Source organism: Myripristis murdjan, chromosome 4, assembly GCF_902150065.1.
Source record: "Myripristis murdjan chromosome 4, fMyrMur1.1, whole genome shotgun sequence".
NCBI lineage: Eukaryota > Metazoa > Chordata > Actinopteri > Holocentriformes > Holocentridae > Myripristis > Myripristis murdjan.
In genome coordinates this window covers 21,968,329-22,022,778 of record NC_043983.1, presented here as the reverse complement: position 1 = coordinate 22,022,778, position 54,450 = coordinate 21,968,329, and the positions used below count along the sequence as shown (strand labels likewise).

The window sequence follows — 54,450 nt, the reverse complement described above, 5'->3', positions numbered from 1 at the left end:
GTGGGGATACTGAAAGGTCAATGATCGGTTTTGTAATCGTATCATCTGACCTGCAGCCATATGTTCTGGACACTCGGGTGAAGAGAGGGGCAGAGCTGTCAACTGATCACCATCTGGTGGTGATTTGGGTTCGATGGCAGGGGAAGCCTTTGGACAGACCTGGTAAGCGCAAGCGCATAGTGAGACTGAGTTGGGAACGTCTGGAGGAGGCCTCAGTCAGAGAAACCTTCAACTGCCACCTCCAGCAGGGCTTTTCCCACGTCCCTGTGGAGGCTGGGGACATTGAACCAGAGTGGGCAGTGTTCAAAGCTTCCATTGCTGAAGCTGCAGTTGTGAGCTGTGGTCTGAAGGTCTTGGGTGCCTCAAGGGGCGGTAACCCTCGGACATCGTGGTGGACACCGGTGGTCAGGGAAGCCGTCCGACTGAAAAGGGAGGCCTTCCGGGATATGTTGTCCCGGGGGACTCCCGAGACAGTTGCATGGTACCGACAGGCCAAAAGGGCAGCAGCCGCAGCTGTGGGGGAGGCAGAGCAGCGGACGTGGCAGAGGTTCGGAGAAGCTATGGAGAAGCACTTTCAGTCGGCACCAAGGTGCTTCTGGAAAATCATCCGGCACCTCAGGAGGGAGAAGCGGGGGACCATCCAGGCTGTATACAGCAGGGATGGGATGCTGTTGACCTCAACTAAGGACGCTGTTGGGCGATGGAAGGAGCACTTTGAGGAACTCCTCAACCCAACTAACCCGCCCTCTAGGGTAGAGGCAGAGCTGGAGGATGACGGGGGACTGGTGTCAATCTCTAGGGAGGAAGTCACTGAGGTAGTTAAACAACTCCCCAGTGGCAAGGCCCCGGGGATTGATGAGATCCGTCCGGAAATGCTGAAGGCTCTGGGTATTGAGAGGCTGTTGTGGATGACACGCCTCTTCAACATTGCGTGGAAGGCTGGGGCAGTGCCGAAGGAGTGGCGGACCGGGGTGGTGGTTCCCCTGTTTAAAAAGGGGGACTGGAGTGTGTGTGCCAATTATAGAGGCATTACACTCCTCAGCCTCCCTGGGAGGAGTCCCTGGAAAGTTTACTCTAAGGTGCTGGAGAGGAGGGTTCGACCGATAGTATTGCGTTCACTGTACCGCACTGTTGTGACGAAAAGAGTGCTGAGCCCAAAGGCAAAGCTGTAGATCTACCGGTCAATCTTCCTTCCTACTCTCACCTATGATCATGAACAATGGGTCATGCCCGAAAGAACAAGCTCACGGATACAAGTGGCCAAAATGGGTTATCTCAGGAGGGTGGCTGGCCTCTCGCTTAGGGACAAGGTGAGAAGTTCAGCCATCCATGAGAGACTCGGAGTAGAGTCGCTGCTCCTTTGCGTGGAAAGGAACCAGTGGAAGTGGTTCGGGCATCTGGTAAGGATGCCACCAGGGCACCTCCCAAGGGAGGTTTTCCTGGCACGTCCAGCTGGAAGGAGGCCACGGGACAAGCCTAGGAGAGATTATATCTTCACATTGGCCTGGGAGCACCTCGGTATCCCCCAGTGAGAGCTGATAGATGTTCCTAGGGAAAGGGATGCTTGGGGTCCCCTGCTGAAACTGCTTCCTCCGTGACCCAACTTCGGATAAGCGGTTGAGGATGAGGGGAGGGGTTGTAGAAATCAACATTGGCATAATTTATTGATCTCTCCCAACAGACAAACAAGCAGAACTGTCCAGAAAATAAGTCAAGAGAAAAAATAAAACATGTTCTGGTTTTTATATGTCCACATTTTGTTACATGTTAAACCATGTTCTATAGCTATAGAGCTCAGCAGATGTGACAAAACATTTTATTTATTTTAAAGTTGCAGATAAACACTCAGATCAGTACACCTGACACTGTAAACTATATTCTGTAATTAATAATAAAAAAAAAAAAAAAATGTAAAGTTCCATGTTCTGTAATCTATTATTTCATTACTTTTCCTTATGTTTAAAATTTTCGCCGTGGCATCGTTTCAGTATTGGTATCAAGATATTTTAGGCAGGTAGGCTATCATATCAAAGGCGTAATTTTGGTATCACTACTCCAACACTACTCCTGCGTGTGCTAGCAGACCAAGGTCAATGGAAAGAGCCCTGACACTGAACACATCGTGGGGTGTTGAAAGCCGTTCCCTTTGAGCCTCCATGGGAAATTTCAACTTCTCTTTGTTGAAGCCTGGAGTTTTGACACTGTGACCGTTATGAACTTAGAGCATGGCTCAAATACTGTACTTCTTCTTCAACACTATACAGTCTTTCTTCACGCTGGTTATTGTGCAACATCATCCTAGTGCATTAAGCTTAACTCAATGCTACATGCTGCATCTTGACTATACCTGGTGACTGGCATTATAATTACTATTATTTCAACTCCTATGAGAAATTAGATTCATTTAGGGAGTAAAATTCATTGCACTTCAACAGATTGTCAGTCACCTGAGACAACCAGAGGGTCAGGACACAAACACGACACAAATCTCAAGATCCAAAAGTCTTTAATTAGTAAAAAGCGGAGGAAAATAGTTCCAATAGGGTGTAGGCAAAAGCAGGGGGTGGCAGGGTAGTGACACGGAAGGGCGCAAGGCAGTAATTTCGCCTAGCGCGGCAACATGGGTTTAGGGCGGCCACTGGATGAGACACTTGTTGTTCAGTGATCTAATAGTTACACTAGACACAATGATGCATGATACACTTTACACTGTATTTGAGTTTGTTTGAAGAAAGACAATACATTGTCTCCTAATTGTGTCCTGTGTGTGCTAGTAGACCAAGGTCAACGGAAAGAGCTCTGACACGGAACACATCTTGGTAAAACACAAACAGTGGTTTTGATCTGAGCTTCCATGGGAAATTTCATCATCACCTCTTTGAGGCCTGAGGTTTTGACACAGACTAAATCATAATCCACTCTGTCTTCATTTTTCAGAGTTGCTGTTCCTCTTCAACACAGGCTGACACTCATCACACCATCACATCACATCAACAAAAATTAACAACATGATTTGTAATATCATTTTAATTTAGAGTACATCATTTATATTTTATTAATCCAATTCATTGTCACTGAATGATGCAATTTCAGTCAGTTTACTATGGGCAAAGAACTGAAAGTGTGCTCATTTGGGGGAAACCACATGATCCTGCAAGAACTCAGTTGTAAAATAAGATGCTGCAGATAATCAGTGCATAGCAAAAAAAACCAACAAGACACAAACACGTCTTTATTAGGGTGGTTAATGTAGAGTACAGCAGGCCTCACCAAAAAAAAAACTTAGAGCTATAAATGCATTCTTATGACATTGCAAACAAGCATGAGAAGTTCACTATTTGAATTTGAATGTGCTGAATTTTGTGCTACCTGACGGTGTGTATTATTCACATCTGTATGTATGTATAATCTGTGTTTTAATAGATGACAGTGAGACTCATGAGCCCAAACAACAGAGAGAAAACACTCAATTTGGCAGCTGAGGCAGAGTTACAGAGGTTGCCCTCACAGCAGGTTGGGAAATTAGGGAATATATTCCAACCCATCAGAGAAGGCAATACCTTGACAGCTGTGCAGAGGTTTGCAGATGTGCAGCCAAAGATCTGAGCGGTGACGGCCCCATACATCACTGTGGATGAAAAATTATTGTTTTTACTATGAATACCATTTTCATTGTTCTTCATTAGTTAGAGATGTCACACAATAGAGACAAACACCTGAAGGCAGTAAATTTAACTCAGTATGGGGATGGGGAGACAACCAGTACTGATGCAGATGTTGGCAATAAGCACAATCTTTGCACAGAATAATCAACGTGCTACATGAAAACTTACCACTCCCATTAAAGCAGCGGTCCTCCCCCCCCAACACACTGCACTTTGTTGCTGCATGTAGAGCTGTCACAGGAGTAACACTGTAAGCCGTTACTCCCCTGGTCATCAGGGGCTGAAATAAAGCCCAAAAAATACACACGTCTCTATTAAAGCTGGTCAGAATCATCAGATTAGTCAAGCATATAAGTAATTTTGGGAGACACAAAATAACAAAAGATGATTTAAGATGACAGACATAAAGTTATTCAAAATCAGTGCAAGTGCAGTTCTCAAGAATATACTTACCAGGCAGAGTTTGAGAGTTGCAGCCATCTGTGTTGCAGCATTTGACAGATCCAACAGCTCTCGCAAATCCCAAGTTGAGGGAAACTGTCTCAGTGCCTGCACTGCACAGCGAGTTTGGCAAACACGACTTCAAGGTGAATTGTGTGGAATTTCTCGACAGATGTACTGCAAAATCAAACTGGACTTCATTACTCTTGAAGTAAATTAGGTAACACTTCATAATAACAATCAGTACTAAAATTATAAATTGATTGTTAATTAAAATTTACTTAATAGTTATTTTCAGTTAAAAATAAAGAAATGATAATTAATGTTTACTTATTACATAGTAAGCTAATTACTAAGAGTCTGTTGTTGCATTATAACATTTTAAATACTATATTGAATACTATATAAAGTAAGTGTTAATTTGTAAGAAACTGTGTGTAAAACATCTAGAAACATTACATAGACAGATGGACCAGATATTTTTACAATTTATTAATAGTTAATAATTGGTTTGTCGTCTGTCTGTAAACATTATTGAGATTGCTTTGATAAAGTTGCAGCTGATGATTATAACACCTTGTTAAATGGTTAATAAATACTTTGTAAACCAATTACAAACAATCACATAAAAGTTTTCAATTTCTTTGGTAGCCCTTAATGATGATTTAATATAGTATATAAAATATTTTTTATAATGTGTGCAACAATAAATAATAACAATATCACAGTATAATTAACCTACTACGCAATAAGTAAACATTATTAATTATCATTGCTTAAACTATTAACAAAAGTCTATCTATCTATCCTTAACTTTCTGCTCTTACATTTTAAGGTTGCTGTTGCACACTGACTCCCTTCAGAACAGGGCCTTGGGCGTGGGGATGCCCGGCATGGGAGGTCCCCAGTACAGGCAGAATCATAACACTCAAGTGCTTCAGCTGCAATGAAGAAAATATTCATTCAATGATGTGTTGCTTACAAAAATAAGAACAATAACATACTTGGATTTATCACAGTGTAATGGTCCAGGTTGCCATTTGTTGAATCATGACACAGTTACCGTTTTCCAGTGTAAATTCAGGGTGGAAAAAAACAAAATCAATTTCAGAAATTTTCAGAATAATATATCATTAAATCATCAAATATTACCTGTGTTGAGGAGGGTCAAGAGGAGACCCAGTGACACCGTGAACTTCATTGTCAAGAGCAAGTGGGCAGATCTGTGGTCCTGGGTGTACGGAGGAGAACTCACATACTGAAGCTGCTCCCAACAGTCATGAGAATATGTGTGTTTTTTGACAGCACAGGAAATGTGGTTTCAAGCATTCAGTGTGCCTCCACTTACACACTATAATTAATTCTCCTTTTTCATTAATACCTCTTTAATTTTTTCAGTTATATCCACAAACAGTAAATGCATTATCCACTATTTACATAATGACTGAATCAGGCCATTTTAAGTCATATTTTTACTGTACTAAATGTGTCATTTTCATAATTCTGTGAAAAATCATTTGCCAAGGGATCTACAGATAAACCAGAAAACAATGTGATGTGTTTTTTTTTTGTTTGCTTGTTTGGTTTTTATTGTTTTAGCTTTATCGGGGTAGCAAAATATGTACCGTCCTGTAAATCTCACCCGTGCTGCAATAAATGCATACTTCTGAACATCTGACATACCAGAAAAGGAAGATACTGCCAGTTCCTTTTTTTTTAAATTGCTTTTCAACAAAAACAGTTACATCACAAAAGACAAAGACAAACAAAGAAGATAATTAGGAACATACAATAAAAAGACAGATAAAAAAAATAACATTTAAAAAGAGAAAAAAGAAAAGAAAACAAAAGAAAAGGGTCACAGGGTAAGCATTATCGACATCCATAAACAGAGCAGAGATGACAGTTCAGGCTTTTCCTGAGCCCAGCCACAGACTCTGGGTGTGGCCTGAGAGCAGGGGTGCTGTCGTGGGGGGTAAAAGTGGCACTGACTACTCAGGGCCCGAATGGGGGGAGAACTAAGAACTCTTGTACCTGGTCACTAGTAGTGATAAAATGATGCCGCTTTAATCTTGGTGTTTGCTTCACGCAGAATAAAAGTTATGTGAATTACATGTTACATGTTAAACCATGTTCTATAGCTATATAGCTCAGCAGGTGTGACAAAAGATTTTATTTATTTTTATTTTTTTAAAGTTAAACAGTTGCAGATAAACACTCAGAGATCAGTACACCTGACTTTGTACAAAATATTCTGTAATTAATAATTAAAAAAAAAAAAAAAAAAAAAAAAAATTAAAGTTCCATGTTCTGTAAACTATTATTCCATTATTTTTCCTCATGTTTTAAATTTTTACTGTGGTATCGTTTAAGTATCGGTATCAAGATATTTTAGGCAGGTATCATATCAAAGTCCTAATTTTGGTATCACGACTCCAACACTAATCCTGTGTGTGCTAGCAGACCAAGGTCAATGGAAAGAGCAGTGACACTCAACACATTGTGGGGTTTTGAAAGCCCTTCCCTTTGAGACTCCATGGGAAATTTCATCATCACCTTGTTGAAGCCTGCGGTTTTGACACTGTGACCGTTATGAACTTCGAGCATGGCTCAAATACTGTACTTCTTCTTCAACACTATACAGTCTTTCTTCACGCTGGTTATTGTGCAACATCATGCTAGTGCATCAAGCTTAACTCAATGCTACATGCTGCATCTTGACTATACCTGGCGACTGGCGTTATAATTACTTTTATTTCAGCTATGAGAAATTAGATTCATTTAGGGAGTAAAATTCATTGCACTTCAACAGCTTGTCAGTCAGCTTAAGAAAATTATGGCTATGAGATACAAATTACAGATGAGACAGTTGTTGTTCAGTGATCTAATAGTTACACTAGATACAATGATGCATGATACACTTTACACTGTATTTGAGTTTGTTTGAAGAAAGACGATACATTGTCTCCTAATTGTGTCCTGTGTGTGCTAGTAGACCAAGGTCAGTGGAAAGAGCTCTGACACGGAGCACATCTTGGTAAAACACAAACAGTGGTTTTGATCTGAGCTTCAATGGGAAATTTCATCATCACCTCGTTTAGGCCTGAGGTTTTGACACAGGGGCGGCTACAAACTCCAAGCATAAATGAAGGACTGTACTTCAGCCACAGCACCACACAGACTAAATCATAATCCACTCTGTCTTCATTTTTCAGAGTAGCTGTTCCTCTTTAACCCAGGTTGACACTCATCATACCATCAACAAAAATTAACAACATGAATTGTAATATTATCATTTTAATTTAGAGTACATCATTTATATTTTATGAATCCAATTCATTGGATTAATTCATTCCAATTCATTCATTGTCACTGAATGATGCAATTTCAGTCAGTTTACTATGAGCAAAGAACTGAAAGTGTGCTCATTTAGGGGAAACCACATGATCCTGCAAGAACTCAGTTGTAAAATAAGATGCTGCAGATAATCAGTGCATAGCAAAAAAAAACCAACAAGACACAAACACGTCTTTATTAGGGTGGTTAATGTAGAGTACAGCAGGCCTCACCAAAAAAAAAACTTAGAGCTATAAATGCATTCTTATGACATTGCAAACAAGCATGAGAAGTTCACTATTTGAATTTGAATGTGCTGAATTTTGTGCTACCTGACGGTGTGTATTATTCACATCTGTATGTATGTATAATCTGTGTTTCAAAAGATGACAGTGAGACTCATGAGCCCGAACAACAGAGAGAAAACACTCAGTTTGGCAGCCGAGGCAGAGTTACAGAGGTTGCCCTTACAGCAGGTTGGGAAATTAGGGAATATATTCCAACGCATCAGAGAAGGCAATACCTTGACAGCTGTGCAGAGGTTTGCAGATGTGCAGCCAAAGATCTGAGCGGTGACGGCCCCATACATCACTGTAGATGAAAAATTATTGTTTTTACTATGAATACCATTTTCATTGTTCTTCATTAGTTAATGTTAGAGATCTCACATGATAGAGACAAACACTTGAAGGCAGTAAATTTCACTCAGTATGGGGATGGGGAGACGACCAGTACTGATGCAGATGTTGGCAATAAGCACAATCTTTGTGCAGAATAATTAACGTGCAACATGAAAACTTACCACTCCCTTTAAAGCAGCGGTCCTCTCCCCCAACACACTGCACTTTGTTTCTGCATGTAGAGCTGTCACAGGAGTAACACTGTAAGCTGTTACTCCCCTGGTGAGCAGGGACTGAAATAAAACCCAAAAAATACACACGTCTCTATTAAAGCTGGTCAGAATCATCAGATTAGTCAAGCATATAAGTAATTTTGGGAGACACAAAATAACAAAAGATGATTTAAGATGACAGACATAAAGTTATTCAAAATCGGGATTGGCGTACCTGACTATGATTATTTATTGGAAATTATTCACAAGTGCAGTTCTCAAGAATGTACTTACCAGTCAGATTTTGAGAGTTGCAGCGATCTGTGTTGCAGCATTTGACAGATCCAACGACTCTCCCAAATCCCAAGTTGAGGGAAACTGTCTCCGTGCCTGCACTGCACAGGAAGTTTGGCAAACACGACTTGAAGAGGAATTGTGTGGAACTTCCCGACAGATGTACTACAAAATCAAACTGGACTTCATTACTGTTGAAGTAAATTAGGTAACACTTCATAATAACAATCATTACTAAAATTATGAATTGATTGTTAATTAAAAGTTAGTTAATAGTTATTTTCAGTTAAAAATAAAGAAATGATAATTAATGTTTATCTCTTACATGGTAAGCTAATTACTAACAGTCTGTTGTTGCACACATTATAACATTTCAAATACTATATTAAATACTATATTAAGTAAGTGTTAATTTGTAAGAAATTGTGTGTAAAACATCTAGAAACATTACATACATGGACCAGATATTTTTACATTTTGTTAATAGTTAATAATTGGTTTGTTGTCTGTCTGTAAACATTATTTAGATGGCTTTGATAAAGTGCAACTGATGATTATAACACCTTGTTAAATGGTTAATAAATACTTTGTAAACCATTTACAAACAATCACATAAAAGTTTACAATTTCTTTGGTAGCCCTTAATGATATAAAATATTTTTTGTTATAATGTGTGCAACAATAATATATAACAATATCACAGTATAATTAGCCTACTGTGCAATAAGTAAACATTATTACTCATCATTTCATTGTTAGCTATACAAAAACTACTAACTAAAGTTTATCTATCTAGCTTTAACTTTTGCTCTTACATTTTAAGGTTGTTGTTACACACTGAAACCCTTCAGAACAGGGCCTTGGGCGTGGGGATGCCCGGCATGGGAGGCCCACAGTACAGGCAGCTTCATGACACTCAAGTGCTTCAGCTGCAATGAAGAAAATATTCATTCAGTGATGAGTTGCTTACAAAAATAAAAACAAAAACATACTTGTTATATATGTGTACACACACACACACACACACACACACACACACACATATATATATATATATATATATATATGTGTATTAGGTATCACATGAATGAATATTACCTGTGCTGAGGAGGGTCAAGAGGAGACCCAGTGACAGCGTGAACTTCATTGTCAAGAGCAAGTGAGCAGATCTGTGGTCCTGGGTGTACGGACGACAACTCACATACTGAAGCTGCTCCCAACAGTCATGAGAATATGTGTGTTTTTTAGCAGCACAGGAAATGTGGTTTCAAGCATTCAGTGTGCCTCCACTTACACACCATAATTAATTCTCCTTTTTCATTAATACCTCTTTAATTTTTTCAGTTATATCCACAAAGTAATTATGTAAATTATCCACAATTTACATATTGACTGAATCAGGCCATTTTAAGTCATATTTTTACTGTACTAAATGTGTCATTTTCATTATTCTGTGAAAAATCATTTGCCAAGGGAGCTACAGATAAACCAGAAAACAATGTGATGTGTTTTTTTTTTTTTTTTTTTGCTTGTTTGTTTTTTATTGTTTTAGCTTTATTAGGGTAGCAAAATATGCACTGTCCTGTAAATCTCACCCGTGCTACAATAAATGCATATTTCTGAACTTCAGACATACCAGAAAAGGAAGATACTGCCAGTTCATTGTTTTTTTTTAAAATTCCTTTTCAACAAAAACAGTTACATCACAAAAGACAAAGACAAACAAAGAAGATAATTAGGAACATACAATAAATAGATAAATTAATAACATTTAAAAAGAAAAAAACAGAAAAAAAGGGTCACAGGGTAAGCTTTATTGAGCTTTATCCATAATCATGCTTTAACTCATCTACCATCTCGACAATGGCATACACAGTAAGCCCCACCATCTCTCCTATATCAAAATGTTCGCATCACCAGGGCAAGTACCGCTGAACACCTGCTCCTCTGCTATCCATTCACCATCAATCGTCACAAAGAAAATAACATAACAAAGAAAAGAAAAAAGAGGGGGATAATAACATTTTCAATATATTATTTCATTATTATCACCCTCTGCTTAGTTAGCTATTCAAAATTGTATTCAAGTAAGGGCCCCATATTTTCCGAAATACCTCAGTTCATTGTTTTACATGAAATATTTTGTTTATGATATCAAAGTACACAGATGACAGCAAACAAATTTAAGGTGTTAATGTGGGAATGTAATGCAATTCCATGACCTGAGTGGAGGGTTTTGTGGGAGTTTTTTTTTTTTTTCTCATTAAATTTGAACTTGACAGCCCGTTTGCATGTTTACCCTGCCGTATGTTTTCATATATGAAAGTGAGCGTGATGAGTCTGAGCAACAAAAGGAAATCTTTCAGTTTGTGAGCCAGGACTGAGTTATGAGGTTGCCCTGATAGCAGGTTGATACATTAGTGAAGTCAGTGCTCTGCGGAGAACAGACTGTTTTTCCTTTGTCTCAATTCTTGAATGAGAACTTTTTTTCCCTTCAAAAACAGTAAGTTTAAATCTCTGAACAATTTGTTTGTTGTTCACAACATAAATAATGTCAACAGTTGAACAGTTGTTGACACATCATGTATACATAATATCTATATATCATTTGTTTATCTATGTATCTATCTATATCAATCTATACACACACACACACACACACACACACACACACACACACATATATACAAATATACACACACATATACATGTGTATGTAATAAAAAGTATATAAAAAAGATATAACATATAAAAACATATGTTATATAATACAAAAAAAAAAATGAATAAAAAGCAACATACAGATAGTAATGCTTTGTTTGTTTGTTTTATTGACCTGACTATTTGAGACTTCTGTTTCTTATGTGGTTGCGGCTGCTGCTTTATATATATATCTATCTATCTATCTATCTATCTATCTATCTATCTATCTATATATACAGTACAGGCCAAAAGTTTGGACACACCTTCTCATTCAATGCGTTTTCTTTATTTTCATGACTATTTACATTGTAGATTCTAACTGAAGGAATCAAAACTATGAATGAACACATGAGGAGTTATGTACTTAACAAAAAAAGGTGAAATAACTGAAAACATGTTTTATATTCTAGTTTCTTCAAAATAGCCACCCTTTGCTCTGATTACTGCTTTGCACACTCTTGGCATTCTCTCGATGAGCTTCAAGAGGTAGTCACCTGAAATGGTTTTCACTTCACAGGTGTGCCTTATCAGGGTTAATTAGTGGAATTTCTTGCTTTATCAATGGGGTTGGGACCATCAGTTGTGTTGTGCAGAAGTCAGGTTACTACACAGCCGACAGCCCTATTGGACAACTGTTAAAATTCATATTATGGCAAGAACCAATCAGCTAACTAAAGAAAAACGAGTGGCCATCATTACTTTAAGAAATGAAGGTCAGTCAGTCCGGAAAATTGCCAAAACTTTAAATGTGTCCCCAAGTGGAGTCGCAAAAACCATCAAGCGCTACAATGAAACTGGCATACATGAGGACTGACCCAGGAAAGGAAGACCAAGAGTCACCTCTGCTTCTGAGGACAAGTTCATCCGAGTCACCAGGCTCAGAAATCGCAAGTTAACAGCAGCTCAGATCAGAGACCAGATAAATGCCACACAGAGTTCTAGCAGCAGACCCATCTCTAGAACAACTGTTAAGAGGAGACTGCGCGAATCAGGCCTTCATGGTCAAATAGCTGCTAGGAAACCACTGCTAAGGAGAGGCAACAAGCAGAAGAGATTTGTTTGGGCCAAGAAACACAAGGAATGGACATTAGACCAGTGGAAATCTGTGCTTTGGTCTGATGAGACCAAATTTGAGATCTTTGGTTCCAACCGCCATGTCTTTGTGAGACGCAGAAAAGGTGAATGCATGGATTCCACATGCCTGGTTCCCACTGTGAAGCATGGAGGAGGAGGTGTGATGGTGTGGGGGTGTTTTGCTGGTGACACTGTTGGGGATTTATTCAAAATTGAAGGCACACTGAACCAGCATGGCTACCACAGCATCCTGCAGCGACATGCCATCCCATCCGGTTTGCATTTAGTTGGACAATCATTATTTTTCAACAGGACAATGACCCCAAAACACACCTCCAGGCTGTGTAAGGGCTATTTGACCAAGAAGGAGAGTGATGGAGTGCTGCGGCAGATGACCTGGCCTCCACAGTCACCGGACCTGAACCCAATCGAGATGGTTTGGGGTGAGCTGGACCACAGAGTGAAGGCAAAGGGGCCAACAAGTGCTAAACACCTCTGGGAACTCCTTCAAGACTGTTGGAAAACCATTTCAGGTGACTACCTCTAGAAGCTCATCGAGAGAATGCCAAGAGTGTGCAAAGCAGTAATCAGAGCAAAGGATGGCTATTTTGAAGAAACTAGAATATAAAACATGTTTTCAGTTATTTCACCTTTTTTTGTTAAGTACATAACTCCACATGTGTTCATTCATAGTTTTGATTCCTTCAGTGAGAATCTACAATGTAAATAGTCATGAAAATAAAGAAAACGCATTGAATGAGAAGGTGTGTCCAAACTTTTGGCCTGTACTGTATATATATATGTGAGTGTGTGTGTTGTTGTTGTTGTTGACACATAGATAGATAGATAGATAGATAGATAGATAGATTCCTCAGGGAAGGAAAAAAGTAACACACAGATAGTAATGCTTTGTTTGTTTGTTTGTTTTATTGACCTGACTATTTAAGATGTTGAGGCTGCTGCTTTATATATCTATATCTATCTATCTATCTATCTATCTATCTATATATATATACACTATATTGCCAAAAGTATTCGCTCATCTATCCAAATCATTGAATTCAGGTGTTCCAATCACTTCCATGACCACAGGTGTATAAAATCAAGCACCTAGGCATGCAGACTACTTCTACAAACATTTGTGAAAGAATGGGTCGCTCTCAGGAGCTCAGTGAATTCCAGCATGGTGCTGTAATAGTAATGTAATAGGATGCCACCTGTGCAGTAAGTCCAGTTGTGAAACTTCCTCGCTACTAAATATTCCACAATCAACTGTTAGTGGTACTATAACAAAGTAGAAGCGATTGGGAACGACAGCAACTCAGCCACGGAGTGGTAGGCCACATAAAATCACAGAGCGGGGTCAGCGGATGCTGAGACGCATAGTGCGCAGAGGTCGCCAACTTTCTGCAGAGTCAATAGCTTGAGACCTTTAAACTTCATGTGATCTTCAGATTAGCTCAAGAGCAGTGCGTAGAGAGCTTCATGGAATGGGTTTCCATGGCCGAGCAGCTGCATCCAAGCCACACATCACCAAGCACAATGCAAAGCATCGGATGCAGCGGTGTAAAGCACACCGCCACTGGACTCTAGAGCAGTGGACACGTGTTCTCTGCAGTGACGAGTCACGCTTCTCCGTCTGGCAATCTGATGGACGAGTCTGGGTTTGGTGGTTGCCAAGAGAACGGTACTTGTCTGACTGCATTGTGCCAAGTGTAAAGTTTGGTGGAGGGGGGATTATGGTGTGGGGTTGTTTTTCGGACGTTGGGCTTGGCCCCTTAGTTCCAGTGAAAGGAACTCTTAATGCTTCAGCATACAAAGACATTTTGGACAATTTCATGCTCCCAACTTTGTGGGAACAGTTTGGAGATGGCCCTTCCTGTTCCAACACGACTGCGCACCAGTGCACAAAGCAAGGTCCATAAAGACATGGATAAGCGAGTTTGGTGTGGAAGAACTTGACTGGCCTGCACAGAGTCCTGACCTCAACCCGAGAGAACACCTTTGGGATGAATTAGAGCGGAGACTGCGAGCCAGGCCTTCTTGTCCAACATCAGTGTTTGACCTCACAAATGCACTTCTGGAAGAATGGTCAAAAATTCCCATAAACACACTCCTAAACCTTGTGGAAAGCCTTCCTAGAAGAGTTGAAGCTGTTCTAGCTGCAAAGGATGGGCCCACATCATATTAAATCCTATGGTTTAAGAATGGGATGTCACTCATGTTCATATGTGTGTGAAGGCAGCCGAGCGAATACTTTTGGCAATATAGTGTATATGTGTGTGTGTGTGTGTGTGTGTGTGTTGTTGTTGTTGTTGACGACACATAGATAGATAGATAGATAGATACCTCAGGGAAGGAAAAAAGTAACACACAGATAGTAATGCTTTGTTTGTTTGTTTGTTTTATTGACCTGAGTATTTGAGATGTCTGTTTCTTATCTGGTTGTGGCTGCTGCTTTTTGAGCGCTCTGCAAAATCATGTTCGGTTGATCTAGATTTGTTTTCTTGCAATGTATGTGATTGCTTATTGTAAATAACACTGACAAATTGTTTTATTAGATGTTTTGCTCAAGAGACACTGGTGACAGAAATCATGACAACGATGAGACATTGTGAAAGCAGCGGTGATGAGGAGATAAGGGGAATGTTGGTTTATGGTGGTGGGAGAAAAAAGCTGTGGTTAGAATTCTGAGAGCAGAGATGAGGAGAAAAATAAGGGCAGTTCTGCAGAACATGAAACCAGATCACAGTTGCGTGTGATCAGTGTGCAAAGTGAGGTTTTCATTTCGCAGAGCAACAACTGTCACAGAGCAACAACTTCTGTACAATCACAAATGAGAAAAGAAATCTTAATAAACAATATATCCATAAAACATGAGGGTTACTGATTACAGAGATCCACTACCACATAACTGACTTTGACCCTCACCTCAGGAGACTGTTTTTATAGTTGATAGATGAAATGTAAATGTCAATAAAGTTAGGAAAATGTATGTGCCCTTCATAAGAATAAAGTACGGAGGAAGCTGACCACGACAGGTAACTGGAATGAAATGTTGAGCCACGGCTATGAGTGGGTGGGACTCACCTACCAGAGCATTGCTGTGAAAGTGCTTCTGTCAAACTCCTATTTTCATGCATGCTTTGTTTTCAAGCATGTTTAAAAGCAAGGTGGACAATGAAAACTTCAGGCTTAGGCCTTGGAAAGAGATATGAACAAGGGGAAAAGGCAAAGGAACTCAGGGGGCGTTAGCAGTTGTTAGGTAAAAAAAAACAAATCTTCAGAATAACAAGCTTCATCTTTGATGAAATTTGAGGTTAATGTTGTGCCACGTACAAGGCATACCACAAAGTGACGGTGTTGCTTCAGTGAAACACTTACCAATACTTGACATTTTAATTTGACACTGAAAGCAACAGGCAACATTTAGTCAGACAGTAAAAGGTGGCCTAGGTCTGATTTGTCCCTCACATGTGACACAGATCTGATTTTTATTAATGGCATTGTGAACAGGGGGGAAAAAATTCATTAAATGTGGCATTTTCAATTCTGATTTGGGCCACTTTCATATGTGGCATAAATCAGATAGGTATTCGATTCCTGGTGAAGTGATGACTGTATGAACACTCTGATCAAAACTCAGAATGACATGGTTGTATTTTTTTGTCAAGCAGGCCTTAACTGCACTAAGGAAACATTTGATAAGCAAACCAGCATCTGTTAGTTTAACTCCAGGCACAATTATGATTAGAAACACATGGTTATCATGAAATTATTCAACAGACTTTGTCTAACTCTCATCAGTTTGTGACCTCACCTCCAAGCCATGCATGATTCAATCTGAGCAATTATGATTTTCTTGATGCAGCGTCGTTGTATGAATTTATCAAATTCATTTGCAATTTGATTCCATGAGGAGCTACCATCAAACTTGGGCTGGGACACAACTCTGTCATGGAGCCTTCATTGAAGCACGTCCTCCATGTTCTGCCATGGTAAGAAGACACAGCCTGTGGTGGCAGCCCCGAGTATGGTGTACTACAGGAAAGGGGTGTATTCAGACCATAAATCAGGATGGCTGCGGTGTGGCTCAGAGCTGCAGCTAGTATCACACTCTGGTCCATGACATGACAGCATTTAGTGGCTACATACCTTTAGTAGGTCAGTGCTGTTTGTACTTTTGCATGTGACTCCAGTATAGGTCTGGGTTTTGACATTATAGCATCCTTATCTCCTTTCAGGTTACTACCTAGATCTAGATTTGCTGTTGTAGACTGTTCAAAGTGCTGTGGGGCAAACAACTGCAATCTCACTGACTGATATGTGCCTTGCCTCCTTATGATATAGCATGATGTCCAAATTATAATTTATTTTCAAATGCACGATGACTAAATGCTTATTGTCAGCACATCACAGTCTGGCATCCAATAGCAAATATTAAAATCTGGTGCCACAATAATAAAATGCTCATAATCCGCATTTCCCATTTCCTCACATCCAGAAATTTTGATTTAAGAGACAGTGGCTTCAGTGCAAGAGCTTGTTTTTATTATTAACCGTTTCACACAATCTGCAGGGGTGGGAAAAGGATGAGACAAGACGTGCTGGTATCAGATTTTGTTGAAAGCCGCGACGTCAACACTCTGGACCTGAAAGGGAGCAAAAAGTTGGATTAATTTCTTTGAGTTTAAAGACACATTCACAAGTCCACACACAGACCGTGACGCAATACTAGTAATACTAAAAGATATTGTGGAACTGTGGATCTGAGGGTGACTGGTATTCTATGCTCTAAGGGGATTGGAGATGTATTATATTTTGTTGTTAATGCATCAAATGCATCTCTGGCTATATCTGGAGGTGATATGGGTCAATTCTTTAAAGAGACATGCTTATGCTTGCCATTTCTAAAATGCAACAAATCATCCAGGACACATTAATAACAGATGTAAAATGAGTCTCTCTTGCTCCACTGCTCTGTGACTAGGTGCAGTATCTTTACAAAGCACTTGTAAAATGTGAGCTAATGCTTTTGCCCTATAGTGTATATATATTTTTGTACTTACGTAGTCATCGAACTTGGTGATTTCCTCTTCCAACATGTCTGTTCCCACCTTGTCATCCTCCACTACACATGCGATCTGTAGCTTTTTGATGCCATAGCCCACAGGAACCAGCTTGGATGTGCCCCATAACAGACCCTCAGCCTGCACCGAGCGCACACACTCCTCCAGCTTCACCATGTCAGTTTCATCGTCCCACTAAACGGTGAGGGAAGAGGATGATGAAGAATTAAGTACAATGTCAAAGGGTGATAGTGTAAAATAATTTCGGACTTAAAGAACTGAGTGTGCATGTGTTTCAGCCTCATATTAGGCTCCTGGAAGAACGGTGTCATAGAATTATGAACAAGTCGGGGTCAAAGACTGACTTACAGGTTTGACATCCAGTAAAATAGAGGACTTGGCGATTAAGGCGGGCTTCTTGGCCTTCTTCTCTGCATATTCTTTCAACCTCTGTTCTCTGATTCTTTGTGCCTCTTCATCTTCCTCATCATCACTACCAAACAGGTCAATATCATCATCACCATCTTCTTCCTCTTCAACTGGGGCGCTGATCTTCTGCTGCTGGGCAGGAGCAGGAGTGCCCTGAACAAATTAAAAGAAAATTAAAAAGGTTAATCACACGCTCACGCATGACTTTGTGTTGATTCAACTAAGATGATAGCACCACATCCTGGGAAGGATGACTTACATTAGTGTAGGGGACTGCAGGAGCTGGGGCTTGGTTTGTGGCTGAAGGGGATTTCTCCAGAACCGCTACCCGACATTCCAGTTTGGAAAGTGCTAACCTCAAGTCTTCCACCACTAACCAAGAAGAACATAAGGAGTCAACCAGGATTTAAAAAAAAAAAACAACAACAAAAAACAAACAAACAAACAAACAAAACAATCTAGGTAATCCACTGAAAGGCTGTGAAATTTGTTTTGTACACTGATAAAACAAGCAGTGTAACAAAAGGAAATGAAACACAAGTGATAATGACCCAGAACTTCTCATAAAAAAAAAATGTCTCGCAGATGATGTAAAACAGAACAGCAATAAGATCATCAAGTTGCAGCCCTTACACATTTAAAGAAAATAAAAGGGATAATATCTGATTAAAGATCACACATCCACACGCCCACCTTTGTGTAGACTTTGGTTCTCGAGTTCCAGGCTCTTGATGCGAGATACAAGTTCCCCTTGATCGCCCGCCCCGCTGCTGGCACTCTGCATAGCAAATACACAAGAAGCAGAGACAGAGAAATCAGTTCATTCATGAGAGCGAGTGGCATGTGGTGGCCAATCTAGAGTATTAGTTCACTCTTCAAACCAAACCTAGAAAGCAGACCCCAGACATAAACACGCAACAACATACAACCAACATCCATCTCACCAGCATCTACAGCCAGACAGTGGCAGCAGAAAAACAGTAGCCATGGATGGACCCTGATAGAGACAAATGCAAAGGGATGAATGTCGATAAAGGCAGCTACTTGGATGGGGTCCACGTTTGGCACTGTCACACTTGTAAGCCTAGATCTTTCCCAATAGCAAAAATGTCAATTGTAAGCTGACTAAAGATGAAATTCCAAGCAACTGAGCGAGGATATCGGCTAGGTCCACAGAGAGGGCAATGTGAGAAAAGTCCCGCTCTTCTTGGCAGAAGTGGTTCCTGTGTCACACAAGATAGGGGGGGGGCACTTACGAGCTGGCACTGGTGGCTCAGGGAAGGTTGACCAGACCCTCTGTTACACAGCGTAGTCTTCAGCTGGGGGGGGTAAGGTGGAGGGGTTTTCAGGCATAGAAAAGGAAACGAAGGGGAAAAAAGGGGAGAGGGAGGAAAGGAGGAACAGAATTGAATGAACTACATGCAAAAGGGTTTTCAACATAAAGGAAAGTTACTGAGAATAATCCATTTCTCAGGGCAACAAAGGAGTGAAAAGTAAGGTCAGAAGGTCATGAAAAAGATCGTGCTAAAAGCAGATGCTTGCACACATCCACTCACACCCACATGTACCAAGGTGCTTTTGAAGCAAAACACCTAAGAACTTGCATGTCAGCATGTTAAAGAATGGAACAGAAGCAGCAAGGTGGTTCTGTTTGCCAGGAGCCATTTTTCCTTGAATATACTTTGAGTAAACAACTCAGTGATGATATATTCTTGAATCTGCTGTTTCAACCTCTCAGAAGTGTTCTTGCGCATCACAACTCACTTTTTAATGATCAAAACACTTGACATTTTGTGGGGGCTGAAAGCCCTATTGCTATTGCATGACCAATCTCAAAAGCCATTAAAATGGGCTTTTTGTTTGTTTTGTCATCTGACATTTTATAGTTACCCTCCTTATGATTCCTAGCAACATGTTTTATCACCAAATGTTTGATATTCATATTGGAACTGGTTAATTAAATGTTGAATTTTAAATTAATGTTGGCTTATTTATCAGCAATGATGTAAACATTACATGCCACTGGGAGCCAATGGAAAAAGCTGGCATACATGTGCTTTATCAAGCAAAGAGCACTTACTTTCAATAAAATCTCAATTTATGGTTGGTTAACCAGCTATTTTCCAGCTAAGTCTTACTTCACCAATATACACTACAGCAGGTGGTGGGGTAAAGGATTAGAACATACTTTGCTGCGAATCCTAAATATGATAACTTTACAAAACCTGTATGATGACCCCCATCATGATCCCCGCTCTCTCCTACCATTGTCTTTACGTCACATTTGCAGATCAAATCAAATTAGAAAAAAAATTTGCCATTTTTGAAATGCAAGAAGACATCTGAGAGGTTATGCTGGTACTCCAAAAAAAGTAACAAACCAACTAACTAAATAAATACAACACATTTAAAGCTTGCAGCTTTTATTCTGTTCACTCTGATAAGGGTGTGACAAAACTGGGACCATAAATGTTCAGAAAAAAAAAACCCTCAAAAAAAACGAAACAAAAATTTGGTGTGTTTTTCTTTTTTAAAAACACAATGCACAAAAAGATGCAACAATTATATAAAAAAAGAAAAAACAAACAAACAAATTGAAACTACATTCATAAAGTACTGGAACTAGGAAATAAAATCACTACTAAAGCAGTTCTTCCATATCCTGTACATGTAAGTTGACTTTTGGTGTTTTTTAGTGTCCTCTAGTGGTCATATCTCCAAACTGTACTCAACTGGTGGTGGTTCTCATTTGTGCACGTTCCAAAATTTGCCTCTGAGTAAATGTGACGAGACTCCTCCACACGATCTCATCCCTAACACTCTGAGCGTGTGTTTGCATGTGTGTGTGTGTGTGTGCGTGTGTGTGTGTTCACACTAGAGTTCTCAAATTCTGCCCGAACCCAACCCTACCCGACATTTTCGGGTAGGATAGGGCCTAAAATGTATGTGAATTGGTCGGGTAGGGTAGGGCTTCGGGTTCTGTGGTGAAGCTGTCTTTCGCCAACTATTATGTCTGTTCTCTCACTGCTACTAGAATTTGAGCCACCGGCGCTGCTAAATAATGGTGAATTTGGCGATCTTTTTTTTTCTCCTCTCTTTTTTTTTGGGGGGCTTTATCGGGCTGTCGGGCCTAAAGTTTGGCTAATTAGTAGGGTAGGGTAGGGCCCTGGGCTGGCCCAGTATGGCTTGGGTAGGGTAGGGTCTTAATTTTCAAGCCCGATGAGAACTCTAGTTCACACAACATGAGTTCATTCAAGCAACACTCACTGACATGAATAAATCATGTGAGGTAACAGACACAGTACACTGCCTATGTAATGATACTTACTCCTGCTAGAGACTTCTGGATGTTCTCCCGGGCCCGAGCAATGTCTTGCAGAATGGTGTTTGCCCCTAAATCCTTAAAGAACAGGAAAACATGTAAGGTTGTTGTTTGAAAAAAAAAAAAAAAAAAAAAAAAAAAAAAATTAAATTCTTTGTCAATCTTATTTTATATAGGCAACTTTACCAACACAGCTGATCTTGAGACAACTTTACAGTACTGTTTGAAAAATCAGTATATTGGGACAAAATTATCAAAGTGGCCTATAGTCCCAGACCTAGACTGGAATCTACAATCTATACATTCAGACTGTTTTTTTATTTTTACACTTTAAATTGCTACAATATTTTTGAGATCTGATTCTTAAAAAGATAATGCTGGTTATTTTCAGTCTGCACCTTATTTTCCCAATGGTGATTCATGACTTACTATGATGCTTAAAATTTCTTTCCCTACAATTTCTGTAGGTGTGTAAGCCCAAACCGTAAAACCACCAAACCGGTAAAGACACAAGACACCCCCGTTACAAACACATCCACTGTCTGAGACTTCTAACCACACACTAATGAATATACTCACAGTATTTTGTGTTTGTTTTAAATAGTCTAAGTAGATTTTTGCCTTTGAATGACTATTTGTTTATTTTAATGTTCTTATCTCAAATCTCTGAATGAAAAAAAATGTTGCAAATAAGACAAAATGCGGAACATTAGAAATTGTCGTTTTTTCCCCTCCCTAATGTACCAAACAAACCCAACTGAAACCGAAATCATGAACCAAATACCACAATACAAAATGAACTGGAACTGTTAACCCCTAATTTACGGTGCAAATAGGAAAATAAGGCCAACATTGAAAATAACTGCTATTATCTTTCAAGATCACCTATGGTCAGTCTGAAAACGGCTGTGATGCCTTTCCTGTGGGCGTATTATTTAAATCAGAGTGTTTTCAAAGTGACAGATGGGTCTCCCAATGGGCTTAGAGACTTTTTCTGAGCTTTGTCCGAGGGGATGCCCACAGTCTCTGACGGGTTCTGATTTAAATCCTAAATGCATTCCACTCTCCCGCCCTCTTTTTATACTGCTGAGCTTTTCATTATTCATTTTGGGATAACATCTGTAAAAGCAATTCATCATTCAGTTTCCTCTGATTTTTGTGCAGCTGTAGTGCTTTTGACCCACAAAACAACAACATTGGCTGTATGTGCACTAGTGCAGAATATTAACTGCAATGCATCTGCAGGCTTCACCACTTCCAAATGTCATTTTTTTTTGTGATTGCATAGTATCAGTTGCAGTGAAATGACAAATTTGAACAAAACCGGTTTGCGTCTTGCCTCAGGTGGGAGGTGTGACAACCTAAAGCAAACGAGGGACTGGATTTTTGAGGCAGTGTAGATACCTGTACTGATTGTGACGGGCCATTCATGTGCTCATAGAAACGTCTCTCTGCCTCATCGTAGCGAGGTTTATCAAACCAGATCTTCTCCTGGGCCAGGAAGTCTACTGTGCTCATGGTGCTGCATAGGAGAGAGCGAGGGGAAGAGAGAGACATATAAAAAAGGACACAGAAGGTTAGAAAAAAAAGCATTACCATTTCCACTTCAAGCAATACTGCTACTTTTAAATCACCGAACATTTACTCTATACAATGTTCTATTTCTTAGCTATACTGCCTCAGATCAGAAAATTCTATCATCAAATGTATGTTTTTTTTCCCTTAAATTTTAACAAGTCTCCTCACAGTCAGACCACCCAAATGCAATCTCTAAATCATGTAACTTTAATAAGAAAATAAATGAAAAAAAAGAAACAAACAAACAAATAAACAGCAACAAAAAAGAGCAGCAACTCGAGAGAAAAGAAATGACAAAAAAAAAATCATAAAACAATCATGCATTTAAATTACACAGTAGACCAGATGACAGGAATAAACCAAGGTGAAACAAAGATGAGCATGGGGGGAAAAATACAAACGATATCACTCTCACTCAAATGAAAAATAAATCCACAACACAACAAAAAGACAAAGTAACACTGAGAGCATAGAGAGGAACTGAAAGGCTTGGGGTGGCTCCATTCTCCAGGGCTGGGTCATACTTGTCCCTCAGTGGGCTGGTGGAAGCAGCAGTTGAGGCCCCAGCGTCTCGCCCACGAAGCCCCTGCACCACCACAGCTTCACCCACACAGTGGCCATGGAGACGGCTCTCTGCAGCATCATAGTGCCACTTGTCCAGCCACACCCGCTCGCTGTCCGGGTGAAGGAAGTAGCAGACTCCTGCCACCGACACTTCTTCCTCCTCTGCAACCTCCGCTGGCTCCTCTTCCTCCTGGATAGGGTGCAGGGCGTGGAAGACTTCTGCTTTGCCCTGCGGGACCACCTGTTTTTCCTCCATCACCTCTTCTTCTTCCTCCTCCTCTTCTTCAACAAGGCTTTGAGGATGATCACTACTTCTAGAGGTGGAGGGGGAGTTGGCCCGTTTGGAGGAATTGTTGCCATAGAGATTCTGATAGAAAGCTGCCTCGGCACGGTCATACAGGGGTTTCTCCAGCCACACATCTCTGAGCAGCTCCACTGGGATACGGGGTAGTCCGTTAATCGGCTGCTGAGTGGTTGGTGTGAGGGCTGCTTGCTGACTAGGAGTCGCAGGAGTTGGCGCAAGAGACTGATATCCCTCATCAGGTGTTGCGGGAGTGACAGGGTGGTTAGGTGGAGATGGGATGTCCAGCGAGTTTGGAATGGATCGCTGTAAAGATTCTTCAACGTAGCGACGCTCTGCCTGGTCAAAGTTTACTTTGTTCACCCACGCTGCCTGCACCACATGGTGACAAGCCACCTGCTCAGCATGGTGGCAGGTTGGCCTTTGGGGGTAAACAAAGGACAGAGAGGTGGGGTGGTTCTCTTGGGCTGGAGGTGACCTGTTTGGTCGGGTGGTCCCGCTGGAAGAGCGTGCCAGCCAACACTGGTACCGGCTCTCTGCTTGCTCATAGATGCTGCGTTGAAACCACACAGAAGTGCACTCGGACTGCAGGCCAAGCAGAGCTGTGCAGGGCTCAGGTGGTCCGCAGGTCCCCTGGTCTGGTTTCTCTTCATTCCTGACCTTGCCTTCATCTGTCCCCTCTGAGTGGCTCTCAGGATTTGAGGCACGTTTCCGACGACGACGGCTTTTCCCACTGCGCTTCCCATCTCCATTCAAGCTGCCACTCTCTGGGGACGATGACGTTGTCTCTCCATTTCGCTGGCTTGAGCCAACCTTGTTTCGACCCCCCACTGCTACATCAGTGGAACGGTCCACCGGACAATGGCTGGGAGGTAGATCAGACTCCGACTGATCCACTGCGGAGAACTGGGGGATCTTCTGCGGCATCATCTTTGATCCGTTGCAGAAAGAGAGAATAACAGGGATAGGCTCTTGGATTAGTTACAGAGAGGTAAACAGTTAAAGACACAAACAGGGATTAATCTTTTAGACTCGGTGCTCAAACTGATGTCAGCTGATCAGTTAGAGTAACTGCTTTGACAAAGCATTGTTTAGGGGTTAATACCCTACAGTTTACAGAGTCTAAGAATCACTCCCATAATACATGCCGCATGCAGAAAATTGAAAAAGCCCAAGCAGATGAGGTTTAAATAACATGTTCAATGAATGGATCTACTGATGTATATGTCTAGAGTCAGCACCATGCATTAAACCATTCATATCAAACATCTTAATGGTCATTCAAAAGTTATGACAATTTCTATTGTTAAGCTTGTCGGATTTTAAGAGCAGTCTGAAAGAAAAAAAAAACGTTAGTGAAGGAAAATGAACTCTGGTCTGGATGTTTTTCTTTCTATATGCTTGCTGTGAACACAGTAAATCATCTGAGGTGATGCAAAAGCTGCATTGTGCCAGGGCCCGAGTTCATTTTACCACTTACAGTAAATAATGGCTTTCAAAATAAGTCAGCCACCAAACACACATAAAAAGGACAAGTCAATGCATACACAGACAATTTTTCCCCATAATCTTGTACACATTTCTTGTAAAAACATCTTTTGGATTTATTGTTTGTGATGATAATATTATGATAGGATGCCAGGATAATCCCAGCAAACTGATAGGGAAGGACACAGCTATTAACCTGCACTTAGCAGGTTCACAAGATACATTACTCCTGTATTACCTCTTTGTACAGCCTATGTAATTTGTGAGTACCTGTAAAACACTGTAGGCCACTGTTGCTTGCTCTTTCCATGCCCATACTGTTAAGGCATAAATAACCATGCATGGTGGGCCTCTATGTACAATTATGTTGAAAACATTAAGGATCCACCACTATATATCAGCAAACTGCTGGTATCAGACAACAGTAGCTATAAAAAGCATTATCACAATCACAATCAGATTTATATTTTTAATACCTATTTGCTTGCAGTGAAACTGGCATTTTGTGGCCTTTTCTTCCTGGGATGCGTCACTTACTGTAACTGTGAAATTGGCAACACAACAAAACTATCATGGGTATAATTATCTTAAGACAGGCACATCTGAAAAGCTTAGCCTAGTTTGCACCTGCATTGATACTGTATGCATGCAGATATTTTAATCGGCCACAGTTTGGTTAGGAAACTGTCCAACAGCTGGGTTTATCAAACTGGGTCATCCCTAAAAATCATGCTACAAATCATGTCTTAATATTGATATTCTGCCAGATTTGTGATTTGAGGGAAAAGACAAGAGTTACCTAAAATCTTGGTACAAACAAGACACCATTGCCTATTGACTTGATACAATGAAACTTCTATGAAACACTAGCCTATATGGCAGATGTTTGCCTGCTGTTTAGCATTACTGACAGCCTAAATGCTGACCAATTCTGGAGTCCTATGAAAATGAAATAAGAATTCAATATGTCAACAATATGTTACAGTACTACTGAATTTATATTATTTCCCCATGACTCAGCTGTTTTATGATTTATCATTATGTATTATGATGTGTATTTTTTAACTCCTGGCTGCAGACGAAATTTTCCTTACTTATGAACTGAACTGAATCAAAAGCAAAGGTGACCGGGTTTTTTCTGTCACTGCACCCAGGATGTGGAATAGCCTCCCGTCCCAGATTAAGGCCTGTTCCAACACTGACACTTTTAAATCGAATTTAAAAGACCCGCTTTTTTCTTGCACTTTTAGTTCAGTCTGAGGGTGCCAATTGTCAAGTCCATTCTTAATTTATCTCCAACGTCCTCTTTTTCAGTTCTAATCTGCTGATGGTTATATTCAGTTTTTACTAGTCTCATTCATTTATGTTCATATTTCTTATCTTAATACTTGTTTTTGTTTTTATTTTTAGCCTTGGCTTTTATTTATTACTTTTTTAATCTTGCAAATTTGTATTGTTAACCTTTCTGCCACATTTGTAGAGTACTTTTGGTCAACACCTGTTGTGCTACATAAATAAAGTGACTTCAGTAATAACTCACTTTCAGTAGTACTCATCTATACGCAGTTTACAAGATGTTTCACACAGAATGAAACAGTACAACAAATGAGCTGGTATGAATGGAAATGTGATAAGATCACTGACAAACTCAAACAAACAAACCAAACAGTGAACCATTAGGCGAGGTGTTCAGAGGTTTTGCTCTGTCCTTGATGACAGCCAAGGCATACTGAGCAAGACATGCGTATTTATGACTGAGCGCTGTTCTGCTGTGATACAGGGAATGTATTCTTTGGATTGGGTGTGGGTGCCAAATTGCCCAGATGTGCCAAGAGCAGGTAGGCTTATGTCTTAAAACCAAAAACTACACCAGAGTAGTTCCTCCTATGCAGTAAAAGGTGTGGTTAAAAAGGAAACTACATGGGTTATGCTTGAAACTTACTTTCCACTCTTTCATTCCTCCCATTCCTCTAACCATCCCAACCAGACCGGGAAGTAGGGTAACTTGCAGAAGGGAGGAACAAAGTGGAGAGGAGGAAGAGCGAGTAAAATTGAAAGCTATTTAACCCATTCGAGTTTATTTTCCAACTCAATCATCAAAAATGAACATCTGATATTGATGAGGAAGCCTTATCATAACTGACAACTGTATGATCGCTTCTGCTATAGTTTTTGGTTGGAATAAAAATCTGCATATTCTTGGCACTCCGTTTCCCAGCCCTGCCCTACACGTTTCACAATGTGGATATTAGTGCTTTTGAGCTTGCAGTACTGAAATGAATTTGGCCAGGATGGATTTAACCCACTTTCCCGAAGTCATTTCCTGCTGCTCATTACAGAACATTTTACAAGCTCCTGACTCACCTTCCTTGGTCAAAGTGTTGAGATCAAACGAGTATCAAAGTCAAATGCTCAACGCGATCTTTTCATCCATTTAGCCGCAAGCCATTGAGAGAGAAATGACACAAATCACCATCTTGTAAAGTAAATTAAATCTACACTGGAAATTCAACTACAATACAACAATGTGTAAACAAAAAGAATGAGCAACATGAAACTTACAACAAGTTACAATGTCATGAAGAATACTCACTTGTCCAACTCTGAGAGCAAGATGAAGGGAAAGAAACTGTGTGTTAAAGACTGCTCAATAATATATTCAATTAATATCACTCATATCCACATTTATATTTGTCTAAAAGGTTAACCTGGAACCCAGCTTTCATTTAACTTGCATGGCTACTCCTGTGGTCCTCGATGATGGTCAATATGGAAAAACATATTCACCAACACCCAAGGCTCCAATAATAAGCGAAGCCATCCAGCAACAACTTAGCTACAGCCCAAAATTTGTTAATTCTTCCTCTTTTCACCACAAATCCTCTACTACCACTTGAGAGAGATGAGAGGAGGAATAAGGAAGAGGGTGGAGCAAGGGAAAGTGCAGGCCACTGAGCTGTTTATTTTCTGCTCCATCATCAAAAAATAATGTTGGCTTGATAATGATGAAGTAGCCCTGTCATACCGGATGTAGCCCAAGCCCACAGCAGGGCATACAGCCAAAGCTTTTGTACACAGGCTTGCATTTTAACCCGAAGCTGCTGAGGTTCAGGAGGGGTAAGGTTAGAAATGATCCCTGGCTCTGACAGATCAGTGGAGCTGACTGATGCAATCACAAATCATTTGCTATAACAGCAACATGATGTGTCACTGCACACCGTGAGGCCTTTCTGTTTCCGCTTCCCACTTTATAAAAAAAAAAAAAAAAAAAAAAGGGAGATCAAAGTTCAGGGTCAGGTAGAGTGTGGCCCTGCTGAAAAGGAAGGAAATCATTCAGTGATTTGCTCAAGGACACTTCAGCAGGGCCAGCGCGTACACATGGGCCACCCTTACCCTACTACCCAGATCAAAACTTATTCAAAATCCTGTGAATGGGCTGATTTACGCTTGAAACTGAAGCAATGCCCTGCGTGGTGGTCACAAATAACACAGGGAGAAGAAACATGGCTAGTAGGGCAAGATGCTCATTAGTGAGGGCAATGGCCCCACTGGCGTTTTTATCATCATCACCGAAGACTGAGTGAGTCCTGCTATCATTCACATTAGTAGTTTTAAATCATCTCGAAGTGGGTTTCTTACTCGTCCCCCATTTCTCATGTAACACAGTCAGTCCTGTCAACGAAACACGACCGGTCAAGTGAACCCGGTGCGGTAGCCGGGGCTCCAGCTCCGGCTAACATGAGCTAGCTAGCCGCCTAGCCTCCGCAGCTAGCTAGCAAGAACACGTTAGCCATCAAATTCACCGCTTGTCATTCCCCCCACTTTTGAAATTATGTGCCAAGGTGCCTTTGAATCAGTCATACCCGACTTCGCAGACCCAAACCCCGGCTGTCAGGTAACGTTATGGCGTAACTTACTGCTCCGTTTGTCGGTGACAGACCGGGCCGGTAGAAAAGCGTGTGTCTCCAGCAGCGAGTGGTTACGGGAAGGAGGGAGGAAAGAAAGGAAGGAGCAGATGATTGTTTGAACTTGAGGAATGGGGGAGGGGGGATTGATCTTGATCGTTAACCTCCAGCACTTGTATTGTATCCGAGCATTTTTATAATACGTGATGAAAAAGGTGGAGTTAATTATAGCTGATTTGTGGTTTCCATCGCCTTATTAAGCAATGAAAACCACAAATATTAAAATTAATAAGATTTAAAATGTTCTTTTTCTAATTTCCATATTATTTACAAACGTTTTATATTACTCGGGTAAGATTCATATCATTAACGTTCAAATGCATCATCAGAAGTAGGCTTAAAATTGAGGTGGTGAAATGAATTTAAATGGGTTTATAACCTCCACTTTCATCTGTTGGCACAATGACTCTATTTCATATTCTATTTCACACTACTTTACACCATCCAGTTCACTGGGAATCTGTGTTTCCAAAGGTGAGTGGATCAAAATTTCAAGTCATTGGCTGGATTGAATACAGCTGACCTCAAGAAATACATGCAAACTCCAAGAAAATCAGGCAATGCACAAAGGGAATCACATCACAGTTTATGAAAAAAACAAAAAAACAACATTCTACATATTTTGATTTATGCCAATCATGAATATTTTCCTAAATGTTCTGTGACACAAGGCTAATGACTAAAAAACCATCTGCTCTATCTGGAAAAGAAACGATCAACTAGCTGCAGCTGTGTAACTCACAGCCACTCTTCAATCTCTGCAAATTGTAATCTTGCGCTTTATTTGGCCAAATATATAATGACACTATATAACAGTATTATAGTTTAATACACTTGGGATCGGCACATTAGAAGCTCCATTCTGTGGAACACCACATACTCTTTAAGACATTTTTTAGATCACTGATCCAAGTATTCTGATGATGATTTAACATTTCTGTCATCGGTTTCAATGTTAAAATTGAGCTATGAACAGTGTATTGGTACTGGTATTGACAGGGAGTGTTGTTAGCTTAGTTCATCGATGTATACTTTTTGCACAACAAATCCCGCTTGTCACAAAATAGAATATCAGAAGTATGAACTGCACTTTTTCTTTTCTTTTTTTTAAGGGAGGAGGCAAAAAAAAAAAAAAAAAAGCAAAGCCCCATTGAAGGCATGAGCCATGGAATGTCCTGTTTGTCTGCATGTTCCTTGAGGATGGGCCGAAGAGTAATCTGCTGTTAGGTTCTGATAGAGTTTAAGAGGGAATGAGTGGTTAGCGTCCATCATTTTTTGCATCCCACTCCTGCCGACTTCTGGCCAAGCTCCCTGGCTCTCTCAGTGGCAGATTCCACAGCACTCATGGTCGCTGCCCTCACGCCGCCCTGCTCCAGGGTATGAAGCCCGTAGATGGTGGTCCCTCCAGGGGTGCACACCTCCGAGCGAAGCTGAGACGGATGCTTCCCTGAGTCCCGTAACAATCGTCCAGCACCCTGAATTAGAAGGGAAGGAGAAGAAAACGAAATCAATGAGGGCGAGTTCGCATGTTGTAGCTTTATACTAAAAACGTTCAATGTAATTAAGTATGATTGTGACATCAAAACAGGATGTTACTTCGATAAAGCGAGAAAACACGAACTGCTAAACTAACCAGAACGGTCTGCGATGCAATGCTGTGAGCCAGGGCGCTCGGCATGCCCATTTTAACAGCGCCTTCTGCCAGGGCCTCAGCAAAGAGATACACCTGTAGGGGGAATAACATGCACAGACATCACCATTAAGAAACAAGTCAGATGTTTTAAGTCGCATGACACCACAAAAAAACCCACAAAAGATAGAAGTGGTGGTTTGATGAGGGTTACTGATGAATACTAATGATGCAATTGCTATTTCAACTGTTGTTTTCCTGGCCTGTTCTTCATTTCCTCACCCATTGGAATTTCAAGAAACTCACAATCCCTGAACACTCAACAGCAGAGGATAGTGCGATGGTTGAGCGATGTGTGTTCCAAGTGAAAAGTATAGGACCTATAGACATTTCTGTTGGACCTCTACTCTAAATTGCTACCTGACTCATTTTGACAGGGAAAATATGAATATTATTTGCATCAATACTACAGACCAACATAAGCTGTTCCAGAGATTTGTCAGCATGGTTGCTTTTCCATGCTCACAGATAAGCTAAGAAAGGCCATGGACTACTTACATGTATCCAATGCAGTTTTTGTTGTTGTTGTTGTTTTTTTTGTAAATACACTTGATTTAGTTTACACTGAAAATTTCTCACCAAAACAAAATTTGTGTGTGCCATTTTCAAAATCTTATTTTAGAATATGTTTGAGGGTGCATTTTTTACACTGACGTGTAAAGCTGCTCCCCTATGTTCACGGCATGCTGGAAGAACAAATCTACTTCTGTAATTTTAGTTTAACAGTTACGACTGCCTCAATCTCAATCATCAATGCGGTCTTAAAATAATTTGTCTTAAGGAAGCTGTACCACAAGGTTACAAAGACATCCTAATAAACAAACTGATCTTTTCTACACCTAATAGTCTTAACACTCACAAAGGCAACCCCGCTGCCACTTAGTCCTGTGTGGATATCAATCCAGGCTTCAGGTCCCTCCTCCACCAAACCACAGCGATGCAACAAGGAGCGAAGCAGAGCTCCATCCTCAGGCTTCGCATGTGATCCCCTTGAAAACAAGAGAGCCCCTTCTTGAACCAAACATGGCAGGTTGGGCATCAGCCTAAGGACCGCTGAATTGAACGGCAGAAGCTTGTAATAGAACAAGGAGGGGAAAAAAAAAACAAAAACAAGATTACTCATTCTTAAATTAAAAGGCAGTTTATAGACCAATGCATGTGGCCAAAGGGACTCACATCTTCTAACGTTGCCAGTGTTACTCCAGCTGCAACAGACACAATGATGTGCCTCTGCGTGATGTGCTGCGAGACCTCGTTGAGAACAAGAGGAACCAGGTGGGGTTTGACTGCCACGAAGACCACATCTGAGCTACAAACCAGCTCTGGGTTGGAGTGAGTGACTGCGATCCCCAACTCCTGACAAACAAATGGAAGAGACAATCGACAGAACATGCATCAATTATAATTGGTATATCCAACTGAGTTGCATTTCAAGTGAAATTACCAACCATTTGCCAGGTGTAGATTAATAAATGATGAAAAATGGATTCTCAGTTTCATATCAGTCCAAAATGCAAACAAACAGGTGCTCTCATGTTGGTATGCTCACCTAACTTAAATCCAACCCCCAACACTTTGTCCTAGCTTGTGTGAGGAATATGAAGGTATGAGGAAAATAGAGTGGACATTAGAAAAAAAAAAGAGAAGAGGAAAAACATACCTGAAAGCGCCCCAGGTTCCTGGAGGATGGCGCACTTACTTTCATATTTGCAGGCAGAACATCTCCTGCAGTGGAAACACAAGAATGCATGAATGTAACTCACTCATTTATATCTCTATTCTGCTTCACTCCTCTGTCTCAACTCACCAGACAAGATGCCCTTTGCTATCCCATAGGCCATGTTCCCTGCACCGATAAAGCCAATCTTCAGCTGCGACTCCATCTCAGGGTCTGTTTTGATCTGCAGAAAGGGGGGGCAGGCACAGAGGTTAAGACACATCATCAACTCTTTTTAGGCACTCTTATATTTGCCTAAACCCCCGTTTACATGTGAGCAATCCAGAGGCATCTTGTGAGTGCATCTTGCATGGATGTGAGGGGGGGAGGATGACACTTTGGACAACAGATGAAAGAAATCATGGAATCAAAACAGAATTATGGCTTCTAAAGACCGAATCCACGATGTCACCCCTACAATCAAATCCAAATTGAGACTGGCATTGTCTGGGCAGGGCTGAGGCCAGTGCAGGATAGATGCCTCTCCATCCGAGTCTTCTGTCACTTCATCATTCCTATCGGAGTGGAGCACAGTTCCGACTAGGGGACGCCTCGATTCCATGATTGCAATCATTGTTTTTTCATAACGCCACCAACCCTGTATTTTGATTGGGGTGTTGGACTCAGGCTGTCTCTTGCACTTGTAATAAGCACTTTTGAGAACTTTCCAGCGAATCTTTAACTGGTCCACTGATCTGTGATAGCCGGCCGCTGTCATTCTTCTATGAGCCACCTTGAAGACTTTGTTGTTCCTAACTTTCCTCCCATCTAGGCATTTCTTCATGTCGAGCTCCTTGAGGATCTCCAGGAACAACTCCGTCTCCCTCACGTCCCAGTTCTGTTTCTTAATATTAGTCTCGTCCATAGTTGTGGTAGAGCAGCTAAGATAGCTCGACGGCTAGTAAGCGCAGCAGTACAACTGGGTTCAGGCCAGGCGGCTAGCTTGCTAGTTAGGCACTAGCATGTCTGAGATGTGGCAGAAGCGGAGCTGGTGGAGCTGCTAGCGTTAACCTGGGCTTTACTCCGCACGCTGCTGGTCCAGGTGGTGTCGGTGAAGTGATAGTGCCTCCTGTTTACACACCTTTATCGCTACATCTAACGGCGCCGCTGCGTCTAGCTAACGTTAGCTGGAAAATAATCCAGGGAGAGATTATAGAAATACAATGCACGTGTTGCTTGTTGACTGGGCAACCATAAAGTAACCCAGAGTTAAATAAACAAGGTAGATGTCAAGGCGATATAACAGTGAATCAAAACGGCTATCCTCAGCGTTGGTAGTAAGATGTTTATTCACCTGTGACATTTCAGATTAGTCCGAAGTTTTGTACAGAATACACAACTGCAGGTTAATTGCAAGTGTGTGCCGGTCTGTCAGATTAGATGCACGGCCGGGTCCTCAAACCAGCTGGTCCACCAGTGAACTATCCCACGTGGATTGATTTGTACTTACTGCTGCGCCAGGTAGGCGGCGTCCTGCGGCACCTGCAGCAATTCAACCAGCAACTTTACCAACTCCCCTCTCCGTCTCAGCCTTGAGATAAATCGAGCACAACCCATACCCGCCTCCAAAACTGCAAGTAATTCCATTGGTCGCATCCCTTCCATATCAATGGATTGGGCGGAGAAGTTGGGGGGCAAGAAAGATTTAGCTGTAATTTTAACCGGCTGTGTGTGTTTGTGTGTGTGTGAGTCGGGTGTCATCGATTTCTGCGTACCACCGACTGTTCCTCACAGAGGAAAAGGTGAATGAAATTTTTCATTTTATGTTGCATGCTTTAACTCGTGCAGTATTTTATTTGTTTTACTTGCACAAATGGCTTCGTAAGACGACGGCGTTGGGAAAACTTTGATAGTGATAATGTTTGAGGGACTGGGTTTCTTTGCATCCCGCTTAAAAAAGCCGTTTTTTGCAGCTGGTTTATAGTCTTCGCTAAATAAGCAAAAAGTAGTTTTAGTGCATGTAGCCTACAGACGTGTGTGTGTGTGTGTGTGTGTGTGTGTGTGTGTGTGCGTGTGCGTGTGTGTGTGTGTGTGTGTGAGGAGCGCTGTGCGTGGTGCAGACATGCCTGGGCAAAGCCTCATCACATCATGTCTCCCAGACTATCACTGATGTCGCTGTCCTGCTACTTTTCCCCCAATAGAAGTAGCTTTAATTTTCCCCTGCATGGACTAAATTAAACCTCTAAGGTGATCTTAGAGGTTGATCTGATCTGATGATCACTGCTGTTTTTCCATCCTGGCGGTCCCACAGAATTCTGGACTTTTTTTCCCCCCAGTCTTTTAAATTGGTGTAATAACCCACAGCCCTTTGTAAACATCTATTTTGATACACTGTACTGCCAGTTGATATGGTTATGGAAGCAGCAACAGCAGGTCTGTGATGAATGTAAAGCAGTGACCACTTCTCACCAAGGGTGCCACCAAAAACAAGAAAAACATGGTTGTGGTGAATTTGTCACTTACATTTCATGTGAATTTAATCAAAGACCCCATAGTCCAGAAATAACTAATCTGGAGTTAAGATGTGTTTTTTTTTTTTTTTTTTTTTTTTTTAAGCAACATTTTAGGCCATGAGTAATTTTTCTGGATTAAGGCCTAGTCATTTGTCCGGGAAACCGCCATTTCATATGATTTATGATACAACAAGCTTGCCTGTTGTTTATTTTAATTTTGCCTTGGCAGCTCGAGATGGCTTGCCTCCTGGTCTGTCACCTGCCTTTACTGCTGGTCAGCATGCTGGCCTTGCAGTGCCGTGCAGTCAGTGGATTATTTGACTGGCTGAAGGAAACTCAGGCCCCTCCAGCAGCCCCGAAACCCGCAGCCCCACAGCCACCTGCAGGAGACACCCCTCCGTTTGAGATGAGTGTCGCTGATGAGAAGTTCCTGGCTGAGGCAAAGCAGATGGAGCTCAGCCCCTTGGACAGCTGCCATTACAGGGTAGGATGCCCCCTGTCATTTGTCAGGGATGTGGATCTTCCTGATTAGTCAGGAATTTTGGAATTTGTCATGATTCATGTGACTCACATGGCTCATGCAAATCTGTTTCACAAAAAAAGACTGTGTGGTGGGGTTTGGTGTTAGTAGTAATGCAGCAAATATCAAAAGATGGATATCCATGTTATGGGTTTTATGTAACAAACGAAAAAAAACATTCAGATGTAATAAATTACATGTTTTGTGTTAAAACTAGTACTCTAGTATAATGGCTTTCAAACTTTTTTCAATAATGTGCTCCATTTGAAATATTTTTTCAGCCAAGAAACCAGTGACCAGTGTGGGGAAAAAATGTTGAGAGTAAAAAAAAAAAAAAAAAAAAAAGCCTATTGTAAGAGGTACAATTCAGTGCTATAAGTGTCTGAACCAACAACCTGATATGATGATGATATTTTGTTGGCTCTGATTTTGTTTTTTTGTTTGTTTGTTTTTTTTTTTCGCCTCTTTCTCCTTGTTTTCCACTGTGTTGCTGCTACACTTCAACCACGATTCCAGTGTCTTGATTTTTGTCTTGGCTTCCCGGTCATAGTGAACAAACGTCTTCTCTCGAAGACCACGGCTTCAGATTTAAACCACAAACACACACATTGGACACCTTTGGGGAAACCCAAACGAAAAACTGAATTTAAAACATGGCTTATCAAACATAAAATTAAATAAATAAATAAATTAATTAATTAAATTAAATATTTTTCAAAAATCTCGCGTACCCCTAGCAGTACTGCACCATGTGAATTTGAATTTTGGTGGTTGTGGTGAGCAAAGGTATAATATTTAATTTAGCCCCCTATTCTTTCCTAGGTGGTCGCTCAGCTGAAGTCAACCTGTGAAAGCCTATCAGAAGAGCAGCTTGCCAAACTAGGAGTGACCCTATTCAACTGCCAGGCACAGGTTGAGGGGCGCAGGACCTTCCGTTGCACAGAGGATATGGTAAGCTCAGATTTCAGAAAATTTAAAAAGGAGTTCAGTATCAAGAGGTCAGGGAGGTCAGTATCAAGATGTGAGGGTGTAAAAATATCTTTGAACCCCCATTTCATGAAAGGTGGGACATCACTGCTGTCATTTTTAAAAATTGTGTGTGTAGGTAAGAACTGTTTTTGGTCTTCAGGGACTTTCATACGGTCTGATTTTTCTATAATGGGTTTATGTTTGTCTTCTGTTTTTTTTTTTTTTTTTGTTTTGTTTTGTTTTGTTTTGTTTGGAAGCTATTGAGAAAGTCTGCCATTCCAGTCTAACAAATCTCTTAAGTCAAACCTATAAATTTGACCTTTCAGACGATAAAACAGTGCACAAAAGACATGGACTCAGACACATGGAATGCATACCATATAGTGAGCAATCGAGCGCGCTCCGTGTGCTATGCAACCCGCCAGCAGCATTTTCGCCGCAGAGCAGAGCTCACGGTCAATGCTCTGATCTCCACAGCCACCACCCAGCTGGATGCAATGAAAGACCTGAAGGTAATGCTCCAATTGTACCATTTTCAGCTTCAACGGGACAGCATGCCTTAGGGGTCAGATCCTGTTCTGATGGAAGCCCACAGTTCATCATTTGGTTTATGTAACAGGAGGGCCAACTGGAACTGAGGGAGCTAACCGCAGCCTCCCTGGACAAGCTACTGAAGGGTCACAGTGCTTTGCAAGCCCAGCAGGGGAAACTTTGGGAAGGCCAGGAGCAAATGGAGCATTCCCTGACAGCCAACTTGGAGCGTCTGAGCCAGGAAAAGGCCCTCATCGCCTCTGGACAGGAACTGGTAGCTCAGCTCATTCAGGGCATTACAAAGAGAATGGGTGAGAACTTACATGTAGTTATGTATTTTGCTCAACATCACACTTCAAAATATATATATATATTTTTTGTAAATTTCAGGTACAAACACAGGCATTGGTACTTGTGTTTGTCCACTGCACAGCTGTGGTTGTATCCTTGGAATTAGAAGTTCAATACTTCACACTGAACACCAGAATTACGTCGGAATATCTCACTTTAATAATCAGTCATTTGTGAAATAATGTGTATGTACTTCCTGTCTTTCTCTAGAGAACGTGAGTGAGCATTTGAAGAGCCAAGGGACAGAGGTGCAGGACAGTCACAAAGCTATCATTGAAGACCTTGCAGATGTCAGAGACCGAGCACAGGACATCTACCAAAAAATCGGTAATCATAACAGCATATCATAAATCTAAGCTTGTCGCCATAAAATGTCTGATTCATATCAGTGTTGTCTATTTTTCTGCTTTTTTTTCACTCCCGTGCTTGTGGTTGCATCAGACCATAGCATGCTAGGATTTCTCCAATACCAGGACCAGACGGCACAGTACTACAGTGACCTAATGAGTAAACTGGAGCGCATGAATGGCACTCTGGGAATCATGCTGCACTACCTGGATAACATGCAGAGCCGTGTAGAAGAGAGGCTTCGGATGATCCAGGGCTACCTTGGCTGGGCAGGTGAAACTGAAATTGGAAGAGTTGGTCTTGTTTGTTCTTTGTTGTACATTTGATCTTGTCAAAGGCATCATGAGTTGATTTATCTTTTTTAATTTCAAGCTAATTGTGCATTTAACTGTAAATAATTACCCCACAGTGCCAGGGTAATGAAAGCTATAGTCAAGAAGTATTCTAATAAATCAGTCTGTAAGCCTTCCCCTCAGTCAGTGACATGCCTCAAAACCACAGGCCACCTGAATGTGATTTATTTTTTTATTTTTTTTTTTTTTTTTTTTAGGCAACCTAGAACAAGACCAGTATTTGGCAGTATATAGAATTATGATGGATTCCCTTGTGGTTTTGTGTTAACAGGTCTGAGCCTGGCAGCCATGTGGACATGTTTTGCGCATACAGGCTATTTCCTGCTGTGTGCAGTCCTGCTGATGTTCCTGCGCTGCTCAGTTTTCTCCCGAGCCATGTTGCTGCTCACCGTGCCCCTTAATGCCATAGCTGAGGTCAACCAGCAGCCTGCACTGGATCTCGCGGGCCTCAGTCTGCTGCTGCTTACACTCGGCTTGTGTACGGACTTAAACTGCTTGCACTTTCGGTGTACAATGTATCATATGCGATCTTGTACCATAAGGTTACATTTTAAAACATTTTAAAGGATACATTTTTTTTTGTGTGTGTGTGTGTGTGTGTGTGTGTACAGGTCATTGGTTTGTGAATCAGTTGTTGTGGGCAGGCTCTCAGATCAGAGGAAAACCAGCCAGCCTGCCGCCTCTGTCTGAATCTACACCACAGAGGTGAGTTTGCTAACACACCACTAGTGTTGGTGATTGGATCAGTTACTGGTAGTGGTCTGACACCGTTTGCTGAGCTATTTTATGTACTATGTGTCCTATTCTCTATCTTCAGAAACAAAGTGGATGACCTCATGGAGCAAGAGGACCTGCTCAATCATGACAGCTTCCTGTCTGGTGTGGAATTTATATCATTTTAGTAAATCTTTTCCAATGGAAAAGCAATGCATTTCAACAGAGGAGATGCTTTCCCGAAATTCTGTTACTTACGTTTACTTTCATGTCTATGTTGCTGCATGCAGGTGACCCAGGCATACTGGCATGGTCTCCCTCCCACAGCCACCCAGTGCCACAGGACAGGTTTGTCCCAATAATGGGCACACCCAGTCAGTCGACTCCCAGGCTTATAGGGCAGCAAAGGCTTTCAGCGGTGAGCAAATGAATTTAAATGTCTGATAACTGAAAAGCTCCATTAAAAGGCATTCAATGTTATGTGTCTATTTTCAGTAATTCTGTCTTATCGTTAATTTAATGTCTTATTTAGGCTGTCATTGATGACATCCCCTTGAGGAACCTGGGAGGTGTTTTTGATGCAGTGAATGACTCGCGAAGTGCAAGTCCTAACCTGTCGCTGGCCAGCAACAGGTCAGTAACTTTACTCTCACTTTTCTCTGTCCAGAAGGAAGTGAAATCCTTGACTTCCCAGAGTGTTTTTTCTAAAATACACTTATCAGCCGCTTGTTTATTCTCACTCCTTTCTTTATCCCTTCCTTTTTCACATTGTAGCTCTCTGTCAGGCCGTCAGTTGTGCAATGGCATCACAAAAACAGGAAAGGCTTGTAAGAAGAGAGCCTTGCTGGGACAAGAGTACTGCCGAGTACATGAAGGGGGATATACCTCCTACATCAACACCTGAAAATTTTCCTCAGGTTATGATGTTGCAAGCAGGAGCTTTGTTGCTATTAGTCACTCTGCCAAAACTGGTGTGTGTGTGTGTGTGTATTTGTTGTGGAGTAATTCTGTTCCATGTTTTGTGTTAGGATTTTAAATAGGGTAAAATGGGCTTAAAAGTTAGAGATTTTATGTTTTTTATATATTTTTACTGTTTAACACATTCATATAGTGGTATATTTAAGTTTATAATAAATTATTTTTTTTTTCACCATGTATGAATCTCTTGTCATTTCTATAAACAGGCTGTAGTAGCCTTATTAAGCATTGTCTTATCACATTTTATCTGTATGGTAAGTGTAATATATAAAACCTTGTAAAGAAACTGATTTTCAATAAAAAAACATTAAGACATAGGTATAAAAACATTTTAATCAGGAAACAAAACTAAGATCATTGATTGACATAATAAATATCCCAATCCACCCAGTTAACAGCAGCATATACCATAACCAAGACAAACAAATCATTGTGTTCACCCAATAAAGCATTTAGGCAACAACAGTTGGCCTTTTAAGACTTCAATATCCATACCCCACAAGAATGTCATACAGACTAGTGACATATTAAACTGCTCAAGTGTATTTAAAATCAACAGGAGCTTTGAATTACAAAATGTGCCTGCTTCTCAATTACAAGACTTAAGCAACTGATTTACAAATGAACTGAGTAACACCAACCCTCAGAAGAAGAAGAAAAAAAAAAAAGCAACTGAAAGTTGCACATAATGAAATATGTCTATGATCATACATTGTGGTCATAATGCCTGCATTGTGTAACAGTTTGGACAGCTGACACTGGGATAGGTTGTACTGTTCTGATATAGTATGTTGCATTGGTGCAGATTAAAACTGACATCACACTGATGTGATATTCAACCACACAGACTGTGGGCAAGTCTGTAACAACAAAGTTGCTGATTGCCTAGTGCTGCAGACATTACAGAGAGGTGAGACAGACTGTCCAGCTCAAAACATTCACACTTGGAGTGTATAGACATAAATGACACAACTATAATGACAGTGACACACTTCACTTACAACGGTGTTCTGTCTGGATGAATAAGTCATCTTCAACTCCCTCACCAGTCACTACCTCCACCAATGCCCCTTTCTATTCTTGCTCCCCAGAGAGCATACAGTGAATTCACTTGGACTTTCCCAACTTGTTTTGAAGACTTCATTTGCGAGCTGTGTCATAGTTGGCAACAAACCAATCACAGGTGTCCTTCAAAGCTGTAAGTGAGAAAGAAAGAATTAGTGAAGGCATGCAACAGATGTAATTAAAAATCTGTTTCCTGTCCTTTTCAAATAATTTACATTTCACACTGGTGACATCCACTCAGGCATGCACACACAGACAAGTGAATGAGCCAACTGCACCTTTGTTAAAGGGTGTAAAGGAGAAGTTTGGCAGGTAACGGAGCAGCTTTGCGTTGCTGGCTGTCTTCTTGAACTGTCCATCTGCTTTACTGGTATCGTACTGGAGGTCAAAGGTCAAGGAAATAACATGGACCCGATGTGACTCTTGTCAGTATTGAAAGTAACAAGTGCAAGCAGCTGAAGTCATACAAATCCCAGTTGTTTCTTCACAGGTTAATTGCATGATGATGCCACTAGTTAAAACAAAAAAGGAAGGGAAAAAAAAGAAACAGGCAGACAACCAACCTGATTTTTATCTGCTTGCTCCAACATCTCCTTGCAGTGATTAAATCGATTAACTTGCTTCATAAAAAGGATACCACCACTTCACCTTTGAACCCCAGTGCTGCCACAACTGCATCTGCTGCTTCTTTGATGGACACCTCATCTTCCTCCCCAACTAGGAACATTGAAAAGAGAGCAATATACGATGTAATCGCTATACTTCGGCTTGATAATAATTCAATTCACTTTTCGTTATAGTGACTGCGTATGAAAACTCACCAGAAAGTATGATTGGTTCCACTTCATTATACTCCCTCAGAACCCACAGGAAGAGGCGAGCCAGGTCCAAAGAGTAAATGAACTGCCTTCTGGGAGTGCCAGAACCCCATACCACTAAAGGCTTCCCCTCCTCTATCCAACAAAACAATACATGCATGCACACAAACACACACACAGTCAAAAATAGTTTAAATCAATCCATTTTTCCCGACTCCTGTGCACTGCTCCATTTACATTAGCAACTTGGGGCACGACAACCCTAGTTATTAATTGTTCTTGTTCATTCATGTAAGTGCTCTCAATCTTATGTCTACAGACTGAGAACATGACTGACTTCAACTCTGGTTGTCAAGCCCGGAGATGCTAAAGTCAATGTAGCCAAAGAGAAACATCAGGGCTTACTTTGAGCAATGTAAGCTTTGTGTATGAGGCCTGGTAACACGTGGCCGTCCTCAATGCTGAAGTTGTCATGGGGACCGAACACGTTGGTGGGAATCACAGCTGTGTAGTAGCGCCCATGCTGCTGAAAATATGCCCTGCAAATCAAACACAATTTGTCACAATTTCCATGCGTGTGGCAATGTACAGGGTGACCCTAAAAAACGGGAATCTTTGAAGTGCGTATTGGCAGACATGAGCAAGTGGCAGCACAATTTTAAAAAAATGAATATTCCATCATTGTTCTTAAATGGCATGTTTTAAGGTTTCAATTACTATGAATAAAATATTTTTCTTCCATCACTCTTGGTTTTATTGGATTGTTAAAAAGTTCCCGTTTTTTTGTGTCACCCTGTATATACAGAGATCAATGCATTACAGTATATAAGCAACAATTTGAATAGATCTGCATACCTATTGTGAACATCGATCATTCTCTTCGCATAGGCATAGCCAAAGTTTGACTCATGAGGTGGGCCATTATGAATCTGGTGCAAAGAGATAATAGACCATTAACTTTCAATTACAACCCAGATACAGACCAGCAAACAGCATGGCGTAACATGCATGCAAGAGACTCTTACCATGGTCTCATCAATGGGGTAGGTAGTCTTATCAGGGAAGATGCAGGTGGATAGGCAGGACACCACTTTGACCACACCCACTTCATGTGCTGCCTGCAGCACATTATCATTGATGTAGATATTGTTTCTCTGTAGGTGGGAGATAGGGTACATCAACAGCTATTAATGACTCCTCTGAAAATAACTTAAATTGTGAGATAAGGACAGCATTCTCTTGCACCACAAAAATCAAATTCCAACACATCTCCAGTTAGAAAGCTCCAAAACCAGTTCAACGGTCTGTGAAATCTAATCATTTCCTTTGAGCTGTGATTTTCTCATACCCAGAAGTCAAGATTGACCCTCATGTTTTTGAACAGCCCTCCAACCATAGCGGCCAGGTGGATGATATGGGTGGGCCGATGCTTCTGAAACACTGCCCGTGTCTCCTCCATGTTCCTGAGGAGGGGCAACACACACAGGATGAGGATTTCAGTGTGGGTTTGCAAATACTGAAATATGTGCGTGTAAGTATGTGTGTGTGCAGGTTGGTGGTGGAAAGTTAGTACTGCTAGCTTGTAGAAGTGAGCTCTCACATGAGGTTAGCATCCTTGGAGGAAAGGAATGTCCATTCTTCGCCCTCCTTGCCACCACCCTCTTCTTTGACAATATGTTGTATGGCCCTACCCACCAAGCCAGACCCTCCAGTCACCAAAACCCTCATCGGACCTGAGTGATCCCCCACACTATCCATCTAAAGGGTGAGAGAGAGAGAGAGAGAGAGAGAGAGAGAGAGAGAGAGAGCTTAACTTGTGAATTAAAATGCAAATGACACAAAATAAGTATCATGACAGTCATTACTGCTACAGTGACGCCAACATTTTATTGAACAAAGAGTGGATTGTTTTGAACTGGCAAGTTTGAACTGTTATATGATACTGACATCACGCCCAGGTGGGTGTTATCAGAGTTTATTCTGGCGCAAGACAACAGCACTCCTTGTAAATAAATGCCACGTCACCCAGCACCTCATGGACCAGAGACATATTCACTTCCCAGGCGGACCAGGGCTGTAAGTCTAAGTGCCATGGAGAGCCAAGAGGCTGCAGGTTTTCACTGCAACCAAAAACTCCAGCAGGTGATTTCACAGATTAGTCTCTCCTCTCTGCTTTAAGGTGGGGTAATCAGCGAAATCACCAGTTTTAGTTTTTGATTGGGATGAAAACCGGCAGCCTCTTGGCTCTCCGTGGCACTAGCTGGACACAGGTGCAATACACGGAGCGGCAAATCAAATCTAAGTCTATCTAAGTGGCCAGAGTTAACATTAGCTACTGGGCTAAAGCAAGCCAAGCCAGACTCTCAAATATAACGGTAACTGATATTGAACAAAGTAAGCGAGCCCGAAATTATATACTTGACGTAAACTCGTGTAAAAGCACACGACGGTGAGCAAGTGTCAGCATGACAGGACAGCAGCTACCTGCTTGTCAGCCAAAATCACCTGAGGCTGACGACTCCTGTAGCAGTAAGTGTCCAATCAAGACAGCCGGGCTAGCCAACACTTAGCAATACATTAGCTGAAGTTGATGTTAGCGATACTTAAATAGTTGCTATTAACAGTTACAACACATATAATAATGTTACACTTCTTCTACGGGTGTGACACAGATGCCAACTCACTATGCTACCTGTAGGATAAGAAAGTACGTGAGGTAAATAGTAGTTTTCTTACCACTACGCTGTGGACAGGAGACCGTGTCCACGTCGACGTCAAAACACAACACAATTTAAACAGAAACGGCTTCCGGTCAGATCCTTCAAAATAAGCCCCTCGGAATACGAAAATGAAACTAAAATAATAGAATATGGCCGGGGAGAACGAAGAGAGCAAAATTGCTTATTCCATTAAAAAAAAAAAAAAAAAAAAAATCTTGTCGTCACAGCATATGCAGTAGCCATGCATAATTATATGCAACGCTAGAAGAAATAGAAATTACATCAAATTTATGTCAAACAACTCTTAGCGCCCATTTACTCTCAACAGCTATAGAGTTAGGTTTAGAAGGACAAAAATAATTTCCTTTCTTTCTTCTTAATTTTACTCTACCGTAATGATACCACTGATAAGACATGACCATGATTTGAGCCTTTTATTTTCAATGTAACAACTTCCGATAACCAATAGTTTTCAAAATAAAAGCCGTCCAGATGATGCACATGTAAGGTTTCGTAAAAAGCTGCACGAAGGACAGCCCGCTTTGGTGTCCTTTTCCCTGTGAGGACTATAATTAATACTCTCCTTTGAACATATTACAGTTTTGGGCGCTTTGAGATTGTTTTTTGATACTGGTGTCTCAAAACCATGTCATTTAGTAATCATGTGTGCCACCTACTGGAAAGAAAGAAAGGTGCAACTAGGACAGCACTGACTGAGCACATACTGAGGTTGATGCTGTCACCCAGCTCAGTATACTGCGTATGTACTTCAGTTATAGATCAGCCTCATCTACCTAAATACCAACCTGAACAGACCAAATGTGAAATTTACTCCACCTACCCTCACTATCACATTGTGCAAGAGACCAAAAGGGAGTGAATTAAGCTTTGTAGGCAGGTTTGTGTCTTGATTACTTTATTGCTGTTAAAAAGATGCTGCTCCTTATTTTAGCTAATCAGATCAGTGCTAGGAACTAGTGCTTTAAAGTTGCAGTGGACTCTCTGCTGCTGGGTTAGATCATGTCACCAGTGAAAACGCCTGCCTGCAGCTGAAAGGATTCCCTTTGTTTTTCCAGGAATGCTGATTCAGAGAGTTTTATTTGCATTGGCTTCAGCTCAGTTTGAGTTCTGCATGGTCTAAATTCCTTTTCCAAGACTGGTGGGCCAGTACAATTTTATTAGACAGATTAAACAAGTTCTTGTAAATGTCTGAATTAAATCAACACTTAAAAATGTATTTAGGTTTCATTGTCAGTGCATTATAAAAAGTGAATCGGATACAAAAAGTGATGCCGATGCAGTCCATCATGAAAACAATGCAAAGAATTCTGTGTCAGTTCTCTGTACAAGTGCAATATGAAATTTCTCTGGTAAGGATAAACACCGAGAGATACCGGTCAATGGTTTGTAAAAGTCTTAGATTGAATGTAATTTTGTTTATTTATGTTTTATTTCAAGCATTCTATCCCTAACATTGGGAACTCACTGTATTGTTTATATTAAACAAACAGCGCATCAAAAAGTAGCTTATATGTCCATTATTATATGGAATAGCTATCCATGTCAGTAATAAGATAGATGCAAATATGTATTAGCAAAATATGGTTACAACAGAAAGCGTGTTGAACAAAGCACTTCCTTAAGAGAATTTTCAACATTTTTCTTCATGTGAATTCAACTTCGTCCTTCCTATGGCTGGCTTGCCTACTGAGGAGAGGAGAACCTGCCAAAGAATAGAATGGACTTGGTCTTGTTGTGTCTAATGAAGAAGAGGAAGGGGTGGTCTGCGGTGAAGCGTTCTTCTCTCAGCGCACAAAAGGCTGCTATACCAGCTGTGGCTGCAGCAGCCTCTGTGCCCTCCTCGTTCACCTCCACAAAGGCCTTGTGGGCCACCGTAGACAGGAAGAGGCCTCCCGCGCCATTCATTCCGGACAGGTCTGCCGTGTCTCCGCTGAACACATCTGTCATGCCCAGTTTGGCCAGAGGCTCCATCAGCTCGTACTGCTCCTCCAGCTTGAACTTGGGAAGATGAACTATGATTTCTGAGTGGATGTCCATGTTTTCTCTGTTGGTCCACTCATCCAATCTCTCCTGGGTTAGCTCATTCTCCAGCTACAGTATCACACATACACACACACACACACATTTCATTGCATGTCTCTCATATTTACAGACTAAACAGAGTTATCACAAAGTATGCGTTCACTGTTGCCCGATGAAATATCATTATTTTTGTGTAGTGTAAGCTGTGTCTCATTTGCTCAATGTTTAGCTGGGTAGATGTTACAACTGAAAATGTAAATGTGGAGTTATTATCTGGTAAGTCATTAGTTAGCTCACTGTTACACATCTCCAAGAGGGAAAATAAGTCATCACAGTTCACAGGACATGTGGTATATCTCCCCTTGTACCAGTTTGCTCATGAAGTTAAACAGAGCAGACAAGGGGTCTTTTCGTCAGAGGATGTCTGTTTTTGGATTGTGTACCTGGAGCAGGGGGTCAGAGCACTCTGTAGACTCAAAAGGCAGCAGGATGAACATGCTGAGCTCTTGCTGCATGTAGGGCAGCTCCAGGATCTGCAGCCTGTGCTCCGGGATGTAATTGAAGGGCAACTTTTTCATCTGGTACATCATCTGGACTGGCCTGGTCTCATTCTGACACACAGGAAACACAGACAATCAGGAAATCTGACCACGTTAGAGTGCACTGAAAGTTATTTCCCAAGTTTCAAACCAAACCAAACTGTATCCTGAGAATGAAAATTCATCTTGTGTAATGTTCATCATACAGTCCATATTCATCAGTGCATCTGTACTCACCTGGTTGACTTTAAAGGGCATCTCTTGGGTGTTTTCCTCATTAAAGCGGTTCATCCAGTTGCCTTTGAAATAGATGGCATTGACCAGGGCCAATCTTGTCATACTGCTGACTGTGCCTGGCTTCAGAAGATCTTTGATCTTATCTGAAAGGAAACACACAAATTGACCACTGAATGCTTATCGCTTATTCAGGAAGGCAACAGAACTTTTTTTTTTTTTTTTTTTCCTGAATGCATCACAGGAATAAACATTATTTCATGTTAAGGTGGATATTCTTACTCTCGGTCTGCTGCTCCACCCAGCTGTTGATCTCCACCCTGCAGTCTTCGGGGGCCCCGATGAAATTTACAGCCTTCAGGTCTGCATCATAGAATTTCTGTGTGGCATCCAAGAATTCCTGCAGGAAACAGAGTGAGTCTTTGAATCCGCACAGTCCGACTGACCTGATCTTTTGCGTTGAGCAGATGTGTGAAATCTCACCTGGAGGAAGTTGGAAGTATTTTCTCCATAAAGGCGGTTGGCTAGTTTCAGGATGTATGAAGCGGATGGTGAGTTGATGGCAGCGTTGAGTGTTTGGAAGTCTGTGTGGATGTCTTTATCCAAGCTGAATGAGAGGGCCTGTATGGAATTCAGAGAACGAGTTTCATCAGAAAAAAAAAAAAAAAACATAAATCACCCCTAAAAAAAGAGTTTTTGCAGAAGGTGAATACAGATGTGAAAGCAAGAAAGCACAGAGAGTTCAGTGGCACGGGGATTTCAGAGAGGTTACCGCTGAAACCTCAAAATGTAACTGCTTGACAGAGAAAGTGATGTGATCCACAAAACACGGAAATGTTTGTAACTTTGTTCATGTTTTAGTTCGAACTATATTCTAAAGCAGGGTTCCATTAACTCAGAATTGCAGAACTGAAACTGTTTTTGAATGGATGCAAATGCAAGTTCTATTGTCAGAACATAGACTGATATTCAGCTCAAGAACATATTCAGGCTAATGTGTTAATAAACCTCTGTGCTGCTTGAAAGCGCCATAGATTTAACGTTATATGACTCCACTGCTCTATGTGTGACTGCCCCTTTTACAACCTTATCTTCTGTAGGGTCCTTTGTTCCAGAGGCAGGTAATGAGGTCAAAGTGCAGGTGTCCTTAGGGTTGGGGCTAGGTTCTTTCAGTAAAGTAACTTATCTTAGTTTTTCAAACCCATTTATGATTACCCCATTGACCGCTGAACCTGCAGCACATTCATATCAGGCTCAATACTGAAGCAACCGGTGAAATTATGGTCTCTGTGTCAAATAATCTGTAAATTGAGCCTTGGTCCCAAAATAGGGCACTTGTCCATAAAGTCCTCACTGTGTTCAAGCGTGAGAATGTCCTTACTTTTGCCATCTGGGTGGCTGTGTCTCCTTTGGCGCCCAGGTAGACCATAGCCAAGGCTGAGCTGATGCTCAAAGGGGAGATGAAGACATTCCCAGCAGGGTTGGCTTGGCTCAGAGCGCGGAACAGCTCTAAGGCAAAAACTGTGTTGGAACAACTGAAGTTGGCCATGGCCGCCTGGGTATGATCCTCCTGTGAAACGCATGAGCAAATTAAACTGCTGAGTTATTCCATCCTGTAACGATAGCCTACATTTACCTTTAGACAGGAAGTGGATTTCATGATTTATTGCGACAAAATAACCTACGTCGTAAGCACTGCTGACCACACACCTGAGCTTTTCAAACATAAACACTGAAACGCCGCATATGGTTTGGTCTCCCTCAGGCTTTGCAGTGATGTCTACTGCCTAACCATATGTTGGCATATGTTTACAACGCATATTGCGAAGTATTCACTGCGCAGTATGTGCACCGTCAATGCTGTTCACTCCTCAGCTCAAGCCTGCTCATACAGCAGGGCTATCCCGGAAATGAAGCCGTAAAAACATAGCCACCACAGGCAGTCAAATGCAATCCTGGCTAACCACTTCCATGTGAGCTAATTTGGGTAGATTACAAGAAACTGATCCACAGTAGGCTATTAACTGTGGTATGATTTTTTTTTTTTACCTGATCTTTCCACAGCGAGTGAAGCACGGGCACGCACGCGTCCGACCTGCAAAGTGAAAGTAACTTAAAATCAACAACGTTTCCGAAAAAAATAACCCTAACCCTAACCCTAGTGAGATGCCAACAGCAGGGTCCTGGCAAAGTGGGTAAACACAGGCTGCAGGCTGCTGGGCCAAGTCACCTGCTACCACACATTTATTGACCAGGGAAAATGCGGTGCTTTACAGTGGGTGGGGAATGTGGTGTGATAACTGTCAGGTGACGATAACATTATATAAGAGGAACGAACAATGGAAACGCAGATTGAATGAAACAGTGACACAACACGAATATCAAAATAAAACTTGGGATGTTGTTCTAGTGCCACAGGAGAGAAATGAGCTCATGAAGTTGAAGAGGGAGGCAGGCTGGGCACTGCTTCCCTGACGATGCTTGTGCCCCCTACAAAGATGGAAAGGACTTTTTTTTTCTCAGTGTAGGCTATGTTTTAGTGCACTTTGCCAATTTAAAAAAAAAAAAAAAAAACACAGTTTAAAGTCTTGCTGAAATAAAGTGTGGTTGGTTCGTTTGGTTGGTGTAAAGGCTGGCAGAGGTGCCCTGCCAAGTCTGTCACATAATGTTATCACAGACTTGTGGAATTTGCCCGTTCGCCAGCTGCACAAAAGAACAGCACATTTTACATTTGAGTTTTAAAAACAATAAACTGAGTTGAGTGAAAACGACAGTTGGATCACTGCGAAACTGATGTGGCAAAAACCACATGGCTACTGGGATGATATGTTTGCCAATCCCAAGTGTGGAAAAATAACTTTTCTGTGCACTAAAGCAGGCAAGCAAATCCCTCGTTTAAACTGCCTACTGTATTGAGACAAGTGTTGGTGAATTATTATTAACATGTATACAAATCATCTATACAAGATTGTCACAAAATGTGCTTTATACACAGCTTGGTTGTTTTGGGGTTTTGTCATAGTGAGAGGCGTTCTCATATTGTGCCACACAGGTGACTTTAACTTTTTGTAGCAGAGTGTTCTCTTCAGTCTTGGAAAAAATGTATTTAAGTTTATGCCAACAAAGGTGTGCGTGTGTGATTTAAGGTAGGGATTTAATCCTGTCTCCACCCATCATTAGAGACAATGAGATCTCACAGGCTGTCCTACGTCATCTTTGAGTAATTTTACAAGCAGTTGCGTTGGTAGTCATGGCTGAGGGGCCACAAACATTTCTGATTCATTGCAACCCTTGGACTCTAGACTTATACATCACATACTGTAACCTCCCTTTTACTGTCTGCCCTATAGAAGTCCTTATTCCCTTCCCTCTCCCAATTTTCTCCAGCGTTAAATCTATTCTGACTGGTCTAGGGGTGTCAGAATAGACATATTTTTACATTTATTTATGTAGTTTACTTTTCTTTTACTTCATTACTGGGAAAAGACAAAGACACATTTGCTCTATATGTGGCTGATGACCTAACAGTTAACATGAAACTTTCTCTCCAAATGGAGAGAGTATGGAATATAAATGTTTGGAACTCATTATTACAGTTCTGCCCCAAACCCTGTAATTATTGTTTTCTTGTTTTATTAGGATCCCTAGTAGCAGCCACATAACGACAGCTAGGCTTTACACAACGCAACAACAATCTACTTATACAATGCCATCAAAGATACAATACAAAAGCTAATACAAGTGTTCAGAAATAAATTGTGGGATCATAAAGGAAAAATATTGTAAAAGTTTATACTAATATGCCCAAAGTTTAAAGTTCTAATATGCACTGCATGCAGTGTGGGTTTAAAGTCTGTTTTCTAATATTTCCACTAGAGAGAGCCAAAGGGAAATGCTGCCAGGAATAAGGCCTCTCTTTTCTATTTCTCTTCCCTTGCCCCGTCTTGAGGATTACCATTCTGAAAGTTGTGAAATTATTGCTGCATCATTTCCGACTACAGGAGTTAGGGAATGATTTAGGAATTCCGGATTTCTCACAAGCCAGCTCAGTGGTGCCATTGCCACTACATTGCTGTGTGTGTTTGTGTGTATGTGTGAGTGTATGGAATTAAGATGTGAAGACTGATGTTCATGTTTGACAGAGAGCCATACTGGTGGGTCAGCCTGTCCTCCGTAAAGCCCCTCTGAAGAGGAAAGTCACATACCGGCCTCAGTCGCCTCCTTTCTGAGCTGTATTGCTCATAACAAGGACAGTTCCATTAGCCGCAGTGTCTCCATGTCCTCCTGTCAACATAGCCCATCATCACCAGGGCCCTGATGCTTTCCACATGCTCCTGAGCCATGTCATCTATGACGGCAAAGGGGATGGGGAAATGGGAGCTAGCTTTGTGGCAAGTGAGGGTGATGATGATGGAACATGATGATAGGACTGCCACATCGTGGTATAAACAGCTTTCACATTCTTTACATAAGTAAAAGCATGTATAACATAACAGAATAATACTGCATTAAAAGTAAATGTCCAGCAAGTAAAATTAGTATAGAAGTATAAGCAGTACTTAAACACCAAAAGTAGTCATTGTGAAAAATGTCCATTCAGAGTGTTAAATCATTAACCCATTATGTCATTAACCCATAGGAGGTATTTTAAGGTTACAGGGTGTCCAGGTGGTGCTAGACCTAACTACTCCATATTTGTCACTTACTTACGTACTTACGTACTTACTCACTTACTCACTTACTCACTTACTTACTTGTTACTACAGCTGTAAGTCAAATGTGGTGTGGTGTAAACAGTATTGTATTTTCCTCTAAAATGTAGTGCAGCAGGAGTGCCAAGTATCACAACGTAGAAATACTTAAATAAAGTACCAGTGCCTCAACAATGTACTTACATACAATAACTGAATAAATGAACTTACCCTTGTGCGACATTACTCCTTAATGTCAGACCTGGTGGGAATAAAGCTCCTATAGCTTATTATTAGGCCAGTAATTGCCACATGATTTTTACAGTGGTATACTTCTTTATTTTTCTTACTTTGAATTGTGGCAGTCCTTCCTGCTTCTAACAATTAATAATGAAATTGATTATTATTATTATTATTATTTGCCTCAAGTATTTACAATTTTATTAGTTAACTAAAAAAAGAAGTTGGGTAGAAATTGATGTGATGCTTATTTTTTTATATGTTGCACTTGACAGTAGGGTGTGTGTGTGGGGGGGTTGCCCCACATCTGCTGTCAGAGCGTATTTAAGCCCTCATAAATCTCAACATTGTTATTCTGACTTTTTTAAGAGCGCAAGATGAAAGCGAAGCAGGAGTTCAGCTTGCAGTAGGCAGCAGAGGGGGGGATTTCACATTGTTTGACTTATTTTACCTTTGTCCTCCGGAAAGGCACATGGCAGACACTCTGATGCCGCTGTCTCTGCCACACTCATCGTTAACGGTTATAAACTCACAGGGACCATGGCTTACATGATCTGGTTCTGCCCTAGCACAAATTACAAAACAAATAAAGGCCGGCGTCCCCTAAAGCCTGCCTACTGCACTGCGGCATTGGTGACACAGGGAATACAGTAGTCTGAATAAGACGGTGCTGTGGAAAAAATTCAAAATGTTTGAGAGAGAGTAAACACATGCAATATGATGAGCTGTTTGTTCCAAAATAACACATGGGCACTGTGAGTGTCAATCTAAAGCCAAGGTCTAGCAGCTTACCTGTACTGACCAATGAATTTATGAGAGATCAAATATAACTTGAACCCAACCCTGGACCATCCACATTACTTTGGGTTGGTGGATAAAGTTTACAGAGTTAAACTGCCTGTAGCCATTTACAAAGACTTACAACCTTCATAACCTACTTTTTAACTCAAGTTCTACAGTGTGGGTGAAATGATCGTGTGGTGGATTAATGGGCAGTTGTAAGTCTATATGTGTTTGTGTGTGTGTGTGTGTGACTGGCAGAATGCATGCTGTCTATGTGATACCATGGTAAATATGTCCATGGTATATCACTGGATACCGCCTTTACTTGAATGCTTACAATACTCATCCTAATGATGTCTTTTTAATGCTTGTCTCTAGTGGTTATTACTCTCTTTAGACGCAACCAAATAAGGTGTTACATAGCTGATGCAGATGCTTGAAAGATTCCACACCTTAGTTTGAACCAACATAAAAGATGATCACTGTGCAGCATCTCCCACCACGTATGCTCAGATTTCTAAATCCATCAAGCTAAGCACTTTAAGTGAAACCAGTTTAAGTTGTTTGAAATTAGATGCTGCTCCCAGACACAGTGGAAAAATACAGATTTCATATCTGATGCTCTTGTTGCTGAATATACACGTCTGATGGTAACTTCTGCCATTAGCACTTGGGAGCAATATGTCAGCAGTATCACACAGTAAGACATGCCAGTCAAAAAGGACAGGGAAACACTCTTCTATATACATGTTCAGTGTTATGTCTCTTGCTTGCAGGACTGTAGTAGAGCATAAATTCATCTACACTCATATTTACTAACATTTTTTTTACCCCGGTGGTAAATGTGACCCCAGCAATTCAAACCTCCAGAACATTATTATAATAAAAACTGTTACCCAAGTGTATGTGTCACATACTTTCTGTTGACTAGTGGGAATCGAGTCATGTTTTCCCTCCCAAATGTCACATGAAATGGACTGGTTCTCACACTACTACTGGTATGGTGAAAGCAGAGGGAAGTTTTTTCAAGACTATAAATGGCTTGTCTATAACAAGCCTGATACTTCCTCAGTATCAACCAAAACAACTAAAACAAATGTGTGTAAAATGTCGACATTTTTTATATGTTTTACACAGCTAAAAAGCCAGGGGTCACATAGACCTGCAACAAAACACCTATGGGTATACTAAATGTGTACAGGACATTGTTAATTTCATGGTTACCAGTTGTCCCTGTTAAATTAGGAAAAGTAATTAAATATGAAACAAAAAAAGATGTATATAGACACATTAAACATTGAATGGGGTCACACTGACCCCAAAGAAATAGCACGGTTAATAAGTGTTTTTAGTTGCAGAATACAGTTTTCCCCCGTTCTCAGCCTGATGTAAATCTCTATAATGGGACTTAATTATATATATCATAGTGAGCAGCATCAAACTGATGTCAGTGATAATGAGTATAGGATATTCTAAGGCAAAAAGCATAAATCAGCTCTTTTCTGAAAATTCAATCATATTTTGTTTATAATGATCTTTGTTTACCTCATGGTGATCACCAACTGCAGTTTACAGTTAACTGAAATTTTTATTTATCACCGTATCATCACTTGCCTGGACAATACAACCTTA

At 41.0% G+C, this 54,450-nt stretch overlaps 6 protein-coding genes across 14 annotated transcripts; 1 reads left to right on the top strand and 5 right to left on the bottom strand.

Annotated features, from left to right (window-relative positions):
• Positions 1–7,616: 7,616 nt before the first annotated feature.
• On the bottom strand, positions 7,617–9,771 carry LOC115358023 (uncharacterized). The gene is made up of 5 exons (XM_030049800.1): positions 9,667–9,771; positions 9,384–9,497; positions 8,569–8,733; positions 8,245–8,355; positions 7,617–8,033 (listed from the first exon to the last, which is right to left on the bottom strand). The coding sequence occupies exons 1-5, from the start codon at positions 9,713–9,715 to the stop codon at positions 7,822–7,824; spliced, it is 651 nt and encodes a 216-aa protein (XP_029905660.1). The 5' UTR covers positions 9,716–9,771; the 3' UTR covers positions 7,617–7,821.
• Positions 9,772–16,874: 7,103 nt separating this feature from the next.
• eef1db (eukaryotic translation elongation factor 1 delta b (guanine nucleotide exchange protein)) lies at positions 16,875–29,171 on the bottom strand. Of its 3 annotated transcripts, none has more exons than XM_030049009.1 (9): positions 29,014–29,171; positions 22,570–22,687; positions 21,172–21,243; positions 19,100–19,162; positions 18,537–18,621; positions 18,103–18,215; positions 17,784–17,996; positions 17,415–17,609; positions 16,875–16,997 (listed from the first exon to the last, which is right to left on the bottom strand). In XM_030049009.1, the coding sequence occupies exons 2-9, from the start codon at positions 22,681–22,683 to the stop codon at positions 16,959–16,961; spliced, it is 894 nt and encodes a 297-aa protein (XP_029904869.1). In that variant the 5' UTR covers positions 22,684–22,687; positions 29,014–29,171; the 3' UTR covers positions 16,875–16,958. The 3 variants fall into 3 exon arrangements, with proteins under 3 accessions (XP_029904869.1, XP_029904870.1, XP_029904871.1); XM_030049010.1 differs by lacking the exon at positions 29,014–29,171 and adding an exon at positions 27,461–27,479; XM_030049011.1 differs by lacking the exon at positions 19,100–19,162.
• A 457-nt stretch (positions 29,172–29,628) lies between these two features.
• Positions 29,629–33,937, bottom strand: pycr3 (pyrroline-5-carboxylate reductase 3). Of its 5 annotated transcripts, none has more exons than XM_030049006.1 (7): positions 33,919–33,937; positions 32,559–32,652; positions 32,412–32,476; positions 31,928–32,107; positions 31,611–31,823; positions 30,695–30,787; positions 29,629–30,536 (listed from the first exon to the last, which is right to left on the bottom strand). In XM_030049006.1, the coding sequence occupies exons 2-7, from the start codon at positions 32,632–32,634 to the stop codon at positions 30,330–30,332; spliced, it is 834 nt and encodes a 277-aa protein (XP_029904866.1). In that variant the 5' UTR covers positions 32,635–32,652; positions 33,919–33,937; the 3' UTR covers positions 29,629–30,329. The 5 variants fall into 5 exon arrangements, with proteins under 5 accessions (XP_029904866.1, XP_029904863.1, XP_029904862.1 ...); XM_030049003.1 differs by lacking the exon at positions 33,919–33,937 and adding an exon at positions 33,763–33,908; XM_030049002.1 differs by lacking the exon at positions 33,919–33,937 and adding an exon at positions 32,887–33,752.
• A 118-nt stretch (positions 33,938–34,055) lies between these two features.
• Positions 34,056–39,862, top strand: bmb (brambleberry). Its single transcript, XM_030049001.1, has 13 exons — positions 34,056–34,210; positions 35,151–35,405; positions 36,264–36,392; positions 36,737–36,922; positions 37,030–37,252; positions 37,503–37,619; positions 37,734–37,913; positions 38,265–38,471; positions 38,605–38,698; positions 38,811–38,872; positions 38,998–39,125; positions 39,240–39,340; positions 39,482–39,862. The coding sequence occupies exons 2-13, from the start codon at positions 35,157–35,159 to the stop codon at positions 39,609–39,611; spliced, it is 1,806 nt and encodes a 601-aa protein (XP_029904861.1). The 5' UTR covers positions 34,056–34,210; positions 35,151–35,156; the 3' UTR covers positions 39,612–39,862.
• A 136-nt stretch (positions 39,863–39,998) lies between these two features.
• On the bottom strand, positions 39,999–44,382 carry LOC115357519 (GDP-L-fucose synthase). Its single transcript, XM_030049007.1, has 10 exons — positions 44,305–44,382; positions 43,169–43,326; positions 42,917–43,031; positions 42,594–42,722; positions 42,424–42,497; positions 41,974–42,107; positions 41,572–41,703; positions 41,388–41,467; positions 41,029–41,128; positions 39,999–40,881 (listed from the first exon to the last, which is right to left on the bottom strand). Exons 2-10 carry the CDS (start codon positions 43,324–43,326, stop codon positions 40,826–40,828), a joined length of 978 nt encoding a protein of 325 aa, XP_029904867.1. The 5' UTR covers positions 44,305–44,382; the 3' UTR covers positions 39,999–40,825.
• Positions 44,383–44,784: 402 nt separating this feature from the next.
• On the bottom strand, positions 44,785–49,367 carry serpinb1 (serpin peptidase inhibitor, clade B (ovalbumin), member 1). Of its 3 annotated transcripts, none has more exons than XM_030050357.1 (7): positions 49,154–49,367; positions 48,486–48,674; positions 47,588–47,725; positions 47,387–47,504; positions 47,108–47,250; positions 46,775–46,942; positions 44,785–46,400 (listed from the first exon to the last, which is right to left on the bottom strand). In XM_030050357.1, exons 2-7 carry the CDS (start codon positions 48,651–48,653, stop codon positions 45,993–45,995), a joined length of 1,143 nt encoding a protein of 380 aa, XP_029906217.1. In that variant the 5' UTR covers positions 48,654–48,674; positions 49,154–49,367; the 3' UTR covers positions 44,785–45,992. The 3 variants fall into 3 exon arrangements, with proteins under 3 accessions (XP_029906217.1, XP_029906216.1, XP_029906219.1); XM_030050356.1 differs by lacking the exon at positions 49,154–49,367 and adding an exon at positions 48,790–49,012; XM_030050359.1 differs by lacking the exon at positions 49,154–49,367 and adding an exon at positions 48,815–49,012.
• Positions 49,368–54,450: the final 5,083 nt, after the last annotated feature.

Coding starts and splice junctions, on each gene's coding strand:
- bmb (XM_030049001.1), top strand. CDS start 35,157: ATGGCTTGCCTCCTGGTCTGTCACCTGCCTTTACTGCTGGTCAGCATG. Junction 38,699..38,810: donor TCTGAATCTACACCACAGAG/GTGAGTTTGCTA, acceptor CTCTATCTTCAG/AAACAAAGTGGATGACCTCA. Junction 38,873..38,997: donor TCATGACAGCTTCCTGTCTG/GTGTGGAATTTA, acceptor TGCTGCATGCAG/GTGACCCAGGCATACTGGCA.
- pycr3 (XM_030049002.1), bottom strand. CDS start 33,333: ATGGACGAGACTAATATTAAGAAACAGAACTGGGACGTGAGGGAGACG. Junction 32,653..32,886: donor GTCTCAATTTGGATTTGATT/GTAGGGGTGACA, acceptor CCCTTTCTGCAG/ATCAAAACAGACCCTGAGAT. Junction 32,477..32,558: donor AGCAAAGGGCATCTTGTCTG/GTGAGTTGAGAC, acceptor TTTCCACTGCAG/GAGATGTTCTGCCTGCAAAT.
- serpinb1 (XM_030050356.1), bottom strand. CDS start 48,831: ATGTTTGAAAAGCTCAGGTGTGTGGTCAGCAGTGCTTACGAC. Junction 47,251..47,386: donor GGTGGAGCAGCAGACCGAGA/GTAAGAATATCC, acceptor GTTTCCTTTCAG/ATAAGATCAAAGATCTTCTG. Junction 46,401..46,774: donor GCTCTGACCCCCTGCTCCAG/GTACACAATCCA, acceptor GTGATACTGTAG/CTGGAGAATGAGCTAACCCA.
- eef1db (XM_030049009.1), bottom strand. CDS start 22,683: ATGAGCACAGTAGACTTCCTGGCCCAGGAGAAGATCTGGTTTGATAAA. Junction 21,244..22,569: donor GCCCGTCACAATCAGTACAG/GTATCTACACTG, acceptor CTGTTCTTTAAG/GATTTAGGGGCAAACACCAT. Junction 16,998..17,414: donor TCACCAAGTTCGATGACTAC/GTAAGTACAAAA, acceptor GCTCCCTTTCAG/GTCCAGAGTGTTGACGTCGC.
- LOC115358023 (XM_030049800.1), bottom strand. CDS start 9,715: ATGAAGTTCACGCTGTCACTGGGTCTCCTCTTGACCCTCCTCAGCACA. Junction 8,356..8,568: donor CAACTCTCAAAATCTGACTG/GTAAGTACATTC, acceptor GTTTTATTTCAG/TCCCTGCTCACCAGGGGAGT. Junction 8,034..8,244: donor CCGCTGCTTTAAAGGGAGTG/GTAAGTTTTCAT, acceptor TTTCATCTACAG/TGATGTATGGGGCCGTCACC.
- LOC115357519 (XM_030049007.1), bottom strand. CDS start 43,326: ATGGATAGTGTGGGGGATCACTCAGGTCCGATGAGGGTTTTGGTGACT. Junction 42,108..42,423: donor ATGATCGATGTTCACAATAG/GTATGCAGATCT, acceptor TTTGATTTGCAG/GGCATATTTTCAGCAGCATG. Junction 41,704..41,973: donor CAAAGCTTACATTGCTCAAA/GTAAGCCCTGAT, acceptor TTTGTTGGATAG/AGGAGGGGAAGCCTTTAGTG.